This window comes from Coregonus lavaretus (assembly GCF_964263955.1).
Source record: "Coregonus lavaretus genome assembly, chromosome: 18".
Lineage (NCBI taxonomy): Eukaryota > Metazoa > Chordata > Actinopteri > Salmoniformes > Salmonidae > Coregonus > Coregonus lavaretus.
Genome location: NC_140005.1, coordinates 30184044 through 30249074, shown reverse-complemented (window position 1 = coordinate 30249074; position 65031 = coordinate 30184044). Strand labels below are relative to the sequence as shown.

The 65031-nt window shown below is 42.8% G+C and overlaps 1 protein-coding gene across 1 annotated transcript; it reads right to left on the bottom strand.

Annotated features, from left to right (window-relative positions):
* Positions 1 to 21965: 21965 nt before the first annotated feature.
* Positions 21966 to 63551, bottom strand: LOC311146127 (potassium channel subfamily K member 10-like; the record flags this gene model as incomplete). Its single annotated transcript, XM_084182602.1, has 7 exons — positions 21966 to 22565; positions 22911 to 23053; positions 23483 to 23675; positions 24668 to 24828; positions 25458 to 25575; positions 50176 to 50588; positions 63494 to 63551. The coding sequence occupies 7 exons, from the start codon at positions 63549 to 63551 to the stop codon at positions 21966 to 21968; spliced, it is 1686 nt and encodes a 561-aa protein (XP_084038728.1).
* Positions 63552 to 65031: the final 1480 nt, after the last annotated feature.

Sequence of the window (65031 nt, the reverse complement as noted above, 5' to 3'; positions counted from 1 at the left end):
GGTTACTGGCACAACGCTCTTACCCACTAAGCTACCTGCGCGTTATACAATACATAGTCTACCGCATATTACACATGGCAGAAAAACATAAAACAAAACTGATTTAAGATGTCTTTGGTACATAATTGGTCTAGCCTATAGTCCAAAATTAAACAAATTTGAGTAATCACCTTTGAGTATGGACTGTAATATTATGCATACTGGATGGACTGGTTACCTTATGCTATGCTGCAACATTTCTGGGAGAGAAACTATAGCCCTAGGCAATGCTGTTGGTTCATTGATTGTGCAGGGTGGCCTACAGTTAGCCTACAATTAATTTTTATTTGATTTTGAATAGCCTAGTAATAGGGATTTTTAAAATATTTTCATAATTAATTGGGTGACACATTACCTTTAGCTATACAGAATATCTCACCTCCATGCATTTCCATCTCCTCTCTCTCCTTTATTCCTTTCTCGAGCATGCAGAGGGGCTGCCAACAGTTTAGTGAAATATGTTTTCTTGTGAAAACATGTTACTATCGATGTTCCCGAACAGATTTAACTTTGTTTCCCAAATTAAGCACTGGGTAGCTGCAGGAACAGGGTTGGAGAGCCCATGACATACAGAGCTTGGGAGGAATAATACCTGTTGCGCAGCGAGAGCATGCTCCTCAAACAGTGGTTGATGCGTGGAGTGAAATAAGTGTTCTTATATTTATTTCTCAGCTGCTCATACTCCTCTATAAAACCAAAGTAGCCTACTCAGCATCATTGAAAAGCGGACCGGTGGTAAAGCGTGCGGGCCTCCACTCACTATTCGAGTGCATAGGGATGACATTTATTTTCCCCCTGACCCTTTTCCTGCCCATTTGATAATGAGCCATTCTAAATCAATACTAATTTTACATATTAGTAAAGGCAAGATTCAATTGAGAATAGTCTGATGGGTGAAAATATGATCACTTGAGAGAACCGCTGTGCAGCCTGAGGCAAGGAACAGAGCGCAATATTTTTTTGCTACTTTCTCAAATCATCAATAGCCTGTAGTCGCATCATGCAGCCCATATATGTTTTGATTTCTAAGACATTCTAAGGTTTGTATCATTCACAACTAAAGTTGCGAAATAACTCTAAATCTAGCATATAGAACTTCAAATGATCACTTTTACGCTCAACATAGCCACTTCATATGCGCACTCTCTCAGGAATGGGAAAAATATCCTTTCTATTTTATTCAGTTAAGTTCAATTATATTATTCTTACTATAAAATCATATAATATAAAATAATGGCACGGGACTTATAAGCATATCATGTCAGCTAAATGAACAAGCCTACGGCATGGAGCATAGCCAGATAACATACAGTAGCCCAACTATTTTCTTAATTTACATTTTAGTCATTTATCAGACACTCTTATCCAGAGCAACTTACAGGCGCAATTAGGGTTTAGTGCATTGCTTAAGGACACATCTACAGATTTTTCACCTAGTCAGCTCAAGGATTCAAACCAATGATCTTTCGGTTGCTGGCCGAATGTTCTTAACCGCTAAGCTACCTGCCGCCCCCAAATCGTAATGCCCGCTAGGCTACCTGCCACCCCGTATCATAATGTTCTTATTGTGATGGTATATATTACATTTATTTAATATACTTTTTTAAATGTAGATGTTCCAAAGGCGTGCATCAGCAGCTTGTATGCGTGGAGGCCTGGAGATGCTAAACATGTTTATGTTAATTAACGGTCAATTACCGTGAGACCAGCTGACAACATTTTGTGACTGCCACACCCCTAATTGTGGAGTAACTACAATGTTGTTGATCAATCCTAAATTTTTCTCCTATCACAGCCATTAAACTCTGTAACTGTTTTAAAGTCACCATTGGCCTCATGGTGAAATCCCTGAGCGTTCCTTCCTCTCTGGCAACTGAGTTAGGAATGACGCCTGTATCTTTGTAGTGACTGGGTGTATTGATACTCCATCCAAAGTGTAATTAATAACTTCACAATGCTCAAAGAGATTATTTTTATATTTTTACCCATCTACCAATAGGTGCCCTTCTTTGCGAGGCATTAGAAAATCTTCCTGGTCTTTGTGGTTGAATCTGTGTTTGAAATTAACTGCTTGACTGAGAGACCGTACAGATAATTGTATGTGTGGGGTACAGAGATGAGGTAGTCATTAAAAAATCATGTTAAATACTATATTATTGCACACAGAGTGAGCATGCAACTTATTATGTGACTTGTTAACTTAGGGTTACACCTTCAGATGGTATACTGTAAATGGAATCGAGGTCTGTTGTTCTCTCTCTTATCCTGTATCCAGTCCATGGAGGAAGCTTGTATGATCAATTCTCATTCCCTAGGTTTCTAGGCCTCTGGCCTAGAAGGCATCTCTTTGTTCATGCTTTGTCTTGTAAGTTAACCTTAGGATCTATATACCTATAATAATGCTTTGTTAATGTTAGTATTGCCTTGTAACTTAAGCTTTATGCCTTTTTATGGGAATCCATTCATTTTACGAAGTTATTAAATAATACTTGCTTTGATATTCGCTTCATGACCATTCCTTGATCTTAGTCAGCTAAATCCATAATACTTGATAGCAGCACATGGTTTAACTATAATATTTCATGGAGTAAGATAAATATTTTAATATGCTAATTGTTTAGTCTTATTATGAGTCGCATGTGAGGTGTATATAATATACATATAAAATATTACCCTACTACATACCTTCCATTGAATAATACTCTATTGTGTGGGAGTTCTATTGGATAAGTAACTCTCCAACCATTTGATGGCAGGTGATGTAAGAAGTTAGTTTATTCAATAACAAATTATGATCAATTACATCAAAGGCTGCACTAAAATCGATCAATACAGCTCCAACTATCATCTTATTAGAAATGTATTTTAGCCAAACATCAGTCATCTGAGTCAGTGCTGTACAAGTTGAGTGCTCTTCCCTATATGCATGCTGAAAGTCAGTAGTTAACTTGTTCTATAAAAAATAGCATTGTATTTGTTCAAACACAATTCTCTCCATCAGTTTACTAAGAACAGGCAGCAAACTGATTGGGCGGCTGTTAGAGCCAGCAAAGGGTGCTTTACTATTTTTAAGTAGTGGAATTACTTTAGCTTTCAACTTCAATAAACGATGGAGATGAATTGGGTTTTCTGTCAATAATATAATTGAAGGTGCTCCGAAGTCTTTTCCCATTATATTTTTGTCATTTATCTTGTTTTGGTAATACACACTGAACAAAAATATAAACGCAACATGTAAAGTGATGGTCCAATGTTACATGAGCTGAAATAATATAGACCCCAGAAATGTTCCATATGCACAAAAAGCTCTGTTGCGCCTTCTTCATCACACTGTCTGCGTGGGTGGACCATTTCAGTTTGTCGGTGATGTGTATGCTAAGGAACTTGAAGCTTTCCACCTTCTCCACTGCGGTCCCGTTGATGTGGATAGGGGGGTGCACCCTCTGCTGTTTCCTGAAGTCCACGATCATCTCCTTTGTTTTGTTGACGTTGAGTGAGAGGTTATTTTCCTGGCACCACACTCCCAAGAAGAAAATTCTCTTGGGAGATAATACGGTCGGCATACCTGCAGATTCATGCAGGGTAGTAATGTCATGAGTTGGGATTATGGTTCATTGTTTACCTAGCTAGCTAGCTAACGTTAGCTGGCTGGCTCACTAGCTAACGTTACGCTTATTACCTTATTATTCGTATGTCAGAGCCATTTGCCTAGGTAGATATAGCCTAATGTTAGCTAGCTAACATTGAACCTGGTTGGTTAGCTACCTGCAGATTCATGCAGGGTAGTAACGTCATGAGTTGGGATTATGGTTAATTGTTTAGCTAGCTAGCTACATGTCTTAACAAAAGACTCCAATATGCAAGTAACCATTTCGGGTGCGTTCGTAAATTCAGTCTGGCCATCTACTCCGATTTCAGAGCACTCTCGTCAGTGTGTGCCAGAGTGCAGAATAACTGATTAATTTCCGAACGCTCAACACCCGTTGAATATGGACGGTGTTAGTAAAGGTCGGGGGAAAAAAGCGTAATTAAATTGTTGCCAGCAGCACAGTTAGTTGGGTTGAGTTTGTGTGTGCCGCCATGTTTGTTTTTCTGCCTCAACCAAAGATAAGAGGTGACAAGATGAGTTGGGTCTGTTTGCAGCATGCATGTTGAAGGCGAAGGGGGTTTGTCGTCTACCAGCTTTCACTTCCCCAACATTCACTTTCGGAAACTTATTTGAAAGATGAGTGAACCCAGAGATATTAGAGAAAGGAGATAAGAATCCCATTGGTCAATGAATGGAGGAACGTATAACGCCCCACCCAGCAGACTGTCGACCAATCGCATTCACGTTGTCATGCTACACGCGGTTCCTAAGCTAATTGTCATGCAATCCCTTCTCAAAGTATAAGTCAAGAAACCTGCCTATTTTCCTCGAAAGTACGTAATGTCACTATTCCAAAGCTATACGATATTACAGAGAAGACGTTACTTATCTCATATATCTCGGAAAATATTTGTAATGTACTTCTTGTTGACGAAATCCATGCTAATGTTAGGTTTTTAAGCTAGCGCCCAATTGATTCCCATCCACTCCTTGAAGGAGAGCTCTCCTTGTTCCAGAATCGCCCAGAATGCACCGCACAGCCCATTGACGAGGCCTGGGCAACGTACACAATGGGCGTTATGCCGCATTCAAAACAACTGGGAACTCGGAAATCTCTGACTTCCGACCTCAGTAAGTATTTGACCCCTCTGCAAAACATGACTTAGTACTTTGTGGCAAAACCCTTGTTGGCAATCACAGAGGTCAGACGTTTCTTGTAGTTGGCCACCAGGTTTGCACACATCTCAGGAGGGATTTTGTCCCACTCCTCTTTGCAGATCTTCTCCAAGTCATTAAGGTTTCGTGGCTGACGTTTGGCAACTCGAACCTTCAGCTCCCTCCACAGATTTTCTATGGGATTAAGGTCTGGAGACTGGCTAGGCCACTCCAGGGCCTTAATGTGCTTCTTCTTGAGCCACTCCTTTGTTGCCTTGGCCATGTGTTTTGGGTCATTGTCATGCTGGAATACCCATCCACGACCCATTTTCAATGCCCTGGCTGAGAGAAGGAGGTTCTCACCCAAGAATTGACGGTACATGGCCCCGTCCATCGTACCTTTGATGCAGTGAAGTTGTCCTGTCCCCTTAGCAGAAAAACACCCCCAAAGCATAATGTTTCCACCTCCATGTTTGACAGTGGGGATGGTGTTCTTGGGGTCATAGGCAGCATTCCTCCTCCATAAACGGCGAGTTGAGTTGATGGCAAAGAGCTCGATTTTGGTCTCATCTGACCACAACACTTTCACCCAGTTCTCCTCTGAATCATTCAGATGTTCATTGGCAAACTTCAGATGGGCCTGTATAAGTGCTTTCTTGAGCAGGGGGACCTTGCGGGTGCTGCAGGATTTCAGTCCTTCACGGCGTAGTGTGTTACCAATTGTTTTCTTGGTGACTATGGTCCCAGCTGCCTTGAGATCATTGACAAGATCCTCCCGTGTAGTTCTGGGCTGATTCCTCACCATTCTCATGATCATGATCATTGTAACTCCACGAGGTCTGATCTTGCATGGAGCCCCAGGCCGAGGGAGATTGACAGTTATTTTGTTTTTTCTTCCATTTGCGAATAATCGCAGCAACTGTTGTCACCTTCTAACCATGCTGCTTGGCGATGGTCTTGTAGCCCATTCCAGCCTTGTGTAGGTCTACAATCTTGTCCCTGACATCCTTTGAGAGCTCTTTAGTCTTGGCCATGGTGGAGAGTTTGGAATCTGATTGATTTATTATCTCTGTGGACAGGTGTCTTTTATACAGGTAACAAACTGAGATTAGGAGCACTCCCTTTAAGAGTGTGCTCCTAATCTCAGCTCGTTACCTGTATAAACGACACCTGGGACCCAAAAATCTTTCTGATTTGAGAGGGGGTCAAATACTTATTTCCCTCATTTAAAATGCTAATCAATTTATAACATTTTTGACATGCGTTTTTCTGGAGTTTGTTGTTATTCTGTCTCTCACTGTTCAAATAAACCTACCATTTAAAATTATACACAGATAATTTCTTTGTCAGTGGGCAAATGTACAAAATCAGCAGGGGATCAAATACTTTTTTCCCTCACTATATTTGACCAAGAAGGAGAGTGGAGTGCTGCATCAGATAACCTGGCCTCCACAATCACCTGACCTCAACCCAATTGAGATGGTTTGGGATGAGTTGGACCGCAGAATTAAGGAAAAGCAGCCAACAACAATAATATAATATGCCATTTAGCAGACGCTTTTATCCAAAGCGACTTACAGTCATGTGTGCATACATACAGTGCTCATCATATGTGGGAACTCCTTCAAGACTGTTGGAAAAGCATTCCAGGTGAAGCTGGTTGAGAGACCGCGATGAGTGTGCAAAGCTGTCATCAAGGCAATGGGTGGCTACTTTGAAGAATCTCGAATATAAAATATATTTTGATTTAACACTTTTTTTGGTTACTACATGATTCCATATGTGTTATTTCATAGTTTTGATGTCGTCACTATTATTCTACAATGTAAAAATAAAGAAAAAACCTTGAATAAGGAGGTGTGTCCAAACTTTTGACTGGTACTGTGTATTTGATCTGTTTTTATAAACTCAACCAAGTTAACCCAGATGGTACACTTTTGAGGGGCAACTGCTAGCAACAACATTGAGTGGAGATTTTGAAGAGTGCACATTCACGGGTTGGTAACTAGAGCATATTGATTGTCCAACTTTTCTGATCTTGGACACCCAGCACATCTGTCCACGAGAGATTATGACATTGTGACAGTTGTTACTGAATTGGCTGCAGCTGAGAAGAAACAAAACACGAAATTGGTGAATTTTGCTGAAACAAGCATGATAACAAGCATTTGTTGTCAGCTTCAATATTGCAGATAGATTTTAACTTCCATCAATGTAATTGTCTGTATCACTTCCAATCCCCCATGTTTTTTTTTGTCGCACATACACTACCGTTCAAACGTTTGGGGTCACTTAGAAATGTCCTTGTTTTTGAAAGAAAAGCATAATTTTTTTCTCCATTAAAATAACATCAAATTGATCAGAAATACAGTGTAGACATTGTTAATGTTGTAAATGTCTATTGTAGCTGGAAATGGCTGATTTTTAATGGAATATCTACATAGGCGTACAGAGGCCCATAATCAGCAACAATCAGTCCTATGTTCTAATAGCACGTTGTGTTTGCTAATCCAAGTTTATCATTTTAAAAGGCTAATTGATCATTAGAAAACCCTTTTGCAATTATATGTTAGTACAGCTGAAAACTGTTGTGCTGATTTAAAGAAGCAATAAAACTGGCCTTCTTGAGACTAGTTGAGTATCTGGAGCATCAGCAATTGTGGGTTCGATTACAGGATCAAAATGGCCAGAAACAAATAACTTTCTTCTAAAACTCGTCAGTCTATTCTTGTTCTGAGAAATGAAGGCTATTCCATGCGAGAAATTGTCAAGAAACTGAAGATCTCGAACAACGCTGTGTACTACTCCCTTCACAGAACAGCGCAAACTGGTTATAACCAGAATAGACAGAGGAGTGGGAGGCCCCGGTGCACAACTGAGCAAGAGGACAAATACATTAGAGTGTCTAGTTTGAGAAACAGATGCCTCACAGGTCCTCAACTGGCATCTTCATTAAATAGTACCCGCAAAACACCAGTCTCAACGTCAACAGTGAAGAGGCGACTCTGGGATGCTGAGCTAGGCAGAGTTGCAAAGAAAAAGCCATATCTCAGACACTGGACAGAGGAAGATTGGAAAAAAGTGTTATGGACAGACAAATCGAAGTTTGAGGTGTTCGGATCACAAAGAATAATATTTGTGAGACGCTGACCAAAATAAATGATGCTGGAGGAGTGCTTGATGCAATCTGTCAAGCATGGTGGAGGCAATGTGATGGTCTGGGGGTGCTTTGGTGGTGGTAAAGTTGGAGATTTGTACAGGGTAAAAGGGATCTTGAAGAAGGAAGGCTATCACTCCATTTTGCAACGCCATGCCATAACCTGTGGACGGCGCTTGATTGGAGCCAATTTCCTCCTACAACAGGACAATGACCCAAAGCACAGCTCCAAACTATGCAAGAACTATTTAGGGAAGAAGCAGTCAGCAAGTATTCTGTCTATAATGGAGTGGCCAGCACAGTCACCGGATCTCAACCCTATTGAGCTGTTGTGGGTGCAGCTTGACCGTATGGTACGTAAGAAGTGCCCATCAAACCAATCCAACTTGTGGGAGGTGCTTCAGGAAGCATGGGGTGAAATCTCTTCAGATTACCTCAACAAATTGACAACTAGAATGCCTTAGGTCTGCAAGGCTGTAATTGCTGAAAATGGAGGATTCTTTGACGAAAGCAAAGTTAAAAATCATTATTTCTAACCTTGTCAATGACTACATTTCCTATGCATTTTGCTATATTTCCTATTCAAACTCATTTCATGTACACTGCTCAAAAAATAAAGGGAACACTTAAACAACACAATGTAACTCCAAGTCAATCACACTTCTGTGAAATCAAACTGTCCACTTAGGAAGCAACACTGATTGACAATAAATTTCACATGCTGTTGTGCAAATGGAATAGACAACAGGTGGAAATTATAGGCAATTAGCAAGACACCCCCAATAAAGAAGTGGTTCTGTAGGTGGTGACCACAGACCACTTCTCAGTTCCTATGCTTCCTGGCTGATGTTTTGGTCACTTTTGAATGCTGGCGGTGCTTTCACTCTAGTGGTAGCATGAGACGGAGTCTACAACCCACACAAGTGGCTCAGGTAGTGCAGCTCATCCAGGATGGCACATCAATGCGAGCTGTGGCAAGAAGGTTTGCTGTGTCTGTCAGCGAAGTGTCCAGAGCATGGAGGCGCTACCAGGAGACAGGCCAGTACATCAGGAGACGTGGAGGAGGCCGTAGGAGGGCAACAACCCAGCAGCAGGACCGCTACCTCCGCCTTTGTGCAAGGAGGAGCAGGAGGAGCACTGCCAGAGCCCTGCAAAATGACCTCCAGCAGGCCACAAATGTGCATGTGTCTGCTCAAACGGTCAGAAACAGACTCCATGAGGGTGGTATGAGGGCCCGACGTCCACAGGTGGGGGTTGTGCTTACAGCCCAACACCGTGCAGGATGTTTGGCATTTGCCAGAGAACACCAAGATTGGCAAATTCGCCACTGGCGCCCTGTGCTCTTCACAGATGAAAGCAGGTTCTCACTGAGCATATGTGATAGACGTGACAGAGTCTGGAGACGCCGTGGAGAACGTTCTGCTGCCTGCAACATCCTCCAGCGTGACCGGTTTGGCGGTGGGTCAGTCATGGTGTGGGGTGGCATTTCTTTGGGGGGCCGCACAGCCCTCCATGTGCTCGCCAGAGGTAGCCTGACTGCCATTAGGTACCGAGATGAGATCCTCAGACCCCTTGTGAGACCATATGCTGGTGCGGTTGGCCCTGGGTTCCTCCTAATGCAAGACAATGCTAGACCTCATGTGGCTGGAGTGTGTCAGCAGTTCCTGCAAGAGGAAGGCATTGATGCTATGGACTGGCCCGCCCGTTCCCCAGACCTGAATCCAATTGAGCACATCTGGGACATCATGCCTCGCTCCATCCACCAACGCCACGTTGCACCACAGACTGTCCAGGAGTTGGCGGATGCTTTAGTCCAGGTCTGGGAGGAGATCCCTCAGGAGACCATCCGCCACCTCATCAGGAGCATGCCCAGGCGTTGTAGGGAGGTCATACAGGCACGTGGAGGCCACACACACTACTGAGCCTCATTTTGACTTTTAAGGACATTACATCAAAGTTGGATCAGCCTGTAGTGTGGTTTTCCACTTTAATTTTGAGGGTGACTCCAAATCCAGACCTCCATGGGTTGATAAATTTGATTTCCATTGGTGATTTTGTTGTTAGCACATTCAACTATGTAAAAAAAAAAAGAAGTATTTAATAAGATTATTTCAATCATTCAGATCTAGGATGTGTTGTTTAAGTGTTCCCTTTATTTTTTTGAGCAGTGTATGTTTTCATGGAAAACAAGGACATTTCTAAGTGACCCCAAGCTTTTGAATGGTAGTGTATCTGTTTTTGTGCTTCTTGCGGTCAATTTGCAGTCTACAAATTATTTGTGATTATGTTCAGGCCCCTCGACCATCCGCTCAAGAAAAAATCTGCCCGCGGCTTAATCTAGTTGATGATCCATGTTCTAGACTTAATTTTTTTGGGACCTTTTTTTACATTGACGATTCATGGTATGTACTTCTTTGATAATTGTATCTTAATGCATTCTTGTATACATTTGATTATTTTTAAAAATAGATACATACTGTAGTCCTCATATTTCAGAGTAGTATTCTTTGATTGACGTTATGGTTTAATGGTAAGTTTAATTACACACCTCTGCTCTAATTTGTCTCAATTAATTTAATGCTAGAACATTGATTGCAAGAATCAGCTCTTTGTATCTATGCTATTGTTAGTTGCATATGGTTCATTTTAGAAACTTGTTTAATTTTAGTGTCAGTGAATGGTGACACCTAGGCTCACTACTGGGCTAGACCAAATGCCTTTGGAAAGTATTCAGACCCCTTGACTTTTAACACATTTTGTTACATTACAGCCTTATTCTAAAATGGATGAAAAAAATTATAATTTAATCCATCTACACACAATACCCCATAATGACAAAGCGAAAACGGGTTTTTAGAAATTTTAGCAAATGTATTAAAAATAAACAGATATACCTTATGTAAATAAGTATTCAGACCCTTTGCAATGAGACTCGAAATTGAGCTCAGGTGCATCCTGTTTCCATTGATCATTCTTGAGATGTTTCTACAACTTGATTGGAGTCCACCTGTGGTAACTTCAATTGATTGGACATGATTAGGAAAGGCTCACCTATCTATATAAGGTCCCACAGTTGACAGTGCATGTCAGAGCAAAAACCAAGCCATGAGGTCAAAGGAATTGTCCGTAGAGCTCCAAGACAGGATTGTGTCAAGGCACAGATCTGGGGAAGGGTACCAAAACATTTCTGCAGCATTGGAGGTCCCAAGAACACAATGGCCTCCATCATTCTTGAATGGATGAAGTTTGGAACCACCAAGACTCTTCCTAGAGTTGGCCGCCCGGCCAAACTGAGCAATCGGGGGAGAAGGGCCTTGGTCAGGGAGGTGGCCAAGAACCCAATGGTCACTCTGACAGAACTCCAGAGTTCCTCTGTGGAGATGGGACAACCATCAAGGCTGTAATCACTGCCAAAGGTTTACATTTACATTTTACATTTTCTTCAACAAAGTACTGAGTAAAGGGTCTGAATACTTATGTAAATGTGATATTTCTGTTTTTTTTGTTATACGTTTGCAAAAATGTCTACAAACCTGTTTTTGCTTTGTCATTATGGGGTATTGTGTGTAGATTGATGAGGGGGAAAAAAAAGCAATTTAATCCATTTTAGAATAAGGCTGTAACGTAACAAAATGTGGAAAAAGTCAAGGGGTCTGAATACTTACCGAATGCACTGTACACTATTTTTAAATTTTTTATTTAACCTTTATTTAACCAGGTAAGCCAGTTGACAACAAGTTCTCATTTACAACTGCGACCTGGTCAAGATAAAGCAAAGCAGTGCGATAAAAACAACAACACAGCGTTACATATGGGGTAAACAAAACATAAAGTCAAAAATACAACAGAAAATATATATACAGTGTGTGCGAATGTAGTAAGTTATGGAGGTAAGGCAATAAATAGGCCATAGTGCAAAATAGTTACAATTTCGTATTAACACTGGAATGATAGATGTGCAAAAGATGATGTGCAAATAGAGATACTGGGGTGCAAATTAGCAAAATAAATAACAATATGGGGATGAGGTAGTTGGGTGGGCTAATTTCAGAATGGCTGTGTACAGGTGCAGTGATCGGTAAGCTGCTCTGACAACTGACGCTTAAAGTTAGTGAGGGAGATAAGAGTCTCCAGCTTCAGAGATTTTTGCAGTTCGTTCCAGTCATTGGCAGCAGAGAACTGGAAGGAATGGCGGCCAAAGGAGGTGTTGGCTTTGGGGATGACCAGTGAGATATACCTGCTGGAGCGCAGACTACGGGTGGGTGTTGCTATGGTCTGCCAATAAGAATGCGGTGGTTGACAGAGTCGAAAGCCTTGGCCAGGTCGATGAAGATGGCTGCGCAGTACTGTCTTTTCTCGTTCGCGGTTATAATATCGTTTAGGACATTGAGCGTGGCTGAGGTGCACCCATGACCAGCTCGGAAACCGGATTGCAGGATGTTTTTGTGCTGGTCAAGGGCAGTCAAGTCTGAGGAGAACCAGGGGCTATATCTGTTCTTAGTTCTGAATTTTTTTAATGGGGCATGCTTATTTAAGATTGAGAGGAAAGCACTTTTAAAGAACAACCAGGCATCCTCTCCTGACGGAATGAGGTCAATATGCATCCAGGATACCCGGGCCAGGTCAATTAGAAAGGCATGCTCGCTGAAGTTTTAGGGAGCGTTTGACAGTGATGAGGGGTGGCCGTTTGACAGTGATGAGGGGTGGTTGTTTGACCGCGGACCCATTACGGACGCAGGCAATAAGGCAGTGATCGCTGAGATCCTGGTTGAAGACAGCGGAGGTGTATTTAGAGGGTAAATTTGTCAGGATGATATCTATGAGGGTGCCCATGTTTACAGATTTAGGGTTGTACCTGGTAGGTTCGTTGATAATTTGTGTGAGATTGATGGCATCTAGTTTAGATTGTAGGTTGGCCGGGGTGTTAAGCACATCCCAGTTTAGGTCACCAAGCAATACGAACTCTGAGGATAGATGGGGGGCAATCAGTTCACATATGGTGTCCAGGGCACAGCTCGGGGCTGAGGGGGGTCTGTAGCAAGCGGCAACAGTGAGACTTATTTCTGGAAAGGTGGATTTTTTTTTCTTCTTTGAAGTAGAAGCTCAAACTGTTTGGGCACAGACCTGGATAGTACGATAGAGCTCTGCAGGCTATCTTTACAGTAGATTGCAACCCCACCCCCTTTGGCAGTTCTATCGAGATGGAAAATGTTGTATTTGGGGATGGACATTTCTGAATTTTTGGTGGCCTTCCTAAGCCAGGATTCAGACACTGCTAGGACATCAGGGTTGGCGGAGTGTGCTAACGCAGTGAATAACTCAAACTGAGGGAGGAGGCTTCGGATGTTAACGTGCAAGAAACCAATGCTTTTACGGTTACAGAAGTCAACAAATGATAACGCCTGGGGAGTAGGAGTGATACTGGGGGCTACAGGGCCTGGGTTAACCTCTACATCACCAGAGGAACAGAGGAGGAGTAGAATAAGGATACGGCTAAAGGCTTTAAGTACTGGTCTTCTAGTGCGTTGGGTACAGAGAAAAAAAGGGGCAGGTTTCCGGGCGTTGTAGAATAGATTCAGGTCATTATGTAGATGACTAACAGGGGGTGCTGTTTTGAAGCCACCGTGCCTCCATCTTGGCACTCCCCCACCATTGCAAAAAAATATTTTGGAAGCTATAGAAATGCATTTATTGATGTTTACGTTTGTTTTTTTGTTTTTACTTTTATTTTATTATAGACACCTTAATGCAGTGCTGTAATGGTGCCAGTGGAAGTAGGTATACAAAAATGTTGCCAAATATCTTCCAAATGGTCCGCCCGTCGAAGGATAGGTGCCCTGTGTGAAAAATGATATGAGGAACAATGATATACAACTCTGAATTACCTAACATTATGAAGCCCATATTGATCTTTCACATTCAGGCCAACCTAAGCTGCACTGTGCTAATAGTAGGCATACTATGCTGCGATTATTCGCAAATGGAAGAAACACAAAATAACTGTCAATCTCCCTCTGCCTGGGGCTCCATGCAAGATCAGACCTCGTGGAGTTACAATGATCATGAGAACGGTGAGGAATCAGCCCAGAACTACACGGGAGGATCTTGTCAATGATCTCAAGGCAGCTGGGACCATAGTCACCAAGAAAACAATTGGTAACACACTACGCCGTGAAGGACTGAAATCCTGCAGCGCCCGCAAGGTCCCCCTGCTCAAGAAAGCACATATACAGGCCCGTCTGAAGTTTTCCAATGAACATTTGAATGATTCAGAGGAGAACTGGGTGAAAGTGTTGTAGTCAGATGAGACCAAAATCGAGCTCTTTATCATCAACTCAACTCGCCGTGTTTGGAGGAGGAGGAATGCTGCCTATGACCCCAAAAACACCATCCCCACCGTCAAACATGGAGGTGGAAACATTATGCTTTGAGGGTGTTTTTCTGCTAAGGGGACAGAACAACTTCACCGCATCAAAGGGACGATGGACGGCGCCATGTACCGTCAAATCTTGGGTGAGAACCTCCTTCCCTCAGCCAGGGCATTGAAAATGGGTCGTGGATGGGTATTCCAGCATGACAATGACCCAAAACTCACGGCCAAGGCAACAAAGGAGTGGCTCAAGAAGAAACACATTAAGGTCCTGGAGTGGCCTAGCCAGTCTCCAGACCTTAATCCCATAGAAAATCTGTGGAGGGAACTGAAGGTTTGAGTTGCCAAACGTCAGGCTCGAAACCTTAATGACTTGGAGAAGATCTGCAAAGAGGAGTGGGACAAAATTCCTCCTGAGATGTGTGCAAACCTGGTGGCCAACTACAAGAAACGTCTGACCTCTGTGATTTCCAACAAGGGTTTTGCCACCAAGTACTAAGTCATGTTTTGCAGAGGGGTCAAATACTTATTTCCCTCATTAAAATGCAAATCAATTTATAACATTTTTGACATGCGTTTTTCTGGATTTTTTTGTTTGTTATTCTGTCTCTCACTGTTCAAATAAACCTACCATTAAAGTTATAGACTGATCATATCTTTGTCAGTGGGCAAACGTACAAAATCAGCAGGAGATCAAATACTTTTTTCCCTCACTGTATATCAGACCGTATACCATGGGTTTAACATGTATTTTTACTGCTCTAATTACATTGGTAACCAGTTTATAATAATAATATGCCATTTAGCAGACGCTTTTATCCAATGCGACTTACAGTCATGCGTGCATAAATTGTTTGTGTATGGGTGGTCCCGGGGATCGAACCCACTACCTTGGCGTTACAAGCGCCGTGCTCTACCAGCTGAGCTACAGAGGACCACATATAATGCACCCCCCCCCCCCCCCCCCCCCACCACGAACCACTGGGTTTCTTTATGCTCAGTAGCTTAGCCTACCGTCTGATAAAAGCAAAGGAACTGAAAGGGAACAGACCAGAAGATAATAACGTTAGATAGATTGGCTAGAACAGACAGACATTGATAATCAAGTTGATCTATATGCCAACTACTACTAATAATGATCAGATAATTACAATGTATCTAACACCCATAGATTATTTATCCAGCCAACATCATCAGCCAACGCCTCCCATCTCCCCAAGGTGATAGTGTTTTGTCAGCACATTGACTTTTCCCCGGGTAGTCTGAGGCACCTGCTACTGCTTCATTGTTACCATTGATTACTGGTCTCAAGATGTAAATAAATACACTAATGAAATGTAAATAGATGGTGAAAGAGCACCAGCCAATCCATCTTGGTTCATCAGTGGAGAAGAGGAAAGGAGAGTGGGAAAGAGACGAGGGAAGGCGGGCAAGTGGAGGACACTTCAACCTTGAAGGCAGTGGCAGCCCCCACCTCTCTCACAACCCAACCCCTTCTATTAGATAGGGAGAGAAAGCCATACATTCTATTCTATTCGGTGTCCTTGATTAATTTCCTTTCTGGTGCAGTCAGCAGGTTTTTACTAGATCCAGCATGAGACCCCACGCGTGACCCCAGCTGTGTCAGAGTCCTGGGGTCCAAAGTATTATCAGCAGTTAGCTATGTGCTACACAATGTCAGGAGATGTTCTTTCTGTCGTTACCAATGTAACATTTGTTTAGCATTAATCTGTTTATTTTAACTGGTATCTGTAGATACCTTATTTGTTTTGTAAAGCCTGAACTTAAAATGGTGTTTGAACTAAAAAAGAAACATTCAGTATGTAAGCTACTAAGCAAATTCCTTTCAAACCATCTTCTCTACTTTTTCTCTCTGGTTCCTCACAAGGCCATCCTTTCTGTTGGCAGGTATTACTCTGAAGCATCTTTAACACATGCAGTACAGCATGAGAGTGATGATAGACTGCTTGGAAACCACCTTTCAGATCCTATTAATAATGAGTTTCAGGAACACCCCAGGAAGATTCCCTAAATACAGAAGTCAGTGTGTCTTTGAAAAGTCCTCACACATTACAGTATACTTACATCAGGCATAGGCTATGGTCATACAGTAGATCTATCTCTATTTTTCCTGGATTTACTAAACTCACGGTCAACAATGTGACCGGAATTATTTAAATATTGAAAAAAATCTGTCTACTGACAGAAACAACATAACACAATCTGAAGTCATATGGGTCTTACAAGCAATGGAAACGATATTGGGTGTGATACGGTGGGAACATGTGGGTCTGAGCAAGTCTGATGTCATTAATGTTTGTTGAAATGTACAGTACCAGTCAAAAGTTTGGACACCTGCTCATTCCAGGGTTTTTCTTTACTTTTACTATGTTCTACATTGTAGAATAATAGTGAAGACGTCAACTATGAAATAACACATATGGAATCATGTAGTAACCAAAAAAGTGTTAAATGAATCAAAATATATGTTATATTTCAGATTCTTCAAAGTAGCCACCCTTTGCTTTGCACACTCTTGGCATTCTCTCAACCAACTTCATGAGGTAGTCACCTGGAATGCATTTCAATTAAAAGGTGTGCCTTGTTAATTTGTGGGATTTCTTTCCTTAATGCATTTGAGCCAATCAGTTGTGTTGTGACAAGGTAGGGGGGTATACAGAAGATAGCCCTATTTGGTAAAAGACCAAGTCCATATTATGGCAAGAAGAGCTCAAATAAGCAAAGAGAAATGACAGTCCATCGTTACTTTAAGACATGAAGGTCAGTCAATCCGGAAAATGTCAAGAACTTTGAACGTTTCTTCAAGTGCAGTCGCAAAAAACCATCAAGCGCTATGATGAAACTGGCTCTCATGAGGACCGCCACAGTAAAGGAAGACCCAGAGGTACCTCTGCTGCATAGGATAAGTTCATTAGAGTTAACTGCACCTCAGATTGCAGGCCAAATAAATGCTTCACGGAGTTCAGGTAACAGACACATCTCAACATCGACTGTTCAGAGGAGACTGCGTGAATCAGGCCTTCATGGTCGAATTGCTGCAAAGAAACCACTACTAAAGGACACCAATAAGAGACTTGCTTGGGCCAAGACACACGCAATTGATATTAGACCGGTGGAAATCTGTCCTTTGGTCTGATGGGTCCAAATTTGAGATTTATTGGTTCCAACCGCCGTGTCTTTGTGAGACACAGAGTAGGTGAACGGATGATCTCCGCATGTGTGGTTCCCACCATGAAGAATGGAGGAGGAAGTGTGATGATGTCGGGGTGTTTTGCTGGTGACACTGTCAATGATTTATTTAGAATTCAAGGCACACTTAACCAGCATGGCTACCACAGCATTCTGCAGCGATATGCCATCCCATCTGGTTTGCGCTTAGTAGGACTATCATTTGTTTTTCAACAGGACAATGACACAAAACACACCTCCAGGCTGTGTAAGGGCTATTTGACCAAGAAGGAAAGTGATGGAGTGCTGCATCAGATGACCTGGCTTCCACAACCACCCGACCTCAACCCAACTGAGATGGTTTGGGATGAGTTGGACTGCAGAGTTAAGGAAAAGCAGTCCAGGTGAAGCTGGTTGAGAGAATGCCAAGAGTGTGCAAAGCTGTCATCAAGGCAAAGGGTGGCTACTTTGAAGAATCTAAAATCTTTTTTGGTTACTACATGATTCCATGTGTTATTTCATTGTTCTACAATATAGAAAATAGTAAAAATAAAGAAAAACCCTTTAATAAGTAGATGTGTCCAAACTTTTGACTTGTACTGTATGTGTATGTAAATGTTAAGTTGTCTATTTGTTTTTGTCTATGTATGTTTTTTGTTTATTTTCAAATACAATATATATGATCAGATTTGACTTCTAAAACAGATTTACTAAGCTAGCTTTGCTCTCTGGTTACATTTATATATAAAAAGTCCAATCTGATCATTTCCTTCCGCAGAAATCGAATTATGGTCTCTTTTAAGTCTGTTAATTACAAGTTTGGAAATAATGGTGGTTGGGGACTTTAAGAGACATATGGGAATAAAGTCCCAGATGACACGAGTGATAAGAAGCAATTTCACAACAGTAGCTTAATTTTCCTTAGTGATATTTATTCCCAGAAAGGCACTCACTTCATTTGATATAATTTTTGCACAAATAAATTGTGAACAGCAAAAAAGTCTGAGCAATGAAAACCCACTCTGGTTCTTAGAAAGGTAATTGTCATGGTAAGCCATTTTTATGATAGAATACAATAATTAGAGGTTACAACCAGTACGTATATTATTCATTATCAGGACTACATGCTTTTCAATCAATCCAATATTTTTTGTTGTTGTTTTGATATGATGAGTGAGCCTAAGTCCCGACAGCAACAGTTCCTTCTTTGACTATGCAGAAGACCAGGGGGACCAAAGACAGAATCCAATGTTCCACCGTAGAGGAACATAACTAGACTAACAAAAATCCAATAATCATGTGTTCCATTATGAAATAATGGGGAGGCTACCTCACTCATACCAAAAACCATTATGTAATTGTATTTGACAGACTAGAAGTTGTATAACCACCATTCACATAATTAGTGTTTCTGATTACTGAGTACCCACTGGCACAGACGTCAATTCAACGTTTAGTTTTGAAATCAACAAAAAATGACACCATGTCGTTGGATTTAGGTTAAAAGTTTGGTGAGAAAAAAAAATATATCCCTTACGTTGATGAATTTAGAGAATCAAAAAAAAATATCCATGTTGAATCAACGTCATCACATTGATTTATTTGGTTGAAATTACTTGGAAAAAACATTGATTCAACCAGTTTTTGCCCCGTAGGTAAAGCTTTAGGAAGCACATCAAGGACAAAGACATAGCAAAGGACCAAAAACATTAGTCATCTGTAAAGTGACTGCAACCCATAGGGTAAAGTTCCTGCCTCAGTATAGGTAAATGCAATACTTGATCTGATTGTGTGAGGGGAAAAACACCAACACGTACAGTTGAAGTCAGAAGTTTACATACACCTTAGCTAAATACATTTAAACTCAGTTTTTCACAATTCCTGACATTTAATCCTAGTAAAAAATCCCTGTGTTAGGTCAGTTAGGATCACCACTTTCTTTTAAGAATGTGAAATGTCAGAATAATAGTAGAGAGTGATTTATTTCAGCTTTTATTTCTTTCATCACATTCCCAATGGGTCAGAAGTTTACATACACTCGATTAGTATTTGGTAGCATTGCCTTTAAATTGTTTAACTTGGGTCAAACGTTTCGGGTAGCCTTCCACAATCTTCCCACAATAAGTTTGGTGAATTTTGGCCCATTCCTCCTGATACAGCTGGTGTAACTGAGTCAGGTTTGTAGGCCTCCTTGCTCACACACGCTTTTTCAGTTTTGCCCACACATTTTCTATAGGATTGAGGTCAGGGCTTTGTGATGGCCACTCCAATAACTTGACTTTGTTGTCCTTAAGCCATTTTGCCACAACTTTGGAAGTATGCTTGGGGTCATTGTCCATTTGGAAGACTCATTTGCGACCAAGCTTTAACTTCCTGACTGATGTCTTGAGATGTTGCTTCAATATATCCACATAATTCTCCTTCCTCATGATGCCATCTATTTTGTGAAGTGCACCAGTCCCTCCTGCAGCAAAGCATCCCACAGCATGATGCTGCCACCCCCGTGCTTCACGGTTGGGATGGTGTTCTTCGGCTTGCAAGCTGCCCCGTTTTTCCTCCAAACATAAAGATGGTCATTATGGCCAAACAGTTCTATTTTTGTTTAATCAGACCAGAGGACATTTCTCCAAAAAGTACGATCTTTGTCCCCATGTGCAGTTGCAAACCGTAGTCTGGCTTTTTTATGGCGGTTTTGGAGCAGAGGCTTCTTCCTTGCTGAGCGGCCTTTCAGTTTATGTCGATATATAGGACTCTTTTTTTCTGTGGATATAGATACTTTTGTACATGTTTCCTCCAGCATCTTCACAAGGTCCTTTGCTGTTCTAGGATTGATTTGCACTTTTCGCACCAAAGTACGTTCATCTCTACAGATCTCTACATCTCTACAGTTTGTACAGATGAACGTGGTACCTTCAGGCATTTGAAAATTGCTCCCAAGGATGAAACAGACTTGTGGAGGTCTACAATTATTCTTCTGAGGTCTTGGCTGATTTCTTTTGATTTTTCTGTGATGTCAAGCAAAGAGGCACTGAGTTTGAAGGTAGGCCTTGAAATACATCCACAGGTACACCTCCAATTGACTCAAATGATGTCAATTAGCCTATCAGAAGCTTCTAAAGCCATGACATCATTTTCTGGAATTTTCCAAGCTGTTTAAAGGCACAGTCAACATAGTATATGTAAACTTCTGACTCACTGGAATTGTGATACAGTGAATTATAAGTGAAATCATCTGTCTGTGAACAATTGTTGGAAAAATTACTTGTGTCATGCAGAAAGTAGATGACCTAACCGACTTGCCAAAACTATAGTTTGTTAACAAGAAATTAGTGGAGTGGTTGAAAAACGAGTTTTAATGACTCCAACCTAAGTGTATGTAAACTTCGACTTCAACTGTATATGTGGCATATAGTGGACAAATATAATTGTATTCCCTTTACTGTGAAAAATAAATACATTAATTGCAGAAATTGATATTACAGACATGCTGTGTGAAATACAAAATCATTCATAAAAAATCTTAATTGACAGAATAAAGTAACAAAATGTCACACTAATAAATCGTTCCTATGATGTACAGAATGAAAGTAGTTTAAAATGAATCGTTCCTTTTGAGATCAGATTGACCCCAGCCCTAAAACCCCTTATTTTTTTCTAGTTCCACCAGCAGTACAGAAAGTAAATTCAGTACATTTTATTTTGTTAAAATTACAACAAACAGGACAGCTTGCCCTGAGCATTTAAGTTTTTATACCTAATTTTGACTGCTTTGGAACACCAATTTAGTGTCAAAACCATATACAATCAGAGTGTAGTGTAGGGGTTGTTTGTTATAAAATATTAGTAGATTATCCTAGGGCATAACCAATGTAGGATTAATTGTACACGGTTTATTTCAGTATATTGCATATTGATCCAATTCCCTCTCAAGTCATATTCGTTGCAGTCCATTCATCAGCCTGGGCTAAAAGTATAGCTCGTGTGAAATGAATATCAATAAGTAAGGTTCAATATCATTGGTGAAGATTTCACTAGGACGGTAAAACACTAGGTCAGGGTTTCCCAAACTCGGTCCTGGGCACATCCCCCCCCCCCCCCCCCCCCCCCGTGCACGTTTTGTTTTTTACCCAAGGACTACACAGATTCAAATAACCAACTCATCCTCAAGCTTTGACTATTTCAATCAGCTGTGTAGTGCTAGGGCAAAAACCAAAACATGACCCAGGGGGGGCCCCAGGACCGAGTTTGGGAAACCCTGCACTAGTTCACTGGGTTACTTGCTCACATAAGCCTCGGGTAAAAAAGAGAAGCTATCCCACATTGTGTCTGCTTTTATTTGTCGGATATGGTTGGGGGTGGGGTGGGGTGGGGTTGGATAGCAGGTAGGGTGCTCTGAAAAGAAAAAACAACAAGGCACATTTTGAGACATCAAAAAAGGCCCCTTCTCTCTCACTATTTATTTGGCCTCAGCGCTCGTCTGCGTACTCTAAATTTGTCAAGCTGGTGTTGCCCTCCTTCCTCTCGCCCCCTTCCTCCTCCTCCACCTCCATCTCATCCACCTCTCCCTCCTTCTCCTCTCCCTCCTCCTCCCTCCTCCTCTCCATCTCCTCACAGGCCCTCCGCACATCCTCAGGAATGTTCCTCTTCAGGTCGCGGTTCTTGTGTCTCTTGGCCAGCTTGGTGAGGGAGCGGAAGCGGAGGTTGAAGAGGTTATCCTCCGATGACGAGGCCTGCTGTGTCTGCTCGCTGCCTCTCCGCTGGTCATAACAAAGCTCCCCTGCCCCTTTCAACCTCAAGTTATTCAGCTTGGTGTCGATGCTCTCCTGGGAGGAGGTTTTGAAGCGGCCCTGGTCCAAGCTGGCAAACACGGCCCTCTTCTCTGGGGAGAGCATGTCCAGGGAGTGGGCCCTCTGCTCCAGGCCCAGCTGCCTGCGCTCCATGCTGCGGATGGTGGCGGCCCGCTGCAACTTGTCGTGGATCTCCACACTCAGCCGCCGCCGCGTCTCCCGGAACTCAGCCCGCACGTTTGCCTTCCACTCAGCCGCATGGACCTTGAACTCCCCCACCTGCAATTACACAAAGATGGAGTCATTAGAGGCAGGAGGGTGGAGGGGGTGCATTACCACAGTATCCATCCATACTGTATGTACAGATCAATAGCTTAGTAAGCTCACTATTAACACATCAGCCTGAACACTAATGACTGCATATCTAACCACTTCTCCCACACAACTGTCTGTCTCAGTGTCTCAGGGGCTCCAGACAGGGGCATCAACAAGGCATAATAGCAAAACAGACATGGAATAAAGGTGGGTAGGGTAAGAGCCGAGCCTAGTAAGGAGTGACCTTTTAGTTTCCACTGCTTTAGATAATGTAATGACGGGCACTGTAATTGAATGAGCAGCACCAACCTCCTCTTTGGTCTTTTTGGACAGCACTCTGAGCCAGTCTCCGATCATGCTCAGGACAGCAGCGAAGTAGGCCAGGCCTACCAGGATCCAGAACCAGACCAGAGGCTTGTACCACTTCATGTACTCGATCTTCCGATCCCCACCTGGAACAACAGAGGAAGAGTTGTTACATTGGATGCCAACTATTGGATTATGTATGTATGTATATGCCTGTTACCACCAAATTATTGTCAACAATAAAACATTTATCACAAAAAAAAATTTTTTCATTACAGACAGATTAGGAGGATAAGGGAGTTGGAAAGGTTCAGTTTGACAAACATTGAACAGTCATTTGGAATTGGGTTTGAAGAGACTTGATGTTGTATCAGCATTCTTTTGGGTTATTCTTGCCATAATATTCCCATAGATAAGATTTCCTGACATATAATTATCGGCAGTCACTTTTAGCATCATTAGTCAAGGGATTATCAATGTAATGCAGACACAGCAAAACAAAAGCAAATAAAACCTTAATTTCAGAGAACTAAAGACACAGTACATAAACCTGTTCTACTGTAACACTATCATACCTGCCACATAGTCCCCGATGCCAATCGTTGATAGCGTGATGACGACAAAGTAGATAGCATCCAGAGTCGTCCATCCCTCGATGTGTTTGAAAATGACCGCCGGGATGCCGATGAAGACTATGCACCCGGCTATGATGAAGAGTATGGTGGAGGTGACTCTGATTTTGGTCTGGCTGATCTGTTTGTGTTTTTGCTGAAGTACAAACATGACATGGTCAGAGGACGACTGCAAGTCAACAATCACAAAGTTGTCAAAAAAGTATATAAAATAAATTAGCTATACACAGTACATTTCCAGCTCAAAGACACAGTAAGCTTGAAGAGATGCAGTTTCATCAATTACCTCGTGTCAATACCCATTAGCCAAAACACTCCAGAGCACCCCAGGCACCAAGAAAGAAAACCATCCAAAACCACCCTTCCTTCCATTGATCCAGCAGGAAAATCCTAATTCCCAAACTCACTTTATGTCACAGAAACTCAAGCCCCCTGGGGCTTTCAGTAGTCTGAAGAGGGGCTCAGCTCTGTGCTCATCTCCTGCCTGACATACAGCCTGCTCACATAATCTCAATCAGGTCCTGGCCCTCTACCTCCCCTGCCTCCACACTCCATCAAACACCTCTGCCCTCACTACGAAGAGCACATCGTAATCTCAGCCTCAGCTAGCCTGACTCGTGTTGACTCCTTGGAGGGGGAACAAGAGTCCAAAACCACTGAGCCTGGCCTAATACCTGGATATCTGGAATAGCTTTTACAGGGATGACTGTATCAAAGGCATTGTGCTGTTCACAGTGAATAGGGTGATTATAGGTTGGAGGTAATTTGCCTGGTTTTCACGGTGGGTAGCATATTGGTTTACGAAATATTTATCAACCCCTACAAAAATGTCCATTAATTATAATATTTCAAATTTACTGTTGCTGCAGGATTATTTTCCTGCTGTAGAAAACAGGCTCAAATTAAGATCCTACATCTGTGTATAACATGCCCCAAATACTCATTTTCAAAGACCCCTTTCTTCACAAAATAAGTCATCAAACATGGTGTCTAAGTTAATTCTAATAAACTGATCAAAAGTTGGTTTTAGTTAACTTGAAATATCTCTGAAAGCATCATGTGCTTATGCAGTTCCAGTAAATCCCCTGTACATAACACAACCCAAAATGCTCAAGTAATCCAACTTACCCTGTATATCTTCTCCACCCTCAAGACGCTCTTGACAAATATGGTTCCCAGCTGGTCTCCGATGCCAGCCAGGAGGAACCCAAACAACGGGATGCCAAATATGGCGTACAGGATGCAGAAGATCTTCCCTCCCTCCGTGCTGGGCGCTATGTTCCCGTAACCTGTCACAGTGGTGTTTTGTTATGTAAGGCCTGAGTTATATTCCTGCAGTTGGAGGTCGGAGGTAAATAAGCACTAAGAGAGGAAATAATCAGGTTGGGCTCAGAGAACATGACATGAATTACAACTTGCAGTGAATGGAGAAACAAAACTAGACGGGATGACTAAACCAGCACGGTGGGATGTGTGTACCTCTCCACAGTGAGCAAAGCAGTGTAATTGTGTGAACAGATTAAATGGTATTCATTTGTTCTACTAAAAAGACACCCTAGTGCCACTGTTCCTTCCCATCTCCTGATAGAATGCTATTATCATCAGTAAATGATGTACTGTGAAGACACGCTGGGAGACTTGAACACGCACACACACAGACATTAGCATAAAGTACATCCTGTGAATGATGCATTATTTTTCCAATCTTTGTTTTCTCCATTTCCCAGCAAGCTCATGATAAATAGCACACATTACATTACAGTTGTGTAATGCTGACAGAACTGCACTTGAAGTAGCGAGTCACAGCACCCGTAGGTTACCTCATAGCTTTCACGTCAAAGTAGACCAGTGATATTGCTTTATTCTACTCAATTAAGAGGAGCAAGTAATTAATTAATAGGTTGGTGATGGAGATTACCTATCGTTGTGATCACAGTCCCAGCGAAGAAGAAGGCACTGCCCAGATCCCAGTGACTGGAGTTGTAAGACGTGTCTCCGATCGGACTGACTCCTGCACTGACAGCGTCTATGGAATGCTAACAAAGAGAGAAACAGACACAGCATAGGGTTAGTTATCTTAACTGGTAGGCTACATAGCAATTCCATACAGTTCAATGTGTAGTTAATCTGCTTAAACATACAAATGATGAACAAAATGAACCCAGAATCAACCACAGTCAAGCCCTTTGATATCTTGGCACCAATGGCATTTAATTGCCACTATAAACTCATCATGGCGTAAACAACCGCCCCCTGTGTGTGCCATACACAGCATGGGTTATGCAATGTACTTGAGAGTGAATGACTGATGATTGTGCTGACCTCTTCAGATGAACCTTGAAGGTCACCAGTGGCAGGAGGATGGGATGGATGGTGGGGAGGGAGGGAGCAATGGAGTGAGGGATGGCCGGATAGACAGATGGAGGGGGAGGCAGTGAGGAGTTAGGCAGGACAGGGTGGGGTGGTGATCCGGATTTCCACTGTCCAGATGGCTAGCTGTGTGCTTGTGGTGTGCAAGGCAGACAGCAGCCGAGGTCCGCCACAGCACTCCTGCACTACTTGTTATGATGAGTTTCTCGGGTATCAAAGAATCAAGGATGCAAGGATATACTTAGACATTGTTGGGTTCTATTTTTCTCATAATTGGATCTGTATGTGATGAATAACTTAGAAGGAATGCATTAATGAGGAGCATAGGTTTGTACTATACTGATATAAATTGTTTCACATAACAGGCTGTGATTCATGTAAGGAACGTTAGGGGAAGGATAGATAAGACTTGTATTTCTCACAGATACGAACACTGCTTCTTTGTGATCTGTGAACCTTCCAAGGACATGGGTACTGCAAAAAAAGTGCTGACTCTACAGGTTATTATGATAGCAACTTATGCCTGGGAACGGTGGAGCGCCAAGGGGTGGAGCGCCAAGGGGTTGGGACTAACCCGTGCGCCAACGGATTGGCTGAGTAAAGTCTAAACCACACTCAGTCCTTTACTCTGATTGGCCAACAGAAGAGGTGGGAACTCTCTGTCAGAGTATTTGAGAAAGTACCTGTAAACAATGGTTTAGTTCTCTGTCTGCCCTGCGTGGTTTTTCAGTGAGCCCATATACGAACCTTCATACTTATCATACATACATTTTGCATATAATAAATTAAGCTTGGATTGAAGATCTCTTGATTCTTATTCCAATACCAGATTTGAATTACGCAATTTCTAACAACATTCTGTGGAGATTTCATACCAAGTATTTATTGAATCACGAGCTCGTGGGTTCATCTAACCAACGGACATGGCTTTGCCCTTCGTCAGTTGAACTAACTTGAACAAAGACACTCTACCTTATATACCCTTTATTACCATCTTCCTGGCATACATCTGGCAAGTCTCCATGGGCACTCCCTGTCCTTGATGTTCATCACTCTTTACCCCAAGTCAGTATCCTAAACATCACTCATGCTATCCTAAACATCACTAATCTACTTTGACATAATGGAATGTAGACTTCATGGCCCCAAACCACTCATCTCTTAACTCTTCCTCTGTCCTCACAACACTATGGCATGACATCATTATACCATAAAAACATCATATCACTACTGAACTGGCCAGGTGTGTGAGAGTCAGAGTCAGCAAATCTGAAGGGTTGGGTACCCAATGTCAGGGCACATCCATAAGGATCTGGTGGGGAGGGAACACTTCCTTTGTAATAATTACTATCAGGGCTTAGTTTTTACTGAGTGGTGGATGAAAGATGGCTGCATACCAAACGTCTGATTAGTCCATAATATCAACAACATTGAGGTATCACAGTCAACACTCACACCATACAACCCCATACTTAGCACATCCTTACAGGAATGCCAACTTCCTCTACTACAAAGACTGTTCAGATTGTCTGGTGGTTTGTTGTGCGTGTGTGGCCATGCTTAAAATACTAGTGTTTTGTTCCACTTTCTTTGGTATTTCTTCCTATACTCAGCGAACCCCCGCGGAGACAGTCACCTACAGGAATACTTTTATATTTTGTTCTGTCTCCGATCTCAGGTCTTATTAAGTCCGTTTTTTTCTCTCCTGCTCCTCCTCAGAGGCAGAGTATTAACATTAGAGAACTACAGTCTCCTATTGCCTCTCACTGTTTTCTTAATCTGTACTGTAGCAAGTATCCTAACAAAGCAGTACAATATCTACATTTTATCCATCATATAATCACAACGTTTATGTGTGTTATACAATAAGGACTTATTGTAGAAATTTAAAATATTTTTATATTTCCCTAAGGAACTTAAAATTGCCTTAGAATAAACTGCACTTCAGTAGAGCTATTTCAGAAGAGGGAATCGTAGATTAGAATGAAATTGCCTCAGCACTGTACTTGTAGCCTTCTTGATGGGAATATACAAATACCAGACCAACCCATGCCTGCCAAGTAAACACCTCCTCACTTCTCCTCCATGCTGTCAGGTGGTGGTGATGAGTACTCCCTCATGAATATGGATCTATCTACCCTGCTGTCACATATATAGAGAGAGATGGAGTAAACAGCACATCTTCAGTAGAGGAGCACTACTTTATACACATCATTGCACATGCCCTCTAATATATATGCATGTGTTGGTAGTAAGAAACAGAACATCAAGTACGGTATGTGTATCGAATTGGGCTGCTTTCAGTATTAAAAACCTGATTACCTGGATTGCTACTACCACCCTGTAGCACTAACATCTGTAATCATGGCACACATCACCTCCATCATCCCAGACACCCTAGACCCACTCCAATTTGCATACCGCCCCAACAGATCTACAGACAATGCAATCTCAATTGCACTCCACACTGCCCTCTCCCACCTGGACAAGAGGAATACCTATGTGAGAATGCTGTTCATCGACTACAACTCAGTGTTCACCACCATAGTGCCCTCCATGCTCTTCACCAAGCTCGGGACTGTGGGACAGAACACCTCCCTCTGCAATTGGATCCTGGACTTCCAAAAGGCCCGACCCCAGGTGGTGAGTGTAGGCAACAACACCTCTGCCACACTGACCCTCAACACGGGGGCTCCCAGGGGTGTGCGCTCAGCCCCCTCCTGTACTCCCTGTTTACCCACGACTGTTTGGCCACACATGACTCCAACTCATCAAGTTTGCTGACGACACGATGAGACGGCCGGCGATGAGACAGCCTACAGGGGGAGGTCAGAGAACTGGCGGTGTGGTGCCAGGACAACAACCTCTCCCTCAATGTCAGCAAGACCAAGGAGCTGATTGTGGACTACAGGAAACCAAGGGGTGCACACCCCCATCCACATCGACGGGGCCAAAAGAAAGGCACTACAATGCCTCTTCTCCCTCAGGAGGCTGAAACGTTTTGGCATGGCCCCTCAGAACCTCAGGAAATTTTACAGCTGCATCATTGATAGCATCTTGACTTGTTGTATCACCGTCTGGTATGGCAACTGCACCGCCCGCGACCGGAAGGCCCTACAGAGCAGTGGAGGCTCCTCAGAAGAGGAAGGGGAGGACCATCCTCCTCAGTGAATTTAATAAAAAACAAAACTTAGTTATCCTTTTTAGATAAAACTATACTAAATATATTCACGTCACCAAATGATTGATTAAAACACACTGTTTTGCAATGAAGGTCTACAGTAGCCTCAACAGCACTCTGTAGGGTAGCACCATGGAGTAGCCAGAGGACAACTAGTTTCCGTCATCCTCTGAGTACATTGTCTTCAATACAAAACCTAGGAGGCTCATGGTTCTCCACCCCTTCCATAGACTTACACAGTAATTATGACTGGGGCTGTTGCGGTGACCGTATTACCGCCACACCGGCGGTCACGAGTCATGAAGGCTGTCAAATTCCACGTGTCCGTTTCGTCATGGTAATTAGGCCTCTCTGATGCTGCTGATGGTCATTAGTAGCCTACCAAACTTGCTAACTGCCTGGTACTCAGCACTCAATTGTCCCTCTAATCACTCTGACATCATTGCAAATTTAATCGGAAATCAAATTAAACACTGAATGAGAGCCCATGAGCTCATGTTGCGCAACATTTCTATAGGCTATGCAATTGCGTGAGAAAACAGAGTGATGGCCTCTATTAAAAAGAGGAGGATCCCATCAGCTTTCTATAGGCTAGGCCTACTATATTTATTTCTCAACTTTCCTAATATTAAGCACATTGCTTATCTTTACAACAGGAGTATAGCCTACCTGGCTGGCATGAAAATGAACCACGGGAAAAGCGTCCTCCATTTGCTATTTAAGTGCATACAGTGGCTTGCGAAAGTATTCACCCCCCTTGGCATTTTTCCTATTTTGTTGCCTTACAACCTGGAATTAAAATAGATTTTTGTGGGGTTTGTTTGTATAATTTGATTTACACAACATGCCTACCACTTTGAAGATGCAAAATATTTTTTGGGGGTGAAACAAACAAGAAATAAGACTGAAAAACTGAAAACTTGAGCGTGCATAACTATTCACCCCCACAAAGTCAATACTTTGTTGAGCCACCTTTTGCAGCAATTACAGCTGCAAGTCTCTTGGTGTATGTCTCTATAAGCTTGGCACATCTAGCCACTGGGATTTTTGCACATTCTTCAAGGCAAAACTGCTCCAGCTCGTTCAAGTTGGATGGGTTCCGCTGGTGTACAGCAATCTTTAAGTCATACCATAGATTCTCAATTGGATTGAGGTCTGGGCTTTGACTAGGCCATTCCAATACATTTAAATGTTTCCCCTTAAACCACTCAAGTGTTGCTTTAGCAGTATGCTTAGGGTCATTGTCCTGCCGGAAGGTGAACCTCCTTCCCAGTCTCAAATCTCTGGAAGATTGAAACAGGTTTCCCTCAAGAATTTCCCTGTATTTAGCGCCATCCATCATTCCTTCAATTCTGACCAGTTTCCCAGTCCCTGCCGATGAAAAACATCCCCACAGCATGATGCTGCCACCACTATGGGATGGTGTTCTCGGGGTGATGAGAGGTGTTGGGTTTGCGCCAGACATAGCGTTTTCCTTTATGGCCAAAAAGCTCAATTTTAGTCTCATCTGACCAGAGTACCTTCCATATGTTTGGGGAGTCTCCCACCATTCTTGTGATCATTTTGCTTGGAGCCCCAGATCGAGGGAGATTATCAGTGGTCTTGTATGTCTTCCATTTCCTAATAATTGCTCCCACAGTTGATTTCTTCAAACCAAACTGCTTACCTATTGCAGATTCAGTCTTCCCAGCCTGGTGCAGGTCTACAATTTTGTTTCTGGTGTCCTTTGACAGCTCTTTGGTCTTGGCCATAGTGGAGTTTGGAGTGTGACTGTTTGAGGTTGTGGACAGGTGTCTTTTATACTGATAACAAGTTCAAACAGGTGCCATTAATACAGGTAACGAGTGGAGGACAGAGGAGCCTCTTAAAGAAGAAGTTACAGGTCTGTGAGAGCCAGAAATCGTGCTTGTTTGTAGGTGACCAAATACTTATTTTCCACCATAATTTGCAAATAAATTCATTAAAAATCCTACGTGATTTTCTGGATTTTTTTTCTCATTTTGTCTGTCATAGTTGACGTGTACCTATGATGAAAATTACAGGCCTCTCTCATCTTTTTAAGTGGGAGAACTTGCACAATTGGTGGCTGACTAAATACTTTTTTCCCCCACTGTATGCACGCACCACTTTTCCGTTATTTATTTTTTTGGACTATTTTGTGTATGTCCATTACATGAAATCCAAATAAAAACAATTTAAATTACAGGTTGTAATGCAACAATATAGGGGAGAACCTTACTTTTGCAAGGCACTGTAGATGACATGTCGTTTTTCCACGCTGCCCCTGTTTCGAGACAGGTGCATGATAATGGTCAATTCTAAATCAAAACAAATTTCACACATATATTATTTAGCATATGTAAAGACAAGATTAAATCAACAATAGTCTAAAGGGTGACAATATTAGCCTATCATTTGTGAATGATATATGATCAATTGTGAATGATGCCCAGTATAAGGCAAGAAACAATGCCTTTTTTAAGCGACTTTTTCTAATCATAGTCGCACACCTCATGTAGCCTAGCCCTTAGGCCTATATGTTTTGATAAGGTTTGTATCACAACTAAAGTGGCCAAATAACTTCTTAAAATTAAGCACATTAATCCACTTTACAAGGGGTGTAGAGCCTAACTGGCATACATAAGCAGCGCGTGAGTTTCAAGTTTGGGGAAGATAATTTTCACCATAGAAATGCACCTTTATATGCATTACATGCATAATCGCATTTGCGGTCACTTTTGATAATGGTGTTTTCCGCTAATGGAACATTTGTGCTTATATCCTACTGCCATGTGCACATTGCTGCGCTTATTATGTGAATAAATAGCCTAATAGTCTATCAACATTGAAAGCTAAACGTTCTGACTTTTTGTCAAATCATCATTAGAGTCGCATCATGCAGCCGTACATGTATTAAAAATCTAAACATACAGTGAGGGAAAAAAGTATTTGATCCCCTGCTGATTTTGTACTTTTGCCCACTGACAAAGAAATGATCAGTCTATAATTTTAATGGTAGGTTTATTTGAAAAGTGAGAGACAGAATAACAACAAAAAAATCCAGAAAAACGCATGTCAAAAATGTTATAAATTGATTTGCATTTTAATGAGGGAAATAAGTATTTGACCCCTCTGCAAAACATGACTTAGTACTTGGTGGCAAAACCCTTGTTGGCAATCACAGAGGTCAGACGTTTCTTGTAGTTGGCCACCAGGTTTGCACACATCTCAGGAAGGATTTTGTTCCACTCCTCTTTGCAGATCTTCTCCAAGTCATTAAGGTTTCAAGGCTGACGTTTGGCAACTCGAACCTTCAGCTCCCTCCACATATTTTCTATGGGATTAAGGTCTGGAGACTGGCTAGGCTACTCCAGGACCTTAATGTGCTTCTTCTTGAGCCACTCCTTTGTTGCCTTGGCCGTGTGTTTTGGGTCATTGTCATGCTGGAATACCCATCCACGACCCATTTTCAATGCCCTGGCTGAGGGAAGGAGGTTCTCACCCAAGATTTGACGGTACATGGCCCCGTCCATCGTCCCTTTGATGCGGTGAAGTTGTCCTGTCCCCTTAGCAGAAACACACCCCTAAAGCATAATGTTTCCACCTCCATGTTTGACGTGGGGATGGTGTTCTTGGGGTCATAGGCAGCATTCCTCCTCCTCCAAACACGGCGAGTTGAGTTGATGCCAAAGAGCTCCATTTTGGTCTCATCTGACCACAACACTTTCACCCAGTTTTCCTCTGAATCATTCAGATGTTCATTGGCAAACTTCAGACGGGCCTGTATATGTGCTTTCTTCAGCAGGGGGACCTTGCGGGCGCTGCAGGATTTCAGTCCTTCACGGTGTAGTGTGTTACCAATTGTTTTCTTGGTGACTATGTTCCCAGCTGCCTTGAGATCATTGACAAGATCCTCCCGTGTAGTTCTGGGCTGATTCCTCACCGTTCTCATGATCATTGCAACTCCACGAGGTGAGATCTTGCATGGAGCCCCAGGCCGAGGGAGATTGACAGTTATTTTGTGTTTCTTCCATTTGCGAATAATCACACCAACTGTTGTCACCTTCTCACCAAGCTGATTGGCGATGGTCTTGTAGCCCATTCCAGCCTTGTGTAGGTCTACAATCTTGTCCTTGACATCCTTGGAGAGCTCTTTGGTCTTGGCCATGGTGGAGAGTTTGGAATCTGATTGACTGATTGCTTTTATGGACAGGTGTCTTTTATACAGGTAACAAGCTGAGATTAGGAGCACTCCCTTTAAGAGTGTGCTCCTAATCTCAGCTCGTTACCTGTATAAAAGACACCTGGGAGCCAGAAATCTTTCTGATTAAGAGGGGGTCAAATACTTATTTCCCTCATTAAAATGCAAATCAATTTATAACATTTTTGACGTGTTTTTATGGATATTTTTGTTGTTATTCTGTCTCTCACTGTTCAAATAAACCTACCATTAAAATTATAGACTGATCATTTCTTTGTCAGTGGGCAAACGTACAAAATCAGCAGGGGATCAAATACTTTTTTCCCTCACTGTATAGCCCAACGTTTGTAGAACAACTAAAGTTACATTAATAATTCTACATTAAGCATATAGCAATACCTATTTCATGTTAACCGCTTAACATAGAATAGACGCATGTGCGCCTTCCCTCAAATCGTTTGGAGAAAATATCCTTTCAATTTTATTCAGCTTTGTTCAATTGTATTCTTCATACTATAAAATAATATAAAATAATGCCACCGAATTCTAAGCAAATCTTCACTGCTAAATGAACTAGTGTAGCCCACAGCCATTTGCCATAGCCAGATCAATACCTAACATAAGGACAACTCAGAGTATTCTATTCTGTTCTTCTGAACTAGACTACATTTTCTTCATATCATGCTTCTTTAGACCTGTCTAAAATAAATAATGGATTTATTGTGAAGGTGTAGGCTATATAACATGGATTTATTAGACTTTCTTAAATGTAGATGTTCCAAAGGTCTGCATCAGTGGCTTGTAGGCTATGTGTGGAAGCCAGGAGATGCTAAATGTGTTTATGTTAATTAATGTCAATTACCGTGAGACCGACAGTTATTTGCTTGACAATCACCAGCTGACCAAATTTCGGAGGACGCCCTCCAACCTATCAATGCTCTTGCAGCATGAACTGACATGTTGTCCACCCAATCAAAGTATCAGATAATTAATCTAGTACTGAAAGCATAAGCTACAGCTAGCTAACACTGCAGTGCATCAAATGTGGTGAATAGTTGACTCAAAGAAAGAGAAAGACAATAGTTGAACAGTTTTGAACAAATTAATTTCTTTTAAAATGAAGTTGAACCAAGAGAGAGAGAGAGAGAGAGAGAGAGAGAGAGAGAGAGAGAGAGAGAGAGAGAGAGAGAGAGAGAGAGAGAGAGAGAGAGAGAGAGAGAGAGAGAGAGAGAGAGAGAGAGAGAGAGAGAGAGAGAGAGAGAGAGAGAGAGAGAGAGAGAGATAGCTATATTTCATTGTATTTTTTGTTCACATTCACTTAGCTAGTGAATGCAGCTAGCTAGTTTAGCCTACTCAAACACCTGGCTCAAACAGAGAGGGATGCTATGTTAGCTACTGGAACTCTTCCAAGTCAAGGTAAGCGTTTGGTTTTATTAATTTATTGCCACCGGGGCCCACCGGTGTAACTGCTAAACTGATTTCTGCTGATTACACTGTACTGCATGATTGTAGCGGGTTTACTAATGTGTTAGTTCAAGTAGCTACGACAATGTAGGTAGGCTGTGTGTAGCGGTTAGCAGTTATGATATGAAGGTTTGGCTTGGAAAGGTTTCTTCGACCTGGTCACAGAAAGCTGATGTGTTGTGCACTGAAGTCCACAAGCGAAGGAAAAGGTGAGAGGAGGAGAGCACGTAGATGCGAGAAGGAATTCTACAATGAGCAAAATGATCATGCTGTTTGAATGTGGCTGCTGTGAAAGTGAACTGTGTTTGCGTGTGATCATGGGTGTATTTATTCCGCCAATTCTGTTGAAAAACGTTTCTTAAACAGAACGAAACGGGGAACAACATACCTGAATTTGTCCAATAGAAACTTTCGTTTGCAACTGTTTGACTAAAGATTACACTCTTGATAAGCTAGATGCAGGCAAGAGTGTGCAAGGCGGTATTGAATGTGTCACTGTCTGTCACCTTGAGTACTTAACATTTTATCTCGACCTCTGCACCTACATTGTAAATGTTCATTCATAGGCTAGGTTGTAGCAACCTCATGGGTATAGGGAAAATTAGAGTATCATATAGTAGCCTAAACCTATCGATGTTACATTGAGCTGGGTATGAATGACAGTCATCCAATATGCTGTAACAGAAATAAGGCCATGCTCATAAAAAAATATAATCGTCCTCCCTCATCTTAAACGTCACCGACTCCCACTGCTTCAGAGGGTGGTGCGGAGGGCCCAGCGCATCACTGGCAGCGAGTTCCCAGCCATCCAGGACATACATGACAGACGGTGTCTGAGAAAGGCCCGAAATATTGCCAAAGACTCCAGACATCCGAGCCATGGACTATTCTCCATGCTCCCATCCGGCAGGCGGTACCAGTGCATCAAGATTCAGGCAAACAGACTCCTAAACAGCTTCTATCCCCTGGCCATAAGACTGTTAAATGGCTACCAACTACTGCTCTCCCTCTCCGAAAGACTATCCACACTGACACTATGCCCATCCACAGGTCTCTACCCACTCAGACACAACCTATGCTGCTGCTAATATGATTATTGATTAGATTTATTACTCCATTTCGCTGCTGTCCATTGATTATTTATTGTTATTACCATTAGTAATTATCTATTTATTCTGCTACTGGTCACTATTACTCCTGTTTACATTTGCACTGAACAAAAATATAAATGCAACATGCAACAATTTCAAAGATTTTACTGAGTTACAGTTCATACAGTATAAGGAAATCAGTCAATTGAAATAAATTCATTAGGCCCTAATCTATGCGTATGGAACATTTCAGCTGATGAAACATTGGACCAACACTTTACATGTTGCGTTTATATTTTTGTTCAGTATATATATATATTACCATTAGTATATTACCATAAGTATTTATATATTCCTGCTACCAGTCACTTTTCAGCTCTGTTTACATGTACACTGAGTGCACAAAACATTAGGAACAACTTCCTAATATTGACTTGCCCTCAGAACAGCCTCAATTCCTTGGGGCATGGACTCTACAAGGTGTCGAAAACGTTCCACAGGGATGCTGGCCGATGTTGACTCCAATGCTTCCCACAGTTGTGTTATGTGGTGGACTATTCTTGAAACACACGGGAAACTGTTGAGCGTGAAAAATCCAGCAGCGTTGCAGTTCTTGACACACTAGGTGCCTTACTCTGGGCGCACACCGAGCAGGAGGAGACATACACCCTCACGTCCTTAGCCAATGTAGGCCACCGGTACTTTCCGGTCAGGCAGCGCACTGTACGACCGATACTTGGGTGACCAGAGGAGGGGGATTTGTGTGCCCAGTAGATCAGACGGTCACGGACAAGAGCAGGCACGTACTGCAGCCCAGCTGGACACTGAGGTGGAGATGGCTCTGTGCGTAACGCCTGCTCTATATCTGCCTCCATACTACCAGTGCCACAATGCAGGAGGCCGGGAGTATGGGGGTGTTGTCTCTGGGCCTCTCCTCTGTGTCGTACAGCCGTGACAGTGCGTCTGCCTTCACGTTCTTCATACCCGGGATGTATGATAGTGTAAAGTCAAACCGGGTGAATAATAGGGCCCACCTGGCCTGGCGAGGGTTCAGCCTCCTCGCTGCCCGGATGTACTCCAGGTTACGGTGGTCCGTCCAGACGAGGACAGGGTGTTTCGCCCCTTCCAGCCAGTGACTCCACACGGTCAGGGCTTGGACAACAGCCAACAGCTCCCGATCACCAACGTTGTAGTTCTGCTCCACTGGGCTGAGCTTTTTGAAGAAGGCACAGGGGCAGAGCTTGGGTGGCGTGCCCAAGTGTTGAGATAGGACAGCGCCTATCCCTACCTCGGACGCATCCACCTCTACTACGAACGGTAGTGATGGATCGGGGTGGGCCAGTACCGGGGCTGAGGTGAACAGACCCCTCAGGTTACTGAAGGCCCTGTAAGCCTCAGCAGACCAGCACAGCCGGGACGGCCCACCCTTTAACAGAGATGTGATGGGAGCTGCGACCTTGCCAAAGCCCCGGATAAACCTCTGATAGTAGTTGGCAAAGCCAATAAAGCGCTGCACCTCCTTTACCGTGGTTGGAGTCGGCCAATTACACACGGCTGAAATGCGATCTCCCTCCATCTCTACACCTGAGGTGGTAATGCGGTATCCGAGGAAGGAGACTGACTGCTGGAAAAACAGACACTTTTCTGCCTTGGAATAAAGGTCATTTTCCAACAGGCGGGCCAGCACTTTGCTAACCAGGGACACATGCTCTGCGCGCGTAGCGGAATACACCAGAATATCATCGATGTAGACCACTACACCGCGACCAAGCAAGTCCCGAAACAACTCGTTCATAAAGGACTGGAAGACGGATGGAGCATTCATCAAACCGTAAGGCATCACCAGGTATTCATAATGCCCTGTGGTTGTGCTGAATGCTTTCTTCCACTCGTCCCCATTTTGGACACGCACCAGGTTGTACGCACTCCAGAGATCTAATTTTGTGAAGAAGCGCGCCCCATGCATTGACTCGATCACAGATGGAATGTGGGGTAGAGGATAACTAAATCGTATCGTCCCCCTTGTTCAGTGATCGGTAGTCAATGCAAGGGCGCAGACCGCCGTCTTTCTTCTTCACAAAAAATAAACTCGAGGAGGCGGGCGAAGTGGAGGGACGTATAAACCCCTGGCGCAGGGACTCAGAGATGTATGTCTCCATAGCCTCCATTTCAGCCTGTGACAGGGGATACACATGACTCCTGGGAGGCACAGCGTCTACCCGGAGGTTTATCGCGCAATCCCCCGCCCGATGAGGTGGTAATTTGGTCGCCTGCGTTTTGGAAAAACGTGTGCGCCAAATCGAGGTATTCGGGGGGAATGCGCACGGTGTAGGTACTGTCTGGACTTTCCACCGTGTTTGCACCAACGGAAACACAGAGACAACTACCCGGACACTCTCGCGACCACCCTGTGAGAACACTCTGCGGCCATGAAAAGGTGGGGTTGTGGAGTGCTAACTAGGGAATACCTAACACTACAGGAAAATAGGAGACTTAATAATACAAAAAAGTGACTTGCTCGCGATGAGTCTCGTGTGTAACCATAGTGACTGGTGCTGTAACCTCCCTAACAAGCTCGTGATCCGGGTCGGGCGGGGGTGGGAACGGGCAGCCCCCTCCCGGACGTCCTCTGGCCGCCAGCAGGTTGTCCAACCGGATGGCCATGTCCACCAGTTGAGTGAAGGACAACACAATGTCCCGGCAGGCTAGCTCCCTTTGGACATCCTCCCGTAGATAGCATCGGAAGTGGTCGATGAGGCCCGCTCGTTCCACCCGGACCCAGCTGCTATAGTCCGGAACTCCAGGGCGAAGTCCTGCGCAGTCCTCGTCCCCTGCCTCAGGTGGACCAGCCGCTCGCCCAACTCTCGACCCTCGGGCGGGTGATCGAAGACTGCCCGAAAGGGGCGAGCGAACTCCCCGTAGTTGTCCAACGCGGCTCCTCCTTCATTCCAGACCGCGTTGGCCAACTCCAGGGCTTTCCCCGAGAGGCAGGAGACGAGGGCGGACACCTTCTCCCGCTCCGATGGGGCCGGGCTGATGCTGGAATAGTAAAGCTCCAGTTGGAGGAGGAATCCCTGGCAGAGAGCAGCTGTCCCGTCAATCTCGTGGTCGGGATATACAGTGAGGGAAAAAAGTATTTGATCCCCTGCTGATTTTGTACGATTGCCCACTGACAAAGAAATGATCAGTCTATAATTTTAATGGTAGGTTTATTTGAACAGTGAGAGACAGAATAACAACAAAAAAATCCAGAAAAACGCATTTCAAAATGTTATAAATTGATTTGCATTTTAAAGAGGGAAATAAGTATTTAACCCCCTCTCAATCAGAAAGACTTCTGGCTCCCAGGTGTCTTTTATACAGGTGACGAGCTGAGATTAGGAGCACACTCTTAAAGGGAGAGCTCCTAATCTCACCTTGTTACCTGTATAAAAAACACCTGTCCACAGAAGCAATCAATCAATCAGATTCCAAACTCTCCACCATGGCCAAGATCAAAGAGCTCTCCAAGGATGTCAGGGACATGATTGTAGACCTACACAAGGCTGGAATGGGCTACAAGACCATCGCCAAGCAGCTTGGTGAGAAGGTGACAACAGTTGGTGCGATTATTCACAAATGGAAGAAACACAAAATAACTGTCAATCTCCCTCGGCCTAGGGCTCCATGCAAAATCTCACCTCGTGGAGTTGCAATGATCATGAGAACGGTGAGGAATCAGCCCAGAACTACACGGGAGGATCTCGTCAATGATCTCAACGCAGCTGGGACCATAGTCACCAATAAAACAATTGGTAACACACTACGCCGTGAAGGACTGAAATCCGGCAGCGCCCGCAAGGTCCCCCTCCTCAAGAAAGCACATATACAGGCCGTCTGAAGTTTGCCAATGAACATCTGAATGATTCAGAGGAGAACTGGGTGAAAGTGTTGTGGTCAGATGAGACCAAAATCGAGCTCTTTGGCATCAACTCAACTCGCCGTGTTTGGAGGCGGAGGAATGCTGCCTATGACCCCAAGAACACCATCCCCACCGTCAAACATGGAGGTGGAAACATTATGCTTTAGGGGTGTTTTTCTGCTAAGGGGACAGGACAACTTCACTGCATCAAAGGGACGATGGACGGGGCCATGTACCGTCAAATCTTGGGTGAGAACCTCCTTCCCTCAGCCAGGGCATTGAAAATGGGTTGTGGATGGGTATTCCAGCATGACAATGACCCAAAACACACGGCCAAGGCAACAAAGGAGTGGCTCAAGAAGAAGCACATTAAGGTCCTGGAGTGGCCTAGCCAGTCTCCAGACCTTAATCCCATAGAAAATCTGTGGAGGGAACTGAAGGTTTGAGTTGCCAAACGTCAGCCTCGAAACCTTAATGACTTGGAGAAGATCTGCAAAGAGGAGTGGGACAAAATCCCTCCTGAGATGTGTGCAAACCTGGTGGCCAACTACAAGAAACGTCTGACCTCTGTGATTGCCAACAAGGGTTTTGCCACCAAGTACTAAGTCATGTTTTGCAGAGGGGTCAAATACTTATTTCCCTCATTTTCTGTCTCTCACTGTTCAAATAAACCTACCATTAAAATTATAGACTGATCATGTCTTTGTCAGTGGGCAAACGTACAAAATCAACAGGGGATCAAATACTTTTTTCCCTCACTGTATGGATCCCTCTGGGTGCTGGGGTGTGGGTGGCTGGATCCGGTCGCCCAGCTGGTCCCTACAGATCGGGTCCTCTCCTCTCCAGGCGTTGGACGACCTGGAGAACCCGATCCATCACTTCTCCCAAGCTGGCTAGCATCGTCGAATGCTCCTGGACCCATGCCACGACTCCAGGCATGCGCTCCTCTCCTGCTGACTCCAAGGCGGGTGTGTGATTCTGTGATGGGTGATTTGAAGGAGTCAGGCGCAGGAGGGTTAATCACAGAATACAGAATTAATTCCGGAATATAGAGGTACTTGGAAATGCGTCAAACAGTCCAGTGCGCAAAACAGGCACACTGGAACCAAACAGGCACATGGGGAAAAATACCCTGGCAATACAAAATACACAGCTCAACCGAGCTACACTCTCCTCACATATAACAATCACACACAAGGACAAGGGGGCAGAGGGAACACTTATACTAAGTACTAATGAGGGGATATGAACCAGGTGTGTGTAATCAACAAGACAAAACAAATGGAATGATGAGATGAGGAGCGGCAGTGGCTAGAAGGCCGGTGACGACGAACGCCAAAGCCTGCCCGAACAAGGAGAGGTGGTAGCTTCGGAGGAAGTCGTGACAATCAGTATGTAAATTATTCACTTTTCCTCTCTGTCTTCCTGATTAATTTTAGTTCCTACAAAACCTCACCTGGATTAATCAATCTCCCGGGGGAGAGAGAGAAAAGGAAAGGACAAACATTAAATCATATGAGACCACACCTTCAATTCAGAACTCCAATCGAAAAGCTCAATAGGCATGAAGATGAGATGTTTACTTTAAACAGAACCCGCTAGCGACATCATTCAAACTGTATGGTTTGATGTCTGTATGATGAAAGGAATACATTAGTGTGACAAAATAGTATCCTTGCGACTCTATGCACTACTGGTAGACATTTGATTCTCTGCATGCTTAGTTAGAACAGGTTTTAACCCTACATTAAACCTACATATCATTAGAGATAAGTTAACCAATCATTCCACCTGGATTTAACCTTGACCCTGGGTTTAATCAATTGCCTATTTTGCTAAACAAATTAACTAGTGACTAGTGCCACAAACAGGTGGTGACTGCAACTTTACAAAGGGCATTGTAATGTTGCAGGAGTGTGTCTGTGCATGCCTGCAGGAGGAAACGCATGAGTAACTGGTAATACAACAACCCATTATAGCTGTGCAGTAAATTACAGCTTTTCCACCCGGTAAAGCCTTGGTTTCTCAAATGACTGCCTCACCTGGTTCACCAACTACTTCTCAGATAGAGTTCAATGTGTCAAATTGGAGGGCCTGTTGTCTGGACCTATGGCAGTCTCTATGGGGGTGCCACAGGGTTCAATTCTTGGGCCGACTCTTTTCTCCGTGTATATCAATGATGTCGCTCTTGCTGCTGGTGACTCTCAGATCCACCTCTACGCAGACGACACCATTTTGTATACATCTGGCCCTTCATTGGACACTGTGTTAACAAACCTCCAAATGAGCTTCAATGCCATACAACACTCCTTCCGTCGCCTCCAACTGCTCTTAAACACTAGTAAAACTAAATGCATGCTCTTAAATCGAACGCTGCTGGCACCCGCCCACCCGACTAGAATCACTACTCTCGACGGGTCTGACCTAGAGTATGTGGACAACTACACACACCTAGGTGTCTGGTTAGACTGTAAACTCTCCTTCCAGACTCACATTAAGCATCTCCAATCCAAAGTGAAATATAGAATCGGCTTCCTATTTCGCAACAAAGCCTCCTTCACTCATGCTGCCAACCACGCCCTCGTAAAACTGACTATCCTACCGATCCTTAACTTCAGCGATGTCATTTACAAAATAGCCTCCAACACTCTACTCAGCAAATTGGATGTAGTCTATCACAGTGCCATCCGTTTTGTCACCAAAGCCCCATATACTACCCACCACTGTGACCTGTACGCTCTTGTTGGCTGGCCCCTACTACATATTCGTCGCCAAACCCACTGACTCCAGGTCATCTATAAATCACTGCTAGGCAAATCTCCACCTTATCTTAGCTCATTGGTCACCATAGCAACACCCACCCGTAGTATGCGTTCCAGCAGGTATATCTCACTGGTCATCCCCAAAGCCAACACCTCCTTTGGCCGCCATTCCTTCCAGTTCTCTGCTGCCAATGACTGGAACGAACTGCAAAAATCTATGAAGCTGGAGACTCTTATCTCCCTCACTAACTTTAAGCATCAGTAGTCAGAGCACCTTACCGATCACTGCACCTGTACACAGCCCTTCTGAAATTAGCCCACTCAACTACCTCATCCCCATATTGTTATTTATTTTGCTCATTTGCACCCCAGTATCTCTATTTGCACATCATCTCTTGCACATCTATCATTCCAGTGTTAATACTAATTGTAATTATTTTGCACTATGGCCTATTTATTGCCTTACCTCCAAAACTTGCTACATTTGCACACACTGTATATATATTTTCTGTGGTATTTTTGACTTTTTGTTTTGTTTTACCCCATATGTAACTCTGTGTTGTTGTTTTTATCGCACTGCTTTGCTTTATCTTGGCCAGGTCGCAGTTGTAAATGAGAACTTGTTCTCAACTGGCTTACCTGGTTAAATGGTAAGGTGAAAAAAAAGACAGTATAGGGCAAATCATATATTTACTATTAAAACCAACTGCCTGTGGACAGTATAACATTCAAAAGCTCTATTTCAGAGCTAAAGCTCTTAGATAGGAAAAACAACAGGTCTTGATTGGAGTGGATGACACCATGAAGTCATGAAGTCACATTGTGCCACACACACTGAGTCATACCAACCCTGCCAGGCACTGCCAATTAGGCCCAATGTCCCGGTGGGCACACAGTGGGTGGGCAGCAGACACACTTCAAGGACAAACATATACACGCATGCATGCACGCACGCACACACACTCTTCTCGTAATTGACATTTCGCAGCCGACGCCCACATCAAACAGTTTGACAACAGTGAGCTGGGCTACTGCCCATGGTCATCAGGATGAAAGATGGCTGAATGACAGGCTTGCCACAGCACTAATGGCCGGGATATAGAACCTGTTTGGGGAACAGACATTTTGATGGAGTGCTTATTTTAAGAGTGCACGCCCCACAGGACATCTCTCAAGTGAGCACAGTTACTGCTTTTACTGTAACCTCTTTTTGCTGAGCTTCAGACATGGTTTTATCTCTCAAATGAAGGCTAATATCTAGATGTGGCTTGTTATAGAAGATGGACATGTACTGTAAGTCAATGCATTTTGTTTGCTCTGTCATCAATTAAGGAGTGACTCAACCTAGGGCTGTGGCGGTCATTACATTTTGTCAGCCGGTAAATGTCATGGAAATGACTGCCGGTCTCACGTTAATTGACAGTTAATTAATATAAACACGTTTAGCATCTCCAGGCCTCCACACATACAAGCCGCTGATGTGCGCCGTTGATTATTTTTTAAAAAAGTATAATAAATCAATTTAATATACACCATCACAATAAATCCATTATTTATTTTAGGCAGGTCTAAAGTATGATATGAAGAAAATGTATTTCAGAAGAACAGAATAGCATCTTTTGAGTCAGCCTGTACATGTACTGATGTGCGGCAGGTAGCTTAGTGGTTAAGAGCGTTGTGCCAGTAACCGAAAGTTCGCTGGTTCTAATCCCTGAGCCGACTAGGTGAAAAATCTGTCGATGTGCCCTTGAGCAAGGCACTTAACCCTAATTGCTCATGTAAGTCGCTCTGGATAAGAGCGTCTGCTAAGAAATTCTGAATGTACGTTATCTGGCTAAGTCCCCAAAAAAGCTTGCGCTCTACTCCTTGCCTCCGGCTCCACACACTGTTCTCTCATCAAGTGATAATAGTCTCACCCATGAGACTATTCACAATTTAATCTTTACTAATATGTGAAATTAGTTTGGATTTAGAATGGACCATTATCAAAGGGGCAGGAACAGGGGCAGGGGAAAAATACATGTAATCCGTACTCACTCGAATAGCGAATGGAGGCTGCATTTCCCGTGGTTCCTTTTCTATCATGCCAGGTAGGCAATGTGCTTAACATTAGCAGCTGAGAAATAAATATAGAAGCAGCTGGGATCCTCCTCTTTTTAGTGGCAACCATCAAAACGTTCACACGGGATTGCATATAGACGTGTCTGGGCTTATAAGAACCCTTATTTCACACCACGCATCAACCACTGTTTGAGGAGTAGCCTTTGCTGCGCGACAGGTGATACAGTGCCTTCGGAAAGTATTCAGACCCCTTGACTTTTTCCACATTTTGTTATATTACAGATTTATTCTAAAATTGATTAAATTGTTTTTTTCCCCCTCATCAATCTCACATAAAACCCCATAATGATGAAGCAAAAACAGGTTTTTATAAAAAATTAAATAATAATAATATCACATTTACATAAGTATTCAGACCCTTTACTCAGTACTTTGTTGAAGGACCTTTGGCAACGATTATAGCATTGAGTCTTCTTGGGTATGACATTACAAGCTTGGCACACCTGTATTTGGGGAGTTTCTCCCATTCTTCTCTGCAGATCCTCTCAAGCTCTGTCAGGTTGGATGCGGAGCGTCGCTGCACAGCTATTTTCAGGTCTCTCCAGAGATGTTTGATCGGGTTCAAGTCCGGGCTCTGGCTGGGCCACTCAAGGACATTCAGAGAATTGTCCCGAAGCCTCTCCTGCATTGTCTTGGCTGTGTGCTTAGGGTCGTTGTCCTGTTGGAAGGTGAACCTTCACCCCAGTCTGAGGTCCTGAGCGCTCAGGAGCAGGTTTTCATCAAGGATCTCTCTGTACTTTGCTCCGTTCATCTTTGCCTTGATCCTGACTAGTCTCCCAGTCCATGCCACTGAAAAACATCCCCACAGCATGATGCTGCCACCTCTGTGCTTCACCGTAGGGATGTTGCCAGGTTTCCTCCAGACGTGACGTGACGCTTGGCATTCAGGTCAAAGAGTTCAATTTTGGTTTCATCAGACCAGAGAATCTTGTTTCTCATGGTCTGAGAGTCTTTAGGTGCCTTTTGGCAAAGTCCAAGCGGGCTGTCATGTTCCTTTAACTGAGGAGTCCCTTCCGTCTGGCCACTCTACCATAAAGGCCTGATTGGTGGAGTGCTGCAGAGATGGTTGTCCGTCTAGAAGGTTCTCCCATCTCCATAGAGGAACTCTAGAGCTCTGTTAGAGTGACCATCGGGTTCTTGGTCACCTCCCTGACCAAGGCCCTTCTCCCCCGATTGCTCTAGGAAGAGTCTTGGTGGTTCCAAACTTCTTCCATTTAAGAATCATGGAGGCCACTGTGTTCTTGGGGACCTTCAATGCTGCAGAAATTTTTAGGTACCCTTCCCCAGATCTGTGCCTCGACACAATCCTGTCTCGGAGCTCTACGGACTATTCCTTCGACCTCATGGCTTGCTTTTTGCTCTGACATGCACTGTCAAATGTGGGACCTTATATAGACAGGTGTGTGCCTTTCCAAATCATGTCCAATCAACAGTGGTGTAAAGTACTTAAGTAAAAATACTTGAAAGTATTTTGGGGTATCTGTACTTTACTATTTCTATTTTTGACTACTTTTACTTTTACTTCACTACATTCCTAAAGAAAATGATGTACTTTTTACTCCAAACATTTTCCTTGACAACCAAAAGTACTCATTACATTTATCAAGAGAACATCCCTGGTCATTCCTACTGCCTCTGATCTGGCGGACTCACTAAACACATGCTTTATTTGTAAATTATGTCTGAGTGTTGGAGCCTGCCCCTGGCTATCCGTAAATTAAAAAAACAAGAAAATGGTGCCATCTGGTTTGCTTAATATTAGGAATTTTAAATGATTTATACTTTTAGTTTTGATACTTAAGTATATTTGAGCTATTACATTTACTTTTCATACTTAAGTATATTTAAAACCAATTTTTTTGTTTTACTTTTACTCAAGTAGGTTTTTACTGGGTGACTTTAACTTTTACTTGAGTCATTTTCTATTAATAATAATAATAATAATATGCCATTTAGCAGACGCTTTTATCCAAAGCGACTAACAGTCATTTGTGCATACATTTATACGTATGGGTGGTCCCGGGGATCGAACCCACTACCCTGGCATTACAAGCGCCATGCTCTACCAATTGAGCTACAGAGGACCTATTAAGGTATCTTTACTTTTACTCAAGTATGACAAATTGGGTACTTTTTCCACCACTGCCAATCAATTGAATTTACCACAGGTGGACTCCAATCAAGTTGTAGAAACATCTCAGGGATGATAAATGGAAACAGGATGCACCTGAGCTCAATTTCAAGTCTCATAGCAAAGGGTCTGAATACTTATGTAAATAAGGTATTTCTGTTTTTAATTTTTTATTAATTAGTAAAAATGTCTAGAAACCTGTTTTCGCTTTGTCATTATAGGGTATTGTGTGTAGATTGATGAGGAAAACAATTTATTTAATCAATTTTAGTATAAGGCTGTAACGTAACAAAATGTGGAAAATGTCAAGGGGTCTGAATACTTTCCGAATGCACTGTATAGCCAGCAACACTACATACAGAATTTGGGTTCAATTGGTAGGTATCAGTTACAGTACATCTTTCATATTTGTTGAATGTACTGAGACTACATTCCTACCTAGCCAAACTAAATGGCTTGAAAACACAGATGACTGTTCGACACAATAAACTGATGTCTGGTACACAAACAACGCTCTCTTTCTACAGCTTGTTTTTACATAAAAGAAACATGAACTCTTCTATGACCAGTGACCACCAGCTTGTTTTCCTGATTTAGCAACGTGTGGGCGCAGTTAAAGAGCAACAAATCAATACACAGCCTTAATTAGTCACAATATTCAGCATAAGGAGATTTTCTAGAAGTCCAGCTGTTACAATTTTTTAGGTAAGGCTGTATTTCTTACCCAGACAAACACCTATCAAGTTATTCCCCCAAGTCTTATTGTTTTTCTGCTGACAGTTTTGTAACAGACGACTGCTGGTCGATTGTGTGACTTAACTAACATGATGCCTGAAATTAATGTACATGATGTGTCATTGTGCATTATACTATAGCTTTCATGGCTAATATCATGGCTACACTCTTAGAAAAAAAGGTTCAAAAAGGGTTATTCGACTTTCCCCATAGGAGAACCCTTTTTGGTTCCAGGTAGAACCCTTTTGGGTTCCATGTTGAACCCTCTGTGAAAAGGTTTTTTACATGGAACCCAAAAAGTTTCTACCTGGAACCAAAAAAGGGTTCTCCAATGGGTTCTCCTATAGGGACAGCCGAATAACCTTTTTAGGTTCTAGATAACACCTTTATTTTTAAGACTGTACTTACTGAGACCCTGGGGGTCTTATTGTGCTTACTGTAGGAAGGATGCCCTGACCATAGAATTAGGAATTATAATAGAAAAATATTAATTCAATAGGATGTCTATAGACCTGACCTGTCAGTCTGCACATTACATTTCCTTATGAATTAGAACCCACAGCAGACCAGGGGGTAGTCAGCAGGGTGTGTGTGTTCCCATGCACTGCATGAAAATAAGTGTTTCCAGGTATTTTACTACCTGTACACATTCAGTGACATTTGTTGTGAGCAGGAGGTGAGCGGTAATTTCTCAAATTTGTGTGCCGATCGCTGCACAGTCCTGACCACGCACTGACACAAGTATTTCCGGGATCGTACACTCCCGATTACGCATTAACAAGGATTTCTGGGATCATACACTCCTGATTATTGGGCATTAACGTAATCTGACATTTTCGGGTGTGTAAACTGCATGACACTCGCGCTTGCGAAGGGTTGTCACTAATTACCACAGCCACAAAGTCAAAATGGGTTATATCGTAAAAATTCATGAAAACAAAAATGTGCTTTTGTTGTCTTAATTTAAGGTTAGAGTTAGACATAAGGTTAGCAGTGTGGTTAAGGTTAGGTTTAAAATCAAATTGTAGAAATAGGCAGGGTTTAGCCATTTGTGGCTGTGGTAACTAGTGACGAACCTTGGAAAGAGGAGACGTCATAGCGTCACGTCAGTACACACCCGACCAACTAGCTAGTACCACTCACGTTGGGGCGGGAATATTTGAATTTCAGTGTCAGTTAGCTAGTTAGATCCACTCATTGCCTTAATATTTAAAAAATTTGCACAGTCTTGTAAAAAAATTTCAAGCCTGTCTGCAATATTAGCTGTGATTTCAACGAGAAGACTTCAACAAGACTTTCAACAAAGTCGACTACAAAGGACTTCAAAAGAACCGAGGTAAGGGAACAATTTAGTCCTATGTTTGCTGTTCATTTCAATTATTTACTAGCTAGCTAGCTAACGTTAGTCAGCTGAATGAAGTACCAGAGATTCATATACATATTTTATCAAGCTAGCTAGCTACTTTGTGTGAAGCAAGCAGGAGTTTAGGGGTAAGAGTTGTTGCTAGCTGACGTTAGCTAAGCAAGTTAGCTGGCTAAGCTCGCTAGCGATAACAACCCTGACTAGCTAGCTAGTTCCTAACTCATATCTCATGACTCATGGACACAGCTGGAGGAATTCTAATGAGCTACTAAAGTAGGATTACAAATGTAACATGGATACAAACAACCCTATTTTACATTTCACTAGCTGGGCATCTACGTAACTCCTCAGATACATCTATGTACCTTTGCACTAAAGCTGCACACCCATAACTTTTTAGATGCGCCAATACCCAAGTCCATTCACTATGACACAATTGCTTGAGAACCTAGAATATATTTGAAGAGATTAGTGTTCATGTGAACAGACCAATACTTCTTGTATGCACATGTTGACCTTAAGAATTCCATGAGGATCCCATGATCATCTATAATAAACAGATCCCCTCATCTGCCAGATCACATAAATTATTAATTAGACCTAAATTAATTACCCATAACCATCACTATTCAATGTCCCAATGACCCCTTATGAAGGTCAGCCACACACACACACACCACACACACGCACGCACATACACTTCATGGCCAAAAGTATGTGGATTTGGCTATTTCGCTACCTGCCCGAATGCATAGTGCCAACAGTAAAGTTTAGTGGAGAAGGAATAATGGTCTGGAGCTGTTTTTCATGGTTCGGGCTAGGCCCCTTAGTTCCAGTGATGGGAAATCTTAACGCTACAGCACACAATTACATTCTACACGATTCTGTGCTTCCAACTTTGTGGCAAAGTTTGGGGAAGGCACTTTCCTGTTTCAGCATGACAATGCCCCCGTGCACAAAGCGAGGTCCATACAGAAATGTTTGTCGAGATCGGTGTGGAAGAACTTGACTGGCCTGCACAGAGCCCTGACCTCAACCCCATCGAATCCCTTTGGGTTGAATTGGAACGCCGACTGCGAGCCAAGCCTAATCGCCCAACATCCCTGCCCGACCTCACTAATGCTTTTGTGGCTGAATGTATGTAATTCCACACAGCAATGTTCCAACTAGTGAAGAGTGAAGGCTATTATAGGAGCAAAGGGGGCACCAACTCCTTATTAATGCCCATGATTTTGGAATGAGATGTTCGATGAGCAGGTGTCCACATACTTTTGACCATGTTGTGAACCACCACCATCACCACCACCAACATTCACCTTGATGAGTGCCTCCAGCTCAGCAGGCATGACACAGCTGTGCCTCTGCAGGAATGAAGCTTTCTCCAGGGTGATGCTGTCCTTCTGGTTGCTCTCGAAGGGCTGCTCCAGGGCCCGGAAGGCCAAGCCGCCCCCCACCAAGTAGGCCACCACCACCACGAACACCGCCACCACTGTCTTCCACTTCATCACAGAGTGGAGGGCCAAGAGGTCGCCGGTGGTGTCCATGCTGGCCACCACGCTGGCGGAGCGGGAGGAGACAGAGAGCCGGGGTAAGGGGCAGTGGCCGTTGGCCCCCTTGGGATCACAGCACATCGGGTTCTGCATGGCCGCCCCACTGGCCTGGACCAGGCTGGACTGGACCATCCCTGACTGGACCTTCTTGGGAGGGACCAAGTTGGACTGGACCACCACTACACAGGAGGAGAGAGAGTTAAAGTGTTAGCAAACCATTCTTTCATTAACCTGTAAGAATTTAGCTTATAGGAGCTAAATCGTGCATGTTCTTACAGGGCATTTTGACAGTGTTGTCATTGACCTTACTTGCCTTGAATAATACTCAAAAACAGCAAATGTTAAAGTAGCCCCACCTGTTTTGAGCCCCACATTTTTAGCAAAAATAAAATCTAATATATATATATTTTGGGCTTGCCTGTTTTGCATGTTATTGTGGCATTAATATGTGTCACATATCAGTTTGCAAACAATGTAAAAAAGATATACAGTCCTAGTCAAAAGTTTGGACACACCTACTCATTCAAGGGTTTTTCTTTATTTTTACTATATTCAACATTGTAGAATAATAGTGAAGACATCGAAACTATGAAATAACACATGGAATCATGTAGTAGCCAAAAAAGTGTTAAACAAATCAAAATATATTTTATATTTGAGATTCTTCAAAGTAGCTACCCTTTGCCTTGATGACAGCTTTGCACACTCTTGGCATTCTCTCAACAAGCTTCATGAGGTAGTCACCTGGAATGAATTTCAATTAACAGGTGTGCCTTGTTAAAAGTTAATATGTGGAATGTCTTTCCTTCTTAATGCGTTTGAGCCAATCAGTTGTGTTGTGGCCCCGTGTAGCTCAGTTGGTAGAGCATGGCGCTTGCAACGCCAGGGTTGTGGGTTCGTTTCCCACGGGGGGCCAGTATGAAAAAATGTATGCACTCACTAACTGTAAGTCGCTCTGGATAAGAGCGTCTGCTAAATGACTAAAATGTAAAATGTAAATGTTGTGACATTGTAGCGGTGGTATACAGAAGATAGCTCTATTTGGTAAAAGACTAAGTCCATATAATGGCAAGAACAGCTCAAATAAGCAAAGAGAAATGTCAAGAACTTTGAAAGTTTCCTCAAGTGCAGTCGGAAAAACAAGAAGCGCTATGATGAAACTAGCTCTCATGAGGACCACCACAGGAAAGGAAGACCCAGAGTTCTCTGCAGAGGATAAGTTCATTAGAGTTAACTGCACCTCAGATTGCAGCCCAAATAAATGCTTCACAGAGTTCAAGTAAAAGACACATCTCAACATCACTGTTCAGAGGAGACTGCGTGAATCAGGCCTTCATGGTTCAATTGCTGCAAAGAAACAACTACTAAAGGACACCAATAAGAAGAAGAGACTTGCTTGGGCCAAGAAACACGAGCAATGGACATTAGACCGGTGGAAATCTGTCCTTTGGTCTGATGAGGACAACCACCGTGTCTTTGTGAGACGCAGAGTAGGTGAACGGATGTACTCCGCATGTGTGGTTCCCACCGTGAAGCATGGAGGAGGAGGTGTGATGGTGTGGGGGTGCTTTGCTGGTGACACTGTCTGTGATTTATTTAGAATTCAAGGCGCACTTAACCAGCATGGCTACCACAGCATTCTGCAACGATACGCCATCCCATCTGGTTTGCGCTTAGTGGGACTATCATTTGTTTTTCAACAGGACAATGACCCAACACACCTCCAGGCTGTGTAAGGGCTATTTGACCAAGAAGGAAAGTGATGGAGTGCTGCATCAGATGACCTAGCCTCCACAATCACCCGACCTCAACCCAATTGAGATGGTTTGGGATGAGTTGGACCGCAGAGTGAAGGAAAAGCAGCCAACAAAGTGCTCAGCATATGTGGGAACTCCTTCAAGACTGTTGGAAAAGCATTCCAGGTGAAGCTGGTTGACAGAATGCCAAGAGTGTGCAAAGCTGTCATCAAGGCAAAGGGTGACTACTTTGAAGAATCTAAAATCTAAAATATATTTTGATTTGTTTAACACTTTTTTGGTTACTACATGATTCCATATGTGGTATTTCATAGTTTTGATGTCTTCACTATTATTCTACAATGTAGAAAATAGTACAAATAAACAAAAACCCTTGAATGAGTAGGTGTGTCCAAACTTTTGACTGGTACTGTATATCATTGAGTTAATAAAGTCACATCCAAACATGGTCTCTTTTTTGTTTTCTTGAGTAAGGCAGCTCCAAAATGCAGCCTAGCTCAGTGCTTTCTGTGGTGGTGGGGCAAGCCAACAGAAAATACGGAGCGTTGCGCCGTGATTGGCTCAGTGTTCTGTCACTCATGGGGACACTACGTCACCGCCAAGTCTAAGGGTAGACTTAGAAAATTCAAGCCCCTTGGTTGCTGCCATATAGTTACATTAGAAGTTCCCTTCCAAGAAGGCTCAAGGTCATTGGCCACAGATGAAATGACATCAAATCACGTTACAGTGGCTTGCGAAAGTATTCACCCCCCTTGGCATTTTTCCTACTTTGTTGCCTTACAACCTGGAATTAAAATTGATTTTTTGAAGATGCAAAATAATTTATTTGTGTGAAACAAACAAGAAAAAATAAATAGAAAAAACATAACTATTCACCCCCCAAAGTCAATACATTGTAGAGGCACATTTTGCAGCAATTATAGCAGCAAGTCTCTTGGGGTATGTCTCTATAAGCTTGGCACATCTAGCCACTGGGATTTTTGCCCATTCTTCAAGGCAAAACTGCTCCAATTCCTTCAAGTTGGATGGGTTCCGCTGGTGTACAGCAATCGTTAAGTCATACCACATATTCTCAATTGGATTGAGGTCTGGGCTTTGACTAGGCCATTCAAGACATTTAAATGTTTCCCCTTAAACCACTCAAATGTTGCTTTAGCAGTATGCTTAGGGTCATTGTCCTGCTGGAAGGTGAACCTCCATCCCAGTCTCAAATCTCTGGAAGACTGAAACAGGTTTCCCTCAAGAATTTCCCTGTATTTAGCGCCATCCATCATTCCTTCAATTCTGACCAGTTTCCCAGTCCCTGCCGATGAAAAACATCCCCACAGCATGATGCTGCCACCACCATGCTTCACTGTGGGGATGGTGTTCTCGGGGTGATGAGAAAACATAGCGTTTTCCTTGATGGCCAAAAAGCTCAATTTTAGTCTCATCTGACCAGAGTACCTTCTTCCATATGTTTGGGGAGTCTCCCACATGCCTTTTGGCGAACACCAAACGTGTTTGCTTATTTTTTTCTTTAAGCAATGGCTTTTTTCTGGCTACTCTTCCGTAAAGCCCAGCTCTGTGGAGTGTACGGCTTAAAGTGGTCCTATGGACAGATACTCCAATCTCCGCTGTGGAGCTTTGCAGCTCCTTCAGGGTTATCTTTGGTCTCTTTGTTGCCTCTCTGATTAATGCCCTCCTTGCCTGGTCCGTGAGTTTTTGTGGGCGGCCCTCTCTTGGCAGGTTTATTGTGGTGCCATATTCTTTCCATGTTTTAATAATGGATTTAATGGTGCTCCGTGGGATGTTCAAAGTTTCTGATATTTTTTTATAACCCAACCCTGATCTGTACTTCTCCACAACTTTGTCCCTGACCTGTTTGGAGAGCTCCTTGGTCTTCATGGTGCCGCTTGCTTGGTGGTGCCACTTGCTTAGTGGTGTTGCAGACTCTGGGGCCTTTCAGAACAGGTGTATATATACTGAGATCATGTGACAGATCATGTGACACTTAGATTGCACAAAGGTGGACTTTATTTAACTAATTATGTGACTGCTGAAGGTAATTGGTTGCACCAGATCTTATTTAGGGGCTTCATAGCAAAGGGGGTGAATACATATGCACGCACCACTTTTCCGTTATTTTTATTTTTTTTACAATTTAGCTGTTGCCAAGGCTGCAGCTACTCTTCCTGGGGTCCAGCAAAAGTAAGGAAGTTATACATTTTAAAAACATTACAATACATTCATAACAGATTTCACAACATATTAAGTGTGTGCCCTCTACTCTACTACCACATATCTATAACACAAAATCAATGTGTACGTGTGTATAGTGTGTATGTTATCGTGTGTTTGTATGCATGTGCCTATGTTTGTGTTGCTTCACAGTCCCTGCTGTTCCATAAGGTGTATTTGTATCTGTTTTTTAAATCTAATTTTACTGCTGGCATGAGTTACTTGATGTGGAATAGAGTTCCATGTAGTCATGGCTCTATGTAGTACTGTGCGCCTCCCATAGTCTGTTCTTGACTTGGGGACTGTGAAGAGACCTCTGGTGGCATGTCTTGTGGGGTATGCATGGGTGTCCGACAGACAGCTCGGTTCATTCAACATGTCAATACCTCTCACAAATACAAGTAGTGATGAAGTCAATCTCTCCTCCACTTTGAGCCAGGAGAGATTGACATGCATATTATTAATGTTAGCTCTGTGTACATCCAAGGGCCAGCCGTGCTGCCCTGTTCTGAGCCAATTGCAACATTCCTAAGTCCCTCTTTGTGGCACCTGACGACACAACTGAACAGTACTCCAGGTGCAACAAAACTAGGGCCTGTAGGACCTGCCTTGTTGATAGCGCTGTTAAGAATGCAGAGCATCGCTTTATTATAGACAGACTTCTCCCCATCCTAGCTACTGTTTTATCAATATGTTTTGACCATGACAGTTTACAATCCAGGGTTACTCCAAGTTACTCTCCTCAACTTGCTCAATTTCCAAATTAGTCATTACACGATTTAGTTGAGGTTTACGGTTTAGTAAATGATTTGTCCCAAATAAAATGCTTTTAGTTTTTGAAATATTTAGGACTAACTTATTCCTTGCCACCCATTCTGAAACTAACTGCAGCTCTTTGTTAAGTGTTGCTGTCATTTCAGTCACTGCGGTAGCTGATGTGTATAGTGATGAGTCATCCGCATACATAAGCATGTCATTAGTAAAGATTGAAAAAAGTAAGGGGCATACAGTCGTGGTCAAACGTTTTGAGAATGACAAAAATGTTAATTTTCACAAGGTCTGCTGCCTCAGTTTTGATGATGGCAATTTGCATATACTCCAGAATGTTATGAAGAGTGATCAGATGAATTGCAATTAATTGCAAAGTTCCTCTTTGCCATGAAAATGAACTTAATCCCCAAAAAAACATTTCCACTGCATTTCAGCCCTGCCACAAAAGGACCAGATGACATCATGTCAGTGATTCTCTCGTTAACACAGGTGAGAGTGTTGACGAGGACAAGGCTGGAGATCACTCTGTCATGCTGATTGAGTTAGAATAACAGACTGGAAGCTTTAAAAGGAGGGTGGTGCTTGAAATCATTGTTCTTCCTCTGGTAACCATGGTTACCTGCAAGGAAAAATGTGCTGTCATCATTGCTTTGCACAAAAAGGGCTTCACAGGCAAGGATATTGCTGCTTGTAAGATTGCATCTAAATCAACCATTTATCGGATCATCAAGAACTTCAAGGAGAGTGGGTCAATTGTTGTGAAGAAGGCTTTAGGGCGCCCAAGAAAGTCCAGCAAGTGCCAGGACCGTCTCCTAAAGTTGATTCAGCTGCGGGATCGGGGCACCACCAGTGCAGAGCTTGCACAGGAATGGCAGCAGGCAGGTGTGAGTGCATTTGCACGCACAGTGAGGCAAATACTTTTGGAGGATGGCCTGGTGTCAAGAAGGGCAGCGAGGAAGCCACTTCTCTCCAGGAAAAACATCAGGGACAGACTGATATTCTGCAAAAGGTACAGGGATTGGACTGCTGAGGACTGGGGTAAAGTCATTTTTTCTGATCAATCCCCTTTCCGATTGTTTGGGGCATCCGGGAAAAAAGCTTGTCCGGAGAAGACAAGGTGAGCGCTACCATCAGTCCTGTGTCATGCCAACAGTAAAGCATCCTGAGACCATTCATGTGTGGGGCTGCTTCTCACTCTCACAATTTTGCCTAAGAACACAGCCATGAATAAAGAATGGTACCAACACATCCTCCGAGAGCAACTTCTCCCAACCATCCAATAATAGTTTGGTGACGAACAATGCCTTTTCCAGCATGATGGAGCACCTTGCCATAAGGCAAAAGTGATAACTAAGTGGCTTGCCATAAGGCAAAAGTGATAACTAAGTGGCTAAGTGGCTAAACATCGATATTTTGGATCCATGGCCAGGAAACTCCCCAGACCTTAATCCCATTTAAGAACTTGTGGTCAATCCTCAAGAAGCAGGTGGACAAAAAAAAATCCACAAATTCTGACAAACTCCAAGCATTGATTATGCAAGAATGGGCTGCCATCAGTCAGGATGTGGCCCAGAAGTTAATTGACAACATGCCAGGGCGGATTGCAGAGGTCTTGAAAAAGAATGGTCAACACTGCAAATATTGACTCTTTGCATAAACTTAATGTAATTGTCAATAAAAGCCTTTGACACTTATGGAATGCTTGTAATTATACTTCAGTATACCATAGTAACATCTGACAAAAATATATAAAAACACTGAAGCAGCAAACTTTGTGAAGACCAATACTAGTGTCATTCTCAAAACCTTTAACCACGACTGTAGACACATTGGACATAAACATTACACAACATGTTGGAAATCGCAAATTCAACAATGAGTGGTTTGGAAGAAATCGGTGACAGTGGCTAACTGCAAGCATTGCAACTGGGAAGTCGGGAATAAACGAGCTCCGACTGGGAAAATATGTTTTGAACGGTCATCCAACTCGGAATTGTAAATCCGGCATCTTTCTCTTTCTTTGATGACAAAATTTGCCTACGAAGGACCGCCGCGCCACCTTCCTGTTTAAGTGAGCACAGCACAACAAGGTGAGTCCAAAAATGTATTGTATGCTGCTGCATAAATGATGTAATATGCCAGGGAGATATGTATACTGTAGCTAAGAAAGTGATACTAAGTGTATATTGTGTAGTAAGCTGTTAGTAGCCCATGTGCCTCACCCTAATAATTTGGTCTATTTTCACCTCTTAATTTCGCCTACTGTTCTAACTTGGTGGTGCACATATAGCCTATAACCTGTTTTAGAGAAATGTAATCATTGAATATTGTAAGAGCTTTCATTGTCTGCTTATATGCCCCCTTTATTTATCCTACGGTTCTGACTTGGTGTACAGGGAGAACACTGTAAGAACAGCCCATGTTCTGAATTCTGTCGCTGTACAGTGCCTTGCAAAAGTATTCATCCCTCTTGGCATTTTTCTTATTTTGTTGCATTACCTGTAATTTAAATGGATTTTTATTTGGATTTAATGTAATGGACATACACAAATAAACTTGTTTCAAAAAATTCTACAAAATAAATAACGGAAAAGTGGTGCGTGCATATGTATTCACCCCCTTTGCAATGAAGCCCCTAAATAAGATCTGGTGCAACCAATTAGCTTCAGAAGTCACATAACTAGTTAAATAAAGTCCACCTGTGTGCAATCTAAGTGTCACATGATCTGTCACATGATCTCAGTATATATACACCTGTTCTGAAAGGCCCCAGAGTCTACAACACCACTAAGCAAGGGGCACCACCAAGCAAGCGGCACCATGAAGACCAAGGAGCTCTCCAAACAGGTCAGGGACAAAGTTGTGGAGAAGTACAGATCAGGGTTGGGTTATAAAAAAATATCAGAAACTTTGAACATCCCACGGAGCACCATTAAATCCATTATTAAAACATGGAAAGAATATGGCACCACAACAAACCTGCCAAGAGAGGGCCGCCCACCAAAACTCACGGACCAGGCAAGGAGGGCATTAATCAGAGGCAACAAAGAGACCAAAGATAACCCTGAAGGAGCTGCAAAGCTCCACAGCGGAGATTGGAGTATCTGTCCATAGGACCACTTTAAGCCGTACACTCCACAGAGCTGGGCTTTACGGAAGAGTGGCCAGAAAAAAGCCATTGCTTAAAGAAAAAAATAAGCAAACACGTTTGGTGTTCGCCAAAAGGCATGTGGGAGACTCCCCAAACATATGGAAGAAGGTACTCTGGTCAGATGAGACTAAAATTGAGCTTTTTGGCCATCAAGGAAAACGCTATGTCTGGCGCAAACCCAACACCTCTCATCAGCCCGAGAACACCATCTCCACAGTGAAGCATGGTGGTTGGCAGCATCATGCTGTGGGGATGTTTTTCATTGGCAGGGACTGGGAAACTGGTCAGAATTGAAGGAATGATGGATGGCGCTAAATACGGGGAAATTCATGACGGAAACCTGTTTCAGTCTTCCAGAGATTTGAGACTGGGATGGAAGTTCACCTTCCAGCAGGACAATGACCCTAAGCATACTGCTAAAGCAACACGCTAGTGGTTTAAGGGGAAACATTTAGATGATGTTCTCTTTAAGGAATACCTGGAATAGTATAACAGTAATCCTTCTACCCCCCCATTAAAAATAAAATATAATAATCATAATTTTAAAATATATATATAAATGTGGGTGGTTGTCCCACTGGCTATCATTAGTTGAATGCACCAATTTGTAAGTTGCTCTGGATAAGAGCGTCTGCTAAATGACTTAAATGTAAATGTAAAAATCTAAATGTCTTGGAATGGACTAGTCAAAGCCCAGACCTCAATCCAATTGAGAATCTGTGGTATGACTTAAAGATTGCTGTACACCAGCGGAACCCATCCAACTTGAAGGAGCTGGAGCAGTTTTGCCTTGAAGAATAGGCAAAAGAGACATACCACAAGAGACTTGCAGCTGTAATTGCTGCAAAAGGTGACTCTACAATGTATTGACTTTGGGGGGGGTGAATAGTTATGCACGCTCAAGTTCTGTTTTTTTGTCTTATTTCTTGTTTGTTAAAAACAAAAAAATATGCATCTTGAAAGTGGTAGGCATGTTATGTAAATCAAATGATACAAACCCCCCAAAAAATCCATTTTAATTCCAGGTTCTAAGGCAACAAAATAGGAAAAATTCCAAGGGTGGTGAATACTTTCACAAGCCACTGTACATTTAAAAAGTGCTGAACAAATAGTTATATTGATTACGTCCGTCGTAGCTCGCTCATTAATGTCTTAATCGAAATTACGGATTGCCTCTTATTCGCTTGTCGTCCCCTTTATGCCATAGTTTGTACATCTCAATTGTTAGTAGAAACAACATTTGTTTAAGCAAGTCAGCCATATCAGCTATGTTTTTTTTTAAGGCAGTAAATGAACTATTTCGCTGACAGACAAGGCTCCGCTGATAGCCAGCTGTAGCAGTGGTAAGGTGTTAGGACTGCTGTTAGGACATGTAGGCCATAACAGTTTGTGGGTACCGTTTGTCACTGTTATAGTGCAATGAATGTATTGTTTGCTGGCATGCATCCCACTTATTGTTTTTTTGCCCCACCAAGATTTACATGCTAAAATTGCCACTGCTGATGCCCCATTCCATCCTAGGGTAGCATAGCGTTTCATCTCTCTCTCTCAGAGAACCCAGCAGGCCATTGCGATATGTAATAATGTTACCACAGTGAGAATTGTTTTGTATTCAATCCTCGATTCTAATTTCCACAGCCGTGTCTAAACCGCATTATGCGGTGGGTGTTTTGATATCAAGGGAAGGATAAGTTGTTGTTGATACACAGACACTGAGAACATTGACAAAAGTGTGCTTAAAAAATGTAACCACCTTCTTCTCCGAAAGCAGGATTCGATCTCTCTAATAGACAAGCGTGGCCCGTAAGAGAGGGGGATAACTGCCACTGGGTCATTGCTTTGCGAATGGGGTGGGTCACCCAAGGTGGGGGATTGTGTCAAGGAGGCATCCATATTTAGATCATTTTATGTATAAATGGTAAGAGACCCCCCCCCCCCCCCCCTCATCCTATGGGAGATTGTTCTGACTGAGCCCCAGAGGGGGTGGGAGGGGCCTGGCTGGGTTTCACCATGATGCAATACCTAACGCTCTGTTTTTAAAAAGAGCTCATTGTTCATAGAGAGGTGCTTCTTTGTTTAATTTGAGAGATTGACTGGCTATATACAGTGGCTATGTAACGTGCTAGCCCAATCTAAAAAATAAAGTGACACAATCTAAAAAGCCCCTGCCAGTATTCTAGAAGCAAATCTCTTATTGTACAAGAGAGATGTTTGTGTAATTCCAACAAGAAGCCTTGGTCGCAGGATATATGTCATACTTTGCATACTATATGTAATACATTAATTTAATACATATCTGAGAGAATATGCGTGATTTGTGAAGAATTGTATTTTTCAATATAAACTGTAGACCTTTTGTGTATTTCACTGTATTATACAGTTACTATACTACCACATACTATGTTCCTGGAACAACTGTCTAGCATCCTTCAGTATGAACACCAACACAACCCGTCATGAAGACTCAAGGACATCAAGGAAGTTTCACTCACTTACAGGGATCGAAATCATGTTAGTCTATCCTTTGACATGGATCACAGCTTAAATGGATCAAAACAAACTGATGTTATCAGGATGGGAACACATAGCCAGAGATTTACCAACATCAACACCAACATGGCCACTTTGAGTTACCACATTACCGGTGCCTAGCAAAACATTCTCAAGCTATTTTTAGGACATTAAGGGCAGTTTGCCGGACACAGATTAAGCGTAGTCCTGGACTTAAAACTATTTTCAATGAAGACTCCCCATTGAGCTTGCTTTTTAGTCCAGGACTAGGCGTTCGGGAAACTGTCCCAAAAAGAGTAACTTCACAATTAAGGAATTCCCAATGAACTTCTTAGGGTGGGTGGGTTTATTTTTAGGAAGACATTTTGTGTAATATTTTCAGACTTGCAAGCTACAGAGAGGGGCTTGCTGATGGACATTATAGAACATCCAACCCACCCATTCAAGTGTCTTGACTTATCCTACAAAACCATTAACTCTCTCTCTCTCTCTCGTTACCAGAGGAATCCATGATGATTGGTGATCATGATATGATCATACCTCCAATATCTCATGCTGAGCCACACAAATTGCAAGTGTAAAATCTGATACCTAAACTTTTTCTATACTGTTGTGGCACAGTAACCTGACAACTCACACTAAATTATTCCACTGCTCTGCCTTTAGCTCATAAAGAATAGTAGAGCATCCCTATATAGTTCCCATTATGGCATCTGTGAGCACACTGCAGAGGGTGGCATTCAGTTAAGGGTCAGGGAGGTACTCAAATCCAGACCAGAGAGCTAGATGGAGAACTCTACTGCCCAAAAGCCTGCTTTAGCATGGGGCGCGGCATTGAGGACTTTCACCATTTTTAAATAGTCAACTGGGTGGGACTTCCTATGGGTTAAGGGAGGATCACATGAATCCATCCGGGTCATCAGGAGGGATCAGCCACAAAGTTTATAATCCCAGAGGCGCAACATCTCGAGACGCTTGCGAAGCAGACCAAGCAGACCAGGTCGGGGTTTGGGGTTTGATAAGTCAATGAGAGAAGTGAAACATTCTTCCTTAGTTTTTTATTTTCTCGAAATCTAAACGCTCAACCTAGGTTCGAGTCAATGTCTTAAAGGGACACTTCAGGATTTTGGCAATGAGGCCTTTTATCTACTTCCCCAGAGATGAACTAGTGGATACCATTTTTATGTCTCTGTATGCGGTTTGAAGGAAGTTGCTAACTAGCACTAGCGCAATTGCTAACTAGCGTTAGCGCAATGACTGGGAGTCTATGGGTATCTGATTGCATGCTAGCAGATACCCATCAGCAGATACCCATAGACGTCCAGTCATTAGTTAGCATTGGCTCACGAAACCTACCTCTAACTTCGTTAATACTGGACACAGAGACATACAAATGGTATCAACGAGTTAATCTGATTTTGGGGGAGTAGATAAAAGGCCTCATTGCCAAAATCCTGAAGTATCCCTTTAAGTAGTTGAATATGTTATTACTCCAACCTCAGGAAAGTGACAAACTAACAAGTTTTCATTTTCGTCAAAATCAACTTTATATCGAAAGATTCCCTTTGATTTGATGGGCTGCACATGTGCAGTTCAGCGCGAGACGACTGTTAGACCCGATTTTGTGTTTCTGCGCATGAGCTTAGCTAGCCAACATCGTCATGACATCGCCTACAAGTGTGATAGGCATAAACTGCTTCTCCAATAGAAATACCCTATCTTCATACTGTACTGACTTTGGATCAGCCAATGAATTACACTAGTGAGCAAACATTCCATAACTGCAGGTGGCAGTAAATCACCAACCTTGGCTTTATACCTGTTCAAACAACATACTATACAGGTGGCAGTGTGCACCCTTTCAGTTTCTTTGCCAAGTCAATGATGTAGTAGAAGAAGAAAATGTACTACTTCAAAATGGAGATGGCCTCAATGGCGCTGCCCATGCTCTCACATACGCCATAATGGGACAGATACAATGATGCGATGTCTATCATAAGTCTATGATCCAGACTCATTGGGGAGAAGAAACTAACGTCCGTGGGCGTGGCGTAGTGTTTGGCTGGAGCAAGGAGTCTGGGTAGCCAGGCAAGTGGCACAGTGGGAGGCCAGAATATTGATTTATTCAGCCTAGCAGCTGTAGATGGGGAACACCTCATGAAAGGAGTCTGTCTGTGTGGGTTCAGTATGGAGATTAAGAGCGGAGGACCACATTCAAATACTGAATCAGATAATAGCATGTGGAATGTCAGTAGAAAGGCTCTGTCTCTGCCCAGTAATTCCCAATTGTCCTGAATGGCATCTCCCCAGCAGCTGTCCTTTCTCCGCCTCTATCTATCCCTAACGAAGAGCACACTGTAGCCTACCACAAAGCTGAGCACACAAGGGATGGAGAAGAAAGAGATCCACTCCCAACCACCTTGCGTCATAAAAAGCACTGCCTGATTATAAATGGCATTAAAGCTCCTATTGTAGATGAAATAAACACAAAATAAATCATTTGAAAGAAAGTCTATAGCACATATATTCACAGTTTAACTGATTTTGTCCAAGTCACACAGTAAAGATGCTGAGACAACTGTATACCCAGGTTCTTCAGTCAGCATAGGGCATCCTTGCACAAAGCTATCCTTACACAAACTCCACTTTTAGAGTAAAATTTACATTTACTAACCTTGTTGTTCGGGTTCCCAATTGACTTGTTTTCTAGGGTTTTCCAGTGGGAATTTCATAGCTATTGTTCTTCTCAATAAACACAAAGACCATAGATCTGCTCAATAGCGCTTGAGAAAATGTAGAAAAATAAACCAAATCTGCCAGCGCCCTTGTCACAAATCTGTGTTATTGTTGCTTAGAATGGCATAACAAAATATACCGGGAGAGTAAGGCGAAAATTGCATTGTCTGGAGCAATGACTGGGTCTTAAGACATGGATGTAGCCTATCCTTCTCTCAGCTTGACATGGGCGGATGCACCCCAGCGGTGCACGCCTGGACACATTGATCGTAATGAGGTTTATTTATGTGTACTGTCTGTCGCACCACTCAGGACCACCCTATGGGCTACAACACATTTCACACGCCAGTCCACTTGTAGAAGGCTCGGAACAGAAGTGGACAACGAACGCATTTAGAACAACACACATTCACAAGGATGAGGATGGCACCCTCAACAAAGGAAGAACGACGTTTATTGTATAGTAGTCTATCTCTCCATCAATGGACGCTTTTTAAAAAGTTCCAATGATATTACCACTAATACTGTAGGCTCATTATATACATGCTAATTAACAAATATGTAAATGTATTACTTACTATTTTGTGCCAGGGAGGGATAGCGCCTATCCTCCTTGTTCGGTTAAGTCCCCACTCCACTCCAATCACGATTGGGTACCGGCGTGTAGGAACGTGGCGCGGGAGTGAAAGTCATAAATGTTGTATTCAAGCATAGACGACTAAAAAAATCATTACATTATCCGATGTTGGAGAAATCATACATAATATATCAAAATGAATAGCCTACCTCGAGACCAGTAATCTCTGCAACACTGTCACTGTGCCCCTTAAAAAGATGGCATTAAATCTTGTGCTGTGTTATTTTGAGGTTCTAGATTAACAGCACTTCTTTTATAGGGATGCTTGAAATGCATTTAAGATATAAAACGCGCATTCAGTCAGTAGGCTACATTTTGTTTACATGACATTGAAATTAAATCAAATTATTGTTATTTTTGCAGTGGATCGGCCTTGCAGAACCAAGCACTGTTCCACGGGTATGTTAATAACATCAAAAAGTCCTATGATTTGCATATTATGTTATGTATTGAATTATGCATTTTAGTAGTGCAATTGCATATCATTCAACCTCTAGTGAACACTTAAAAAAAAAAAGGAATTCAACAAATAAATGGCTAAATCATAATTTCATTTCATTCTGATAAAGTGCATTGAACATCTTTTTAAAAAAACATTTTAATCATTTAGCAGACGCTCTTATCCAGAGCTACTTACAGTTAGTGAGTGCATTCATTTTTCATACTGTCCCCCCGTGGGAATCGAACCCACAACCCTGGCGTTGCAAGCGCCATGCTCTACCAACTGAGCTACAGTTCATTTGTTATCAAATGTATAATTATCCAGAGAAACCATTACAATGGTATTCCACACTGACAAAAGTGCACCTCCAGAAACACTGGGCTGTAGCTGCTATGGA